The sequence below is a fragment of the Malania oleifera genome, chromosome 5 (genome assembly GCF_029873635.1).
Source record: "Malania oleifera isolate guangnan ecotype guangnan chromosome 5, ASM2987363v1, whole genome shotgun sequence".
NCBI classification, from domain to species: Eukaryota; Viridiplantae; Streptophyta; class Magnoliopsida; order Santalales; family Ximeniaceae; genus Malania; species Malania oleifera.
Window position 1 is genome coordinate 4,194,288 of NC_080421.1, and position 66,145 is coordinate 4,260,432.

Here is a 66,145-nt window from a genome sequence, read left to right on the forward strand (position 1 = left end):
ATTTTAATGTGATTATTGAAAGTGACTCGGGAATTGTACTTGATTGGCTTCAAAAAGGTAGATGTATTTTGTGGTATCTTTGGGAATTTTGGGAGGAGCTCGTGGTGGAGTTAGAAGGAGTGAACGTCATGGTGATGCATCAATATAGGGAAGGCAATAGTGTGGCTGATTTTCTTATTAAAGAAGGAGAAATGGGAAACAATGTATTTTACGAAAAACAACACATTCTACCACGTTATGTGAAAGGTATTCTTCAGATGGATAGGTGGGGTATCATTTCCGTTCGTCGTTAGTTCAACTATAGAGTTTCGTTTAATGTATTTTTGTTTTGAGTTTGGTTGTATTTATGTTTTTATCTTCTTTGTTAGTTATGTTTAGTTTTGCTGTCCTAATTTGATTGGTTGCTGGTGTTGGCTTGGGAGTAGGGGTGAGCAAAATTCGGTGAAAACCGAATTAACCGAATTAACCGGCCGAAATTGGTCGGTTCGGTTAGGGTAAAAATCCCGATTCGGTCGGTTCGGTTATAATTCTACAAAATTTCGGTTAATCGGTTTCGGTTCGGTTAAGGGTAAAAAAAATTTCGTTTAACCGAATTAACCGAATTACTAATTAATTAGATTTTAAATATAATTTATGAATATAAATTTTGCTTATGTAAGTACATTAAGGAGTTTAATTAACCTATTTGGATTCTTTGTTCTATGGTAAAATATTATTTTCATTAATAAAATTAATAAATAAGGTATTTAATTAAGTTGGATTTGGTTTTAAAAAAATTTTATAATTGTATTATTTCTAACAATTAATTTTAAATGATTTCGGTTAAAATCGGTTAACCGAATTACCCGAATGGGCAATTCGGTCGAGGTCGGTTCGGTGTCTTTCTTCAATTCGGTCGGTTCGGTTAATTCGGTTAATTACCCGAATTTAACCGAACCGACCGTTTGCTCACCCCTACTTGGGAGGGTTTTTCTGTACTCTCCCTTTTGTTTTATCTTGTAACCACGATATTCCTTTACCAAAAGTGAGGGTATATTAATAAATAAATGAAGGTGTCATCCTCTTTTAGTTAAAAAAAAAAAAAGAAAAAAATGCATATAATTTTTCATGGCATTACAGTAGCGACTTTAATTAACGTAATCTCATAGCGTCATTTTCCTACAAAGATAAATGGATTGAGTTGATGGAATCATGATACTTCTCTTTTGGAGTTAAAAAATTAGGGTACATATGTTTATACATACATACATATATATAATGTGTGTACATTAACATGTTGTTTACTTAAAATATATATATCTATATCCATGAAACTATTAGGTGCCTAGATTATATAGAATAAATAAAATGACTATATAACCAAACTAAGACAATTCAATGCACCAAACTAAGACAATTCAATGCAATTTAATATATCCTAAATTTGGATTGAATATCTACTAACCCCATGGAAATTTTTTTAAATATTTTTAGAAAGTTATTGGCACTCTGAAAATACCACAGGCACTCTACACTTATTTTTTTATGTCTTAATTACATTTTACCATTTATATTTATTATCAAATTACAAATTTATCCTTTTTTTTAAAAAAAGAAACTTTTTACTTGCAAATAAAAATCAAAGAATGAAATTATCATTTAAATCATGAAATAATAAATGTGGAGTGCATATCGAGCACTAACAGAGCACCTCCCTTTTAGGAAAAAAAAAATTCGTAGATGTCATTTATTATATAGTGAATTTTCATAATTTTCTTCATACAACCTTGTTTATAAAGAACTAACAACTTATGTATTCTATATCTTACGAATTTCATTTTCAAATTTAATGTATTCGTTTCCCAGCCCGATGTCCAGTAGCTTATTTTCAATTTCTAAGAACAATTCCAATAATTTTATTTGCAGTTGTAAATTATTAACCATTAATATTTTTAAAAATTTAAATTGAGAAAATTCTAATTATTGTTTCTAATCTTTTTCAGTCCGCACATTAATAAAGACGGGTCGACATAAAAATCTTATACTATAAAAGACTCAATCAATTTTTAAAGATATTTTGGAATACAAAATTGTTTATGTTTGAGAATATAGTTGGAATTATAAATTTGAGATGGTGTAAAACTTGAGTAAGTTGTAACACATAATCAAACCCCAAACACTATAATTAGGCCATAGACACATTGCATGGACAAGAAAGATAATACAATAATCTTTTTCTTTTAGAAGAAAGGGAGCAACACACTCCAGTAGATTGAAAAGACATATAGTAATATTAATGTACCATAATTTTAAAGAACAAAGACATATTTACTATTAATAATACTTTATTTATGTGACAATAGATTAAAATTTGACCATAAATCATAGCCACTGTCATATTTTGTATTATATATTTAAGGTTGTGTGCTTCATTAGTTGTACCAAATGGTCAAAGAGGGCATTCTTGGATCTAGCACCATATAAAATAAAGAGTCAAAAAAATAAAAAAATGAGTGAAAAGACTTTATGGGGGACCTTGCAATGGAACTTTTGGGTGGCAGTTCCACATGGTACAATACTATTAAAGTATAATCTATCGCAAGGGAATAGCTTATAGGCATCCTCTTTGTGACTTTTTTTTTTTAAAAAAAATTTTGGATGGTGTGTGATTTTATTTAGGTCAACCTATCCCTCTCTCTCTTAAGCAAAGCATAATTTAATTTTAAAAAATGCACATTTCTTTTTCTTCCTTCTAGAAACTTTCTATGAGTGTTTAGCATTTTTTTTTTTTTTTTATATAATAGTATTCGAGATCGTTTGAACATTCTGCTAATCTATTGGAATAATGGATCTGCCTCTCTATCCTTTTCTAGTTAAATATTAAGGTTTTATCTCAATAAAAAGTCATAACTCTTAAAAATGAAACACTAACCATTTAATTAGGAGATACTTGAGTTTACCACCTGAACCCCTCTTGAAAGACATGCGTGTTTAGTTTTTTATTATTATTATTATTCATGGTTGTGACGTTAATTTGCTTGGTTTAAATATTACATATATTCTATGTTTTGCTTCTATTGAACGATAATAGGAATAAGATTATTTAAGTTCATATTGAATCAAATCAAAAAAAGTATATTTTAATGATAGAAAAATTATGCCCACAAGTGTACAATAATGGACCTACTATTATTATTATTATTATTATTATTATTATTATTATTATTATTATTGAATTAAAATAGAGTTGGAGTTCGAGCTTCGAAACTTAAATTCATTTTTTAAGCAAACTACCAAGGCGGGTAAAAATGAAAAAAATAATCAGTTGAAAGAAGAATTAATGGGTTATTAGTATTTAAACTTGAATACACATTTTTAGCATCACCAATGAGGTAAACCAACTAATAATTAATGACTTTCTTCATTCATTTTCTTTTTTTAATAGGAATGACTTTCATTATTCAAGAAATGGTGTTACGGTAGACCGCTAGTAGAAGAATAAATCTCAAGACCTAATGGTTAATACTTTGTTAGTTGTGACCAATAAAAAAGTGGTTCAATCAACTATCAATGATAACATTTTCTAAATTTTTAATTTTTAATTTTTAATGATGCTGTTAGAAATGTGAATAAAATGTACGTTAGACCACTTTTTTAAACTTGAAACATGTAAAATAAAGAAAAGAGAGCCAAACACATAATAAATTAAGAAACAAAAATTTTATATTAAATGTCATTAGTCTTTTATTTTCTTAATTGACAGTCAAACTTAAATAATTTTTTTAATCAAATATAGAAAAAATGTAGTGAAAAATTAATTTACATTTGTTAAAGCTTGATATTCATTGTTGGCTCACAACCTAACAATTTAAGTTTTTAGGTAAAGTGGTAATCTAACATGCTATCAGAGCTCCGGTTACCAGGAGGTCCTAGGTTCTAATCTTGTCGCTCGTCTTTATTCTGTGACATTATTTGTCATCTGTTTATCTCTCCATGTGCTATCGGGTTGCACGTGCGGGGGAGTGTTAAAGCTTGATATACATTATTGGCCCACAACCTAACAGCTTAAACTTTTAGGTAAAATGGTAATCTAACAGCATTATATATATATATAACATAGGAACTCCAGCCACCAACAAGCCCTTCGGACCCCCTAGTGCGGCACCAAACCTACAGATTAGCGTTCTCCCCTTAGGTCTCGCTGATCAGGTAAAGTTTGGAATGCAGACACGGCTTCCATGCATCAATTGTACGTTCGGTCAACCTGACCCTCAGGACACATCTCCATTACCATCTACGGTTCCCATTGACTCACAGAAAACTCTCACCATTCACGGTCCCTGCTAGCTCACAGAGCGAACTCTCACCATCCACGGTCTCCGTCGACTCACAGAGTAAATTCTCATCATCCACAGGTACTGTTGGCTCCGTGAGTGTATCTACTTAGAATTGAACCCCCAGTATTCCTTCTTACGTGTTTATGTCTTTCCATCGCTTCGGAAATCCTTCGAAATATTCAAAGAAAAGGGTAAGAATGAATTTTTGAAAATAAAAATAAAAAAATTGCATTCGGTACATTTCCATTCTGAAATCAAAACATGACGCAATTAGAAAATTAGTATTCTCTTATCATTAGCTGGAGTTTCTACAACTCTTCTATTTCTTTTCCCGACATGTTATCGTCATTGCTTGAAATTAAATTGAACCCATTTTCTCATTCAATGTTTAAAATTAACAGTTGGGATTATATAATTAGACAAATTAAGTACTCAATAGCTCTATAATTAAATATTTTTGGAAGTTCTAGTTTTGTCTTGGGTTTACCATAAGCCCTACCAACTTCCCATTGGGAATTCAAAGGTTTTGGGCACATGCAAAGGACCTAATCAAAATGGTTCTTAGTACATAGCCCACATCCCCACATCATGATTAAATATTTGTGCTATAAGAGCCATACACCGTACCTAACATAGTCCCCAGGACTAAATGGAATAGGCTTGCAAGTTGGAAACCTTAAGACAACTAGGTTTGTCTCTCCTCTAATAAATGCATAAAAGCATGCCTAATTTTTATTTATTTTTTATTTTTATTTATTTTTAAAAAAACCTAATCAATATTTCGTGGACATGGGCATAAATATTTGTGGACATGGACATATCATCGAATCTTGTAATTGTTATATTTTTCTGATGATATGTTGCATGTTTGTGCATACTTGTTATTGTAATTTACAATAGTACATACTTACTAATAAAATAGATTGTCCAATTCTCATATGCCTTCAAAAAACCCATAATCTAAATTTCACGTAACTTCAGATTTCTTAATTATATAGCTAATTTTTGTTCTACTTTTATTTTTTTTATTAAAAATTAACTATAATATAGAGAAAAACTTCCAACGAATGGTTCTTACATGTAAAAAATTAAAATCCACTAATCACAAGACGTTATATTAATATTTGAACTCACTAAAATAATGGAAAGTCCACAAACTTATAACAAATGGTTCTTACACGTAAAAATTTGAAATCCACCCATCGTTGTATTAATATTTAAACCTACTAAAATAATATAAAATTTATATTATTTAGTTCCACATTTAGGTTACCTTTAAAACTAATGGAAAGAAAGGAGAAGGACACTACAATTTTTTCTTTAGATACCCCTGGCCACATGGAACCAGTTAAGGTCTTTTATTATTATTATTATTATTAAATGAGGGTAGAAAGGGATGGGGGCGCACAGGGAGCAGCATGCGCAGGATAGCAAAAGTCAAGATGGTAGAGGGAGGTAATTAAGGAAGGAGATTGGTTTGGTGAGATATGATAAGGGAGAGAAAAAGGAGGGATAAGCATTAAAGCATGCATGGAGTTGGATCCCCATCTGATTGACGATATCATTCTGTGTGGCTGCACATTTAGTTGCATTCCTCCAACTTCCTCCATCACCGCTTGATTCTTATACTTCTTTTATATCATATGGATTGATGGATGGATGGGTCCACCATTTTCCATTTATTTTAAAAGGCAACTTTTCTGTCCTTTTCACCAACTCAACACATCACCACTTTATATGAAATGGGTCCCACCCCATGCTGTCATTCCTCAATTTGTTTATATATTATTATCATTAATCTAATTAAAATAATAATTCTCCTACCTCCCCAGCATCATACTTACCTTAATTAGCACATATATATATATATATATATATATATATATATATATATATATAATATATGAGAGAGAGACAATACACAGATCTACCTGTCGATCCTTTCGATAAAAAAAATACTCACCCTGTAATTTTACAAATTTTAAAAAAATTTCTAAAGTTTAAAAAATATGACAAATCTCCTGAGATTTAAAAAAAGATATTTGTATTTAGTTTATTATTACTGTTAATCATTATTCTACTTGGTTTAAATATTGCATATATCCTATTGAGTGATAATAGGAATAAGATTATTTAATTATATTTTTAATGATGGAAATATTATGCCCACAAGTGCAAGGGCACGATAATGAATCTATTATTTTATCCTTTTTGAATTAAAGAAGAGTAGGAGTTCGAGTAGTGAAACTTAAATTCATTTTTTAAGAAAAGTACCTAGCAGGATAAAACAAATGAAAATAATTAGTTAAAAGAAGGATCAATGGTTTATTAGTATTTAAACTTGAATATACATTTTTAGTATCACGAATGATGTAAAACAAGTAATAATTAATGACTTTCTTCATTCATTTTCTTTTTTTGTGAGAATGACTTCCATTATTTAAGAGAAAGTGTTACGCTAGCCTGCTAGTAGGAGAATGAATTTTAAAATAATGAATGTTGTTGTTGTTAGGTGTGACCAATATATAAGTGGTTTCATCAATCATCAACGATAATATTTTCCAAAATTCACCAACTCAACAAATCACCACTCTACAAAATACAAAAAGAGATTTCTGTCTCTTTACCGAATTTTAAAAGAGATTCCTAAAATTCTTGAAATCTCAAGAAAGATCAATGAAATTTTTAAAATCTCAATGAAGATCCCTATCTCTTTGTCAAACCAAGAGAGAGAGGTGAATGTCTTTTATCCAAATATTTAATTTGTTTTATAAAAGATATTTTAAAAAATTTTATGAGCTACATCTTTTTAAAATTAAAATTAAAATTATTAAAATTGGTTTTTATAAATTAATCAAGTTTCTAGAAGTCTCAAACACCATCCTGTCTTAGTTTTTTTTTTTTTCAATAATTAAAGTGTAAATGGGTGTGGAGGAGGAAGAACATGAAAATCTGTTTGGAATTGGTTGGGCCACGATTGCCCTAACTCAATTTGTGACTGGACATGTCCTGTCACGTGATGTCCACCCTCCCTTTTTTATTTATTATATTATTTAAAAAATAAAAAAGGGAAAACTCTACGAAAGGAGCGGTTGGGTTCAGTGAATAGAGGAGAGGGGGTAAGGTCTTCATTGATTGGGATGTTTGCACTTTTAATATTTTATACTATACATTGGCCATGTCTATAAGTTGTTGCTAACTGATCTTTTTAGGCTATTGGGTTAGTCCTTTATTTTTATGAGGATTACCTATTTAAAGTTAGTAAATATGGAGAAGGATTTTTTAACTAGAGTGTACAAGTATCGAAAATTTTCAAATATTAACTTATACAGATTAGACATTTAAAATACAAATCCAGTAAAACACTGTGAGGATGAGTGAGTTTGTTATTGTTCCTTATGTGAAAAAGTGTAGGTGCAGACTTAACATAACTTAAGATGAGGTGGCGAGTAAGGATTTAATATCCCTTAATCTAATAGAGGAAAATATTCTCGATTGAGTGAATTGACAAAAAATGATTAATGTAATTGACCTCACCTAATGGGATTATTGTTATTTATTCGCAGAATCTAAGCAATATCAAAAATTTTGTTATGATTATGTAGAAAATGATCAAATCACATAAATTAATGTATTCTCTCTTTTTTCTTTTCAATTTGCATGAATAACCCTAATATTTCTTTTACAAGAACCAAATGTAAGAATCTCATATTTAGCAAATCCTATAAGTTTCTCTTGTGTGGTTCAATACATAGGGCATCTTGGAATAAGGATACAATAATCACAAATAAAATTACAGGGAGTAAAATACGATTCAATAAAACTCCAAGGAATAATTTTGTAGTTTATCCATTTTTTTTATTCAGGTCAAATAATTTAGAGTTTAATCTTAGATTTGAATTATATGAATTTGAACAAAATGTAGTATAAAATTGTATTCAGTTTTACCTCAATCCATTCAAATTCAAATCCAAGACGCAAAGCACCTCCTCTTAAATATGAGTTAAAAAAAAAAAAAACACGTGCAAAGTAATATAGTTAAAACGAGAATATTAAATAATATAAGTCAAAAAGATGAAAAAATAATAATAATTTTGTAATAAGTTTTTAAAAATAATAATTATAGTTTATGGGATAAAGTTTGAAAATAAATATATAAAAAAAAAGATAGTTTAACATTGTTTAAAAATAAGATAGTAGCATTGATAAAACAAGGTGATACAAGTGAAGTAAATTGAATTCAGATAATGAATAGCACCATCACTTTCAATTTGCAAAATGGAGAAAAAAAATTGCGTAATAAATTTAATTCGATTTCATTCCAACATTCGCATATAACCGATTCCACTTAGTGAGACTTAAGATTTGATTTTGTTGTTGTTGTTTTATTCCAACATACTAAATATGTAAAATTTTGATTTACTCCTAACTTTTAAGACTCAAAAGATGCAACTCTATTTCAAGTAGTCAAAAAAAAAAAAAAAAGATCCATACAACTAATTCTATAGTAAAAATCAATACCATACTATTAACTATCACTGTTAAACAACGTGATCCTTTTAGAAAAAAAAACAGTAAAATAGATATAGCCAATACATATTAATATGATTGATGGGATGAGAGAGAGAGAGAGAGAGAGAGAGAGAGAGAGAGAGAGAGAGAGAGAGAGAGAAAGATGAAAGGTTAAAAGGGATTATTAAAAAAAAGTTAAACCCTATGATGACTTTGAAGCTGTATGAGTATGTCTTCCATGGATTAGGTAATATAATGAATAGAGTGGTTATGGGAAAACCCTAGGTTGAATAATCCCTGAATTATTGTGCAGACAATTGGAATTAGAGTATCCCAACTCCTTAAAATATTAATTTTACTTTTGACCAACTTGTTTGTCCATGTGCAGATTTAAAATAAAATAAAATAAAATAAAAACACACACACACACACACACAACTACACAAGGTTTCTCCTTCCTACTTTGACAAAAAGAAAGTGAAAAAAGTCTAGAGAGAGAGAGAGAGAGAGAGCCCAGAGCATCTTCCAAACCTTCTGCTGTCTTTTCCTCATTCACCAAAAAAAAAGGTCTCACCAACCTCTGCCCCACCCTTCTGTTATACCCATTCTGCCCCTCTCAGAAAAACATCTAGAAGCAATGGGATGGCCCAAACAGTGCATTACTTTAGGCTTGGGATTAATGCATCCATGATCATGTGTGGCGCATCTTTTTTTTATTTTTTTTATATCATTGATTTCATCCAAATTTTACATTCTTAATTATTTATTTTTATAATTTAAGTTTTAAAAGATAACTATATTAGCAATAAGGTAGGTATAATACTAGTAGAAAATAAGATGAGAGAATGGACGACTTAAATGGTTTGAGCATTTAAAAAGTAAATCAAGTAGCGTTTTAATGAGGAGCGGGTTAATTATTGTTAATGAGAGTTGGAGGGTAGAAGTAGATCTAAAATAATTTGGAATGAGATAATGAAAAGGATCTAATAGTCATTGAGTTAAATGAGGAAAAGGTTCTTGATCGTGTTAATAAACAGAAAATGATTCATATAACTAATTTCACCTAATGAAACTAAAGGCTTCTAATTGTTGTTGCTATTAGTTTTATTAATCAACCATACTAACACATAAAAATTTAAAATTTAAAAAGCCTTGTGTTTGAGAATTTAAAGTTCTGATTTTAGATTTATAACTTATATAAATTTACATAAACGATAATATAAAATTATAATGAGTTTGATTCAAATTTATATAAATTCAAATTCAAATTCAAACTGGGTAAAGACAAAAAACAATAGCCTGAATATCAGTACATACACTAAAGATATCAGCATATCTCCTTGAGCATGTTTGTAATATCAAAAGAACCAAAAGGGAAATGGAAGAGGATGGATTAGGCCAAGATGCCTCCATCACCCATGTATGATTAGGCTCATTGATTAGGCACTCGTACAAATTTGTAAACCGAAATAGTGGGTGGATGACATCCAGGCCTACCTTCCCCATTCCTATATGCCCCATGTCCCATGCCCACCTCTCTCTCTCTCTCTCTCTCTCTCTCTCTCTCTCATGCACACAAAATCTGTTGAAAGATTTTATGGGTGTTGTTTATTTTTATCACTACATCAAATTCCCCAATGATTCTTTTAAAATGTAACCAAGAGTTAAGTAATCACTCAAGGCTTTAATTCAGGGAACAGGATTCCTATGTATAGGGTTGCATTATTGTTCTGATTATCATAATGATTTATAGGGGGCTCAAGGATGCAGTAGGGAGAAGCTTCTGATGACCCAATTAATATATTCAGACTCTGCTTTGAACCATACATGCCAAGACAAAGAATCCACGTGATAAGTTTATAGACTCAATGATTTTGTTCTTTCAAAAAAAAAAAAAAAAAGGCTGACCAAAAAGCTACCTTCCCAAATACACAATGTCACTGGAGAGCTAATTCCACAAAGATTTAATATAAATTGATTGAAAAAGAGGAATCACAGAGAGATCATTATGATCTCAATTATATTTGGATACCCTTTTGAGTCCTTCCATGACACTTGTTGACAATCCATGCACCCACTTAAAAAGAAGCTCTCAAAAGCTCTTTTTTCCTTTGGTGTTGCATTTGAGAATATGAATATGGAGCAGTAAAATTAAAATTATGTGACTTTTTCAAATAAAAACTTGCATAATTGTTTATTTTTATTAAAATTTGTTTAGATCATGAGAAGTAATTTTTGAGTTTTGGGAGGAGAAGGTAGGTAGCCTGCTGAAAACATAGATAATCCCCATATGTGCTGATCATTGATTAGGAAGAGGAAGGTAAAGAAAGGGCCAACCAGGCTCAAACTGAAGTGCCAAATCAAACGGCCACGCGGTGAGAATTGCAAGGCCCTTTCCTATTTAGGTATATTGCCTGGAAAGGAGCTTAAAAAGTACAAACGCACATAAATCAATTGAAGAGATTGAGCAACTATTTCTCCATACGGTTCTATCTACCATGCACATGGTGGGGTGACCTACATCAGGACTAACACCCAACATTTGGTGGGGATGCTCGACAGAGATCAACCCATGCCTTTTTGAGAAAATTCAGATTCTTCAGACCAACTTTAGCTTTAAATGACGGGCACAAAAAGGGCAAACCCAATCTTCTCCCACCTCTTAATTTTCACCAAAACCCTACTTTTAGGATAGACTTTCAACATCCAAATGGGTTGTAGATTTTATAACAAAAAGAAGAAGGAAACTAATAAGGAGTACATAAAGGATTTGCTGCGTGTCCTTATCTTTTAGATTTAGATAAGGAAGAGCTTATTGGGAATATCTAAAATGAGGTTCCATGCATTTGGGATATTTAATTCAATGATTTGGGCATTTATGGCTTAGGCCTAGTAACACACTTAGCGGGAGAATAACTTGGACAAAGAAAGTGAGGAAGAATTTCACGTCACTCCCAACTATTAAAGATGTTGCCCTAGATTGTGTGTATGGCAGAAGGATTCTTGCCCACCTAACACAATTTAAGACTTCCTCGTTTTTCTTTTAATTTTATTCACTATATAAATTTTCTATTTTTAGTTTTTTTAATGGTTTTCCAAACTTCATTTTTCTGAAAAAGAGGGGAAGAAGGAAAGGGGTGGGGGGTAGAGGCATCAAATGTCAGCTCTCAGTAGCCTCTTCTTTTGGATTCCCTGGTTGATGACAAAAGGATAAATGCAAGGAATACTAGTAAGAAAGGAAAAAGGTCAACATGTTAACAATGCTCATAGATTTCTAACAACCATTACAAAAACAAAAAAAATTCACTAAACAGCAATCCTTCTTGACAAACAAATCAAACTTTAAAGAAGTCGTGCAGAAAACAGCAGGCCTCACCGAGATAGGGCAAGAAACTGAAAAATGGAGTATCAAACAGTTGTAGAACTATGTCTCTTTTGGAGGGGCCTTCTTAGCAGCCTCAGCTGCAGCTTTCTCTGCTTCGATCTCAGCAACTATGGCATCAATTTCAGCTTCTTCTAACTGCCGTAGCCCATGCTCCTTTGTCATAACGGCAATTTCTATGTTTTTCCCCCCACTTTCAACAACCTACGTGTATATACAAATTTCAAGAGTTGAATTTTACTTAGAAAAATCAAACACAAGAGTCTACGTTCATGCCTCAGTGTAGTGAAATGCAATGACAAATTGAGTTGCAGCCACAAACATTTAATAGGTTAAACTCAGCAAGGTGAAACTGTTGAGAATTTTATTAAAGTAAACACGAGAGTCCATGTTCATGCCTCAATACAATGGAAAATTGAGTTGAAGACCAACACACTTAATAGGCTAAACTCAGCTAGGTGAACCCGTTGAGAATTTTATTTATAAAAAAGCTAACATAAGAGTCTATGTTCAAGCCTCAATGAAATGAAATACAATGACAAGTTGAGTTGGAGATGCATACATTTAATTAGGCTCAAATCATTCCAGGTGCATGACTCTAAATATTTCATGCAAAGTCACTAAATCAATACTAGCTTCCCCCAAATTTGAATTAGTGCTCTTCCTAGTCACCTGCCTTGATAAATAAATAGATCTCCATAATCAATCATTCCATGAATTTTCTGCAAGGCCATAGTTACTATAGATAGCTATCTGAAATTTTCCATGGGACTATCATCTTATCACATGATAGTTTGTGTTCTAGCACAAAAGACATCATAAACTTACAATCATTCAGCCTGCCTGCACTGACAATCTGATGGGCCTGGGAATAATTTGGGCAGCAAATTGTTACATTTCAGCTGGTTGCACAATCTGCTGTGCAGAGTTCTAAACTTGGTGCGATTTTTTAACCCTATCTATAGTTCAAGAATTTATGCCCCGTTTTTTTAAGCGCTACAGGTACACAAAAGTCACTCGTGCACCAGGTAATTAAAGCAGTCTATTAAATGATCATATTTGCAACATGTAGCACACGTCCAGAGCCAGAATTTAACATGCAAAAAACACTCAAATGTAATGCAGTGTCATCAGACATCAAGAAACATAGTATATGCTAGCAGAAGCACCAAGTAAGCAGGCATCATAGATTCAAATATTTGGAGATCTTGCTGATGTATAAATTCCATACAATAAGGAGTGCCTGCTTAGGTAGAATCTCCACATTTATGTAATCCAATTGAAACTGAATGAACATATGTTAATTTGTTTAAAATTAGACACTACGGATAAAACAATAATCACAGCCTTAGTGGTGGCCTCTTAGGTAAGATGCAAGAAAGAAAAGCAGCATTGTTGTATGTTCTATGACATGGCAGTATAAAGAAAAAGTTTCAAAAGCATCAATTAGATAGAACACCAAGAAAGGCTCAGTTAGCAACCCATTCTACGAATCAGATACATGATGCAATTAATTTATAACTGTGTTTGGGAGCCTGGATTTTAGACGCCGGATTTGGGATTTGTGTGTATTTATACAACAATTTTGTATTACATTTTTTTTTTTTTTTTCAAATCCATACAGACCTAAATCAAAGGTCCAAACTAGCACAATCACCTTTTTTATGGTCTCCTGATGACTCCATACCTTCCAGTGATTTGAAGACTATAAATAAATTAGGATACAAAAAAGCAATGTTTCAACTAAAAGGGGCCCAAACAAATAGTGAGCTTTATGGTACTTCAATGTGATGTGGCCCCTTTCTGCCACACTCCAAGCTCTATTGATTAACTCTTTTAAGAATTTTTCTAAGAAAATTAAACGATACATTTGTAAGCAGAGTTCCTCATAAGTTTGGTTCTACACTGGCAATTGCAACAGTATAGGTTCCATTACAACCAGTTCTAATTTCATGGGTATTTTTCAATAGATTAAAAAGAACTTTATTTAAGGAAGAAAAATATTACAAAGAAGAGAACATGATGCCCTCCAAAAACAAGAGAAAATACAGTAAATATAACATCACCGAAGCAAAGCCCTCCAATCTCTTTATGTATCCACCAAAGACACTCTTCTGCCCTAAAAAATTCTAGCATTCCCCTCCAATTTGAAATTAGTAATTAACTAGTAAATTAACTTATTTCTTTTAATAAAAACTTAGTGTCTTAATTTTTTTAAGCACTAAATAAACAGATTTGTTGGGCTCTTAATAAACAAATTATAGAAAAAAAAAAAAAAAATTAAGCAACTGTGGAGGCATGGCCCAATCTCCGGTGGCATGGCGGTGGCAGTCAGTCCAGTGGACATTTCTTCAGCTAGCGTTTACAATGTGGAGGGAGCTGAGGGTCAGGAGCCCAAGAATAAAAGGGTGGGCTTAGAATTGGGTGGGCCAGGGATCATACATATTACTTTGAACTTGGATCATATGTTGGGTGCTATTGGGCTTGACCCAAATGTATTTAAGGGAAAGCATGCTCCAACGAACTTGTTTTCTCCAGAGCAGGCCCAAGACAAATATCTAGCTTTGCAAATTCCTTTTGTTAGATATCAGGCCTGAAGTCCATTGGATAATTCCATTGAGCAGCCTCTGGTTTCAGGTAAATCACCTTATAACAAGGCCCAAAGTTTGGAAGAGGTGGCTGTGGAGATGAGTGCCATGGGCCAAATATTTCACACATTGTAAAAGGTCGTGCAGCACGAGCTAAAAAGCACTCTTGCTTAACTAGTTTGCCGAAGATTATCGTGATTTACCACAAGAACGCATTCACAACAATTGAATGTGAAGTAAGCGGAAGCAGTAAGCAATTCATGAAAGCAATAGCAAGCAAGCAGAAAACATTTTAGCAACGTAATTCATTTAACACTTCCATAAGTAATGTGTCCCTCTTTATACTAAGACACAAACACACTCATAGCAGAAAACCTATACTAATATTTACATGACAGTAACCCATCCCATGCATATAAGACAAGCAGTCACAAGCAAGTATAATGCCTTAAACAAGTTTGGCTTGTGCATTCTCACCCACTTATACGGTTGACGTCCTCATAGACTTTGATGCTATGTACTCTTCAACTTTGTTCACCAATGGTTACAAGTCTTCTACTTAAATCAAACTGATATCTTCGTCTGCAAGACCTTTCCACTTCACTAAGAACTCATGTTACTTCTTTCTTGATGGTGTGAACACTCTATCTGCAAGAATGTCTTCAACTTCTCTTCTATCAGGTTGTGATATCTTCAATAGTGCTCTAGTTGACTGACTTCTTCATCCGCTTGGAAGCTTTCTCCAGGTAAGCTCGGACAATCTTTGCATTATGTCTCCATTCTCTAGCGAAGATGTATGCTCTTTGAGTCTTCCTCTATATAGGTCATCCACTATGTGAGGTAACAACAGTTGCTAGCCTATAACAAGCTCAAAAGGACTCTTGTTAGTTGTTAAGCTCTTTTAGACATTGAAACAGAATTGAGCCACATTGAGTAACTGCACCCAATTCTTCTAATTTGCAATGACAAAATGGGGCAAGTACTCCTCTAGTAGCCCATTGAATCTCTCCATTTGTCTCTGCGAGTGGTAACATGAAGAGATGTCAAGCTATGAACCGAGGATTTTGAAAGGTTTTATCCAAAATTTGCAAGTGAATCTTCAATATTAGTCGCTGATGATGCTTTGGGGAACACCCCATTTCACAAGAGAACAATACTTTGGTGCAGGTATGAAAATATCGTACTTCGAAAACCTATCTATAACAAGTAAAGACCCTATGTCTCCCACTCTGGGAAAGCTGGTGATGAAGTCAAGTGAGACACTCTCCATCGGTCAAGTTGGCACTTGAAGGGGCTTCAACAACCTTGCAATATTTTTCCGCGCCACCTTGTCTTGCTGGCAAGTGAGACATGTTTGGGTATACTCGACCACATCATCATGCAAGTGTCATAGTAATACCTTTGCTTTAGCAATTTCAAAGTGCGATGCCATCCTAGACAACCTACTCACATGGTGTCATGACACTCTCTCAACAATGTCTTCCCAAAGCATTAGTTTGAGGCACAAAGAGTCGGTTATCATGTGTCATCAACAATATATCGTCAAACTAGAATTGACTCACTTTGCTCTTTTTCTGCCAACTTCACGAGGTTTTGTGCTACTAGATCTTGACAACGTTCTGCTTCATGCACTCTTGCATTGTCATGATAACCTTACTCCCAAGTGTGTCACCATTTGTAAGGCTACAAGCTCGTCCTTCCTGCTCAATGCATTTGCAACTTGGTTCATCCACCCCGCCTTGTACTAAAGAAATCAAACTCCATTCAAATTCTCGCAAACATGCCTGCTTGGGTGATAACTTAGTTGTGTAAAGAAATGACTTACAGTCGGTTATTTGTTTTCACCAAAAATTTCGACCACGGTTGGTAATGCCACCATGCACAAAGGCAATGTATCACTACTAGAATTTCCTTCTCGAGATGTGTACTTCCAGTTTACTTCATTAAGCTTTCAAAACTCATATGCAATAAGATGTCTATCATGTAATAAGACTCCGCCAAGGACATAGTCTGATGCATCTATCTACACCTCAAAAGGTTTCATGATGTCCCCAAGAGCAAGCACTTGATCTTTCATCACGACATCCTTCAAGTTGTCAAAGCTTCCCTAACACTTCTCAGTCTAGTTCCACCTATAACCCTTCTTCAACAGTTCTATCAAAGGAGCAATTATTTTCGAAAACCCTTCCATGAACTTTCTGTAATAGTTGACAAGTACAATAAAGGAAAGCAGCTCTTTTACTATCATTGGGAACTTCTAGTCTTGAATAGCTTTTACCTTCTTCATATGCATACGAATGTGACCTTGCCCAATCACATGACCAAGGAATTTGATGCTTTGTTGAGCAAAAGAGCACTTCTCCCCCTTCTCTTCACATAAATATTGTTGTCCTTCAGTCTGTCAAACACCTTATGTAGATGCTCTTTATGTTCCTCCAGAATGAAACTATAGACAACAAGGTCATCCAGGTATACCATAACAAACTTATCGAGGTACTCATGGAACACCTATTTATCAGAAGCAAAATGTCGCTAGAGCATTCGTCAACCTGAATGACATCACCAAGATTCATATGCATTATACCATGTCGCACAAGTCATATTTAGTACATCCCCATCTGTTATCCTCACCTAATAGTAGTCGGACCGCAAGTCAAGTTTGGTGAAGTACTTTGCATGACTTAGTTAGCAATCAGTGGAATGAGATACTTATTGCACACAGTCACCTTATTGAGCAGGCAATAGTCCACACACATCCGCATGCTCCCATCGTGTTTCCACTAAAACAACACTGATGTTCTGAATGATGTTTTGGAAAGATGTAAATAACCTGCCTCCAATAACTCATCAAGTTGTTTCTTTAACTTTGCTAACTCTGGAGGCACCATCTGATATGACCCTTTAGCAAGCAGCTTCACTCCTGGTAACAACTTGATTTCATGGTCCACACCCCTTCGTGGAGACAAGTTATGCGGTAGCTTGTCTGGAATTACAACTTTATACTCATCAACACAGCTTGGATGGTAGTAGGCACCTATTCTTGGCCTAAGTCTTCATCTACCACCAGCATGGCAAGATGTGTCTGCCCTCCCCCCCTAAAATCCTTCCTTGAGTTGCATGGCAAAAAGAAACTTCTCATCGTCTTCTTTCTTCGCAACGACTTGCACCACACAAGGGTGGTCTCACATTAGACAAAAGAACTAGCAAGCGACATCAATATCACCTTAGTTTCCCTCAAGAATTCCATTCCAAGAATCACCTAGAAATCATCCAAGGGCATAGCTATGATATTCGCATATCCCATCATTGTCCAAACTTTATAGCCACTTGCTCAACTACTCCCAGAGTAGAGGCTTAGTTACAAAGTTAACCGCTTTCATGCGACTTCAATCCTTTTCTAAGGTCAAGTTGAGTTTCTGCACTTCTACTTGTGAAAAAAAATTATGAGTGGCCCTAGTATCAACCATAGCATGGGTGCTCTTCCTATTGATCCGTAAGTAGACAAACATTAACCCTTTGGCCTAGGTAACTTTTGGTTCTTTTATCTGCCTCTCCAACATGTTGACTAACCTCATTACACCCATCCTCAAGATTTCCTCCTTATCCTCATCATTTTGTAGTGCCCCCTCCACAGTGGAAGCTTGTAAAGCATTGAATGACGACTAGTGAAAGCAATCTACAACTTCATGAAAGCCTCAACATAAGAAGCATGTCACCTTACCCTTACCATTGTGTATGTTGAATGACCAAGACAACAAAGCTTCTTTTGAAGTTGATGCCTTGGTGTCTACTCCCCCACTTTAAGGTTTGCCTTCTTGAAAGACTTTCCGCCATTTCCACCCACATCGCTCTCTTTGGATGTTGTGGAACTCTCTCCAGCATAGTCAGTCAAGTATTCCACGATTGCTTGCGCAATAGGTAAGTCTTGAACTCTCTGTCAATGAAGTTAAGTCCTTACCCAAATCAGAGAGTAAGTGAAACAATTTTTTGCTTTAATATTGGATATCCGGGACATGTCGGAGAAAGACAATCAGAGAGTAAGTGAAACAATTTTTTTCTTCAACCCCTCTTGAAAGACTTTCCGCCATTTTCACCCATGCCACTCTCTTTGGATTTTGTGGAACTCTCTCCAATGTAGTTAGTGAAGCATTTGGTGACAACCTGTGCAATAGGAGAGTCTTGAACTCATTATGGATGAAGTTTTGTCCTCGCCCACAATTTCAACCCCTCAAGAAAACAGAATAGCTTGTCTTTCTCCAACATGTCCCAAATATCCAACATTAAAGCAAAAAATTGTTTCACTTACTCTTTGATTGAACCATTGTGCTTAAGGTCTCTCAGTTTACGTCGAGCATTGTACTCTAACATTCTCAACAAACGATTAGGCTTTGAGCTCTCTCTTCAAGTCTGCCCAACAATCAACTACACAACATTCGTTCTCAATTTCATCATACTTGGTATGCCACCACAGATTAGGGTCACCAAACAAGTACATTGTTGTCATGGTTACTTTCACTTATTTAAGTCGTTCCTCATTGCACGAAAATATTGCTCTATATCAAATAAGAAGTTCTCCAACTCCTTAACATCACAAGCACCCCTAAAAGCTCTTGGATCTAGCACCTTTATTCCTCCACACTCCATAGCATTAGAGTTTCCCATATCAAGAATCATCAAGTTTATATTTGCAATTAGATCCGCCATCTGAGCCTGTAAAATTTCAACCATTGCATGGAGGTCCTCTGACATCTCCACCATGGAACTCTATTGATGTTTTTGTGAACCCCCCAAAGCATCAACACGTTCAGCAAGTTTTGACCATCTCTATGGCCACATTGTCGGTTGTATTAGCCTGCACCTCTAGCGCTTCAACTATCTCAGTATTGGTTGACATAGTCTCTTACCAATGCTTCATATAATCCCACAATACAAAGGCAATTGAATTCACTTAGAATGTAACCAAACTCTGATACCATATGTGAGGGGTCGTATATTTCATACCTTGTGAAGGGTTGTGTGACACTAGCTAAAGCACTATTGCTTGACTAGTGAACCAAAGATTACCACGATTCACCACAAGAACACATTCACAACAGTTGAATGTAAAGTAAGGGGATGTAGTAAGTAATTCATGAAAGCAATGGCATGCAAGCTTCAAACATTAAAGCAACGTAATCTATGAACAACATCTTCATAAGCAACGTGTGCTTAGGGAGGAAAGCAAGTAGGCTAAATAGGGTTAACAAATTCTAGTGAGTTTTACAAGATTGATGAACACTTGCCTCCCCTAAATGGCTTCATATGTTATTTTTGCTATGACACTAGGAAACATCAAATTGTCCGAGTAATCACACTTGCACTTTACACTAAGACATAAACACACTCAAAGCATAAAACTAGTATTTACATGATGGTAACCTATCCCATGCACACAACGCCAGCGATCAAAGGCAAATATAATGCTCTGTACAAGCTTGGCTTATGACAGCGGATGACGACACAGATGGGCACCACAAAAATGGTTTTGAGCTGAGCAAGAAAATGGAGAAGTAACATCATCGTGTTACTTATTCAATGGTGGGGGGAGACTCAATGTATGAGCAACACAAAATTTAAGTGGTGGGCAAATGAATGGGGAAGGGATGTATTGAAGATAGATGAGTTTACTAGTGTTGTTGCTATGGACAATGGATGTGAGGAGGCTCTTATAGAGGGTTATGGTTTGACTGTTTGAAATGGGAATCAAGGTGATGCAAGCTTTACTAATGACAAGGCAAGGATGAATACAGTAATGGAGTCTCAGATTGCTGATAAGGCAGCAACATTAAAGGTCTATGCTCGTGGGAGGCAAAAGAGCAAGGATATTAAAGAGAGTCAACTAGGAAGAATCTCAGGACTGATGGGAGACCAGTTAAGCTCCTTAAAAAACACAGTGATGATAATTTTTACATAGAAGACTCAGGTGGAATGAAAACAATCTTGAACAAAAAAGTTAGTGAGGAAACTTCAATGGAGAAGAAGTGGGTAGAAGTATCAGATGAGGAGGGTGATATTGATAGTGATTTTCAATGTGATGAAGGGCTTTCTTAGATGAACAACTTGGTTATGATTTAGATGATTCTGATTTTATGAGGGCTGATTCTTCATCTCCAAAGGATGATCTAGAGGGAGTTCTTGAATCTCGGTGATGAATTAGAACAGGTAGAAGTTAGGATTGAGAAAAATGAGATAAATACTGATTTTGTGTCTCGTATGGATAAAAAAGGTAAGTGACTAGAAGGCTCAAAAGGGAAGGAAGTTCGCTTGGATGAAGGCATAATAGGCAATGGAATTGGCTAATTAGCAATGTTCCACCAATTACGATGGGAAAGCTCAAAAACCAGGTTTTCTTAGGTAGTGTTTTTGTTTAAGGGTAGGTAGGGTCTTGGGTGGAGGGTAATAATGGTTGGATTGTGAGCAGTTTTGGCTTGGGATGGTCTTGATTTTTGTTTTTATTTTCTTTTGAGGATTCCTTATCCTCTTCTGCTTGTATTTTCTTTCTCTCTTAATATATATTCTTTTATTATCTTAAAAAAAAAATAATTTCCAGCTTACAACTTGCAAGGGTGGATGTTTGGCATTCCACTATCAGTAAAAAATTAAAATGATGGGGGCTGAAATATAAATTCACTCTTGAGGGACTGGAACAGCTCACTCTCCCTCTCTCGAAGTCCAAAAAGGTCTCTCTCTCTCTCTCTCTCTCTCTCTCAACTTGTTAGATGGGATCCATTTGCCATTGCAGCAGGCGAGCAGCAGGAAGCCGAAGCCTCATCTATGTGTCACAGGCTTTGGAGCAGCAGGAAGTCTTCTCTTCTCACCATTGCAGGCTTCTAAGCAGTTTTGTCGCAGCAATTTCATCTCTAGGGTACTTTCAAGGTTCAAGCAAAAATTGACTTGCAATTTTTCTTACAATTTGTTTTAAATTTCTTGAATGTCTTTTGGTGATTTGGATCCTCACCCCTATCGACCTGAGAGACACTATTGACTCCTGAACTGGTATGTTTGAACTGGATTGCGTTCATGTGGGGTGGGGGTGCCACCCGGGGGGGGGGGGGGGTGCTGCCAGACTCGAGTAACTATTTGCAGGCCTTTTGTGTTACTTAAATGTAAAATTCAAGACAGTAAGCATCTTATATATCATCCTTAATTTGATGTTAAATGTCAAATGGAAATAAGGTCCACTATTTTAAAATTGCAGTTCTTTAAAATTCTGTTTTTTGAGACATTTTTGACAGCATAGTAGTGGAGGCGCAAGGCACACTGAGGCGCAACAGGTACTTAGAGCCAGAGCATGACTGCATGAGGCGCAAGCAACTGTGCACGCATCTATTATTTGTCTGGGTGCAGCCGCGTAGACGCAAGCTACAGTGCACACCTCACAAAAGTAACGCACACATTTATTATTCAAAATAATGTCTTATGAGATGGATTCTTGACTTGTAAAAACTTTGGCACAAATATTTGAATTTTAAAATACCAAAACATTCAATACTAGAACATTAATGAATACTGCATTACAAATCTTTGATAATGCTATGTTCATGACATAAATTCCACAAAATAAAAGTGAAAATAAGCAGCAGTAAGAAAAAACAGAAAAAGCAGCAAGAGAACAGCTTGGACTGAGAAATTACAGAAAACATAACTCAGCGTTCATGACAAGAATTTCAGACCTAAGAAGCTAAAGAGGTTTTTGGTGAATCTAGAGGAAGATCTAGACTAGAAAAGAGAGTACGGGTAGGAACAAGACGTTCAAAAAGCCTTGAAGACAAAAAGAATGTGGCTGAAGACATGGCAAAAGTATAGAAACATGGAAACTCTAAAAAGCATAAAAAGGTGAGAAAAGGGTGCAAAAAGATCACTAGTGAAGCTTGTTAGATGACCACTTCACCTAAAAGCTTAAGCTATTAGGTTTGAGGGCCAGCAATGTATATCAAGCTTTAATACTCCCCCGCATGTGCAGTCCAACAGCATGAGGAGAGATAAAAACAGGATAGGTAACACTCATTACAGAGAACAGAATAATTTTTTAAACACCACAAAATAAATGTGGACAATGAGACTAGAACCTACGACCTCCTGGTAATCAGCTCTGACTAAAAGCCTAAGCTAGTAGGTTGTGGGCCAACAATGTATATCAAGCTTTAAGAAAGCTAAACATAGAGCATATAATAATTGATGAGTGAGGAAATGGCTAAGAATTTGAGATTTAATCCACAAAATTAGAGTTAATAAAGTTAAGCTTGCATTTAAAAGGATGAAGAATGGAAAAACTATATGACCAGAAGACATCCCAATTGAAGCTTGGAATGCCTAGTTGATAAAAAAATTATTTGGTTCGCTAATTTATCTAATACAATTATAAGAACTAAGTGGCTTTACAGTGGATTTTTTTCAAGACAGTTGGGAGATTTTGAATGGTGATATTCTTAAAGTTTTTATTGAATTCTTTGATAATGGAGTTGTAGGGAGGAGCAAGAATTCTAATTTTAGCACCTTAGTGCCCACAACAGAAAGTGTTGTTAAGGATAAGGAATTTAAACCTATTAGTTTGGCTACTAGTGTTTATAAGATCTTGGCTAAGGCACTTTCTAGAAGATTGGCTACCATTCTGGAGGACACTATCTCTATTAGTCAGGGTGCTTATGGGTAACAGACAAATCCTAGATGCTGCCCTGATAGCTAATGAGGCAGTGGAGGATGCTGTTTGAAGGAAGAAGAGGGGACTTGTGTTGAAACTGGAATTTGAAAAAGCTTATGATTAGGTGAGTTGGAGTTTCTTAGATGAGGTAATGGCTGGAAAAGGTTTTGGTCTTAGGAAGAGGAGATGGAAAAAGGGTGTCTATCCTTTGTGGCCTTTTTTGTCTTAGTTAACAATCAGGCTAAGTCTTGGTTTTGTTCGTCTAGACTCTAGAGGTCTAAACTAGGGTGATCCTCTCTCCTTTTCCTTTTACTTACCATTGTAGTGGATGACTTGAGTAGAATGGTTGAGAGAGGTGTAGATAGAGGGTTCGTGGAGGGGATTAAGGTAGGTAACAAGGACTGCACCATTTCGCATCTTTAGTTTGCAAATGATATTATTCTCTTCCTATCAGATAACAAGGGTTTCTTCTCTAACTTGTTGACTATCTTACAAATATTTGAGAAAGCGTCTGGGCTGAAATTAATTTTTCTAAGAGAGGTCTGGTGCGTTTAGGTATCAATGTGGCTTTTGTTATGCTTGTGGGGTGTGCTGTTTTGACTTGGCCTATTACGTATCTAGGTCTCCCCTTAGGCGATAATCCTAGTGCTGAATCCTCATGGGACCCTATTTTTGAAAGAATAGCTAGGAGATTAGAGGGTTGGAAAGGAGCTTTCTTCATTCTTAGGGACCATATTACACTCATTCATACTTGTTTATCTTCTAAACCTTTGTATTACCTTTCGCTGTTTAGAATCCGTATGAGGTTGGCATGGAGACCGGAGAAGCTAATGAGGGATGTTTTTATGGGCTAATGATGAAAGGGTAGTAGAGATTATCTTGTAGGGTGGGAGATTCTGCGTAGGCCTAAAAGGGAGGGAGGCTTGGGTCTGGGTAGTTTGGTGTCCAAAAACATCACTTTGCTGGGGAAATGGTTATGTCGCTTTCCTTTAGAATCTAAAATTCTCTTTGGCATAAAGGTAATTCAAAGTAAATTCAGAATACTACAATGGGTGGGATGCTCAAGTGGGAAATAATGTTACTTATTTGAATCGTTGGAAGTTTGTATCTTAGATTTATGATTATTTCCTTCCTAAAGTCCAGTATTCAGCGGGTAATGGGGGCGAATTCGTTTTTAGGAATATCATTGGGTGGGGGATATGCCTTTTGTCTATTAAATTCCCTCATCTTTTTCATTTATCAAATCTCCATGATACTCCTATTTCTGCTGTTCTTCTTCGCAGGGAGAAAGGCGTTCATGGGATTTCCATTTTGGGAGAAATCTTAAGGGGAGAGACTGATGAGTTGGCCCTCTTTACTAGGTTGCTCAATTCTTTCATACTCATTTGGGGAGTGACAAAAGGGTTTGGAGCTTAGACACTTCTGGGGAATTCTCTTGCAAAATCCTTTCTCTTATTTGACTCATAATCCTATTGTGGATAAATTTGCTTTGTATTCATTGATTTGGAAAGCAAAAGCTGCCTCAAAAATAAAAGCTTCCATTTGGACTAGGGTATTTGAAAGAATTAATACCAATGACTTGCTTCAGAAGACAAGACACAATAAAGCCCTATCTCCAGATATTTGTGTCCTTTGCTTGAGTGGAAAGACTTGTGCACATGTCTTTCTTTCATTGCCCTTACACGTCAGCTATTTGGAATGAATTATTTAGTGTATTTGGAGAAAACTAAGTTTGCCCGTCCATATTGAAGGCGTTTTGCACGATCACATTTAGAAGCTTTGGTAAAGGAAAGGATACAAAAGATTTATGGTGATGCTGTGTCATGGCTATAATCTGGTGTGTTTGGATGGGAAGGAATGCTAGAATTTTCAAAAGAGTGGCTATGTCTAGTAACTTGCTTTGGAGTACAGCGACGTATCTTTCTTCATTTTGGGTAGTGGAACTGGTTGGCTCTTTTTCATTGAGTTTGGTTTTGGGATTAGAATGTGAAACTTGTAATTATTTACTTTTTCTGTAAAAGGAGAATGTTATTTTCCCTTTTTTTCTTTGCTGTTATTCTTCTTGTACATTCTGCCCTCTCAAATGCTAAATAAATGGAGCAAAAGCACTTTAATACCTATGTAAAAAAATAAAGGTGACACTCAAAATTGTAATAACTATCACAGAATTAAACTTATGATCCATACAAAGAAGCTTTGGGAAAGGGTACTTCAACAAAAACTAAGGTCAGAAATGAGGGTTCAAAAAATCAGTTTGGTTTTATCTTTGGAAGAGAGCTACAGAAGTTACATATCTGTTAAGAAGATTAATGGAAAAGTCTAGGGAAAAGAATAGGGGCTTGCACATGGTTTCATTCACCTAGAGAAAGCTCATGATAGGTTACCTTGGGAAGTGATGGGATCTAGGAAAAAGGGAAAAAAAAAAGTTATATAGTTGGGGTAAGCCCCTCCTCACGTCCTCTGTCTCACTTACCACCATAACTAGATCTAAAATTTGTTTGTAAAAGCAGAATGAGCCATCGTCAATATATCCCAGTACCCCCCTGATTCATTTGGACAAGATCTTATGTTAAGACCTTGTAAATACTGGTCACCAAACCAATAGGCCTGAACTTCGAAGTCCTTCACCCTCCTTGACCTCCCCTTCTTAAGAATAAGGGCAATAAAGGTCAAGTCCACACTATCCTACCACCCCATTACAATGAAACCCCCCAAAACACCTCACAATATATTCTTGCAGCACTTCTCAACTATCCTGTAAAAAATACAATCGTAGAACACTAAAATCATCAGATCAATTTTAAACACTGACCTCTTAACTTCCTCTACTTCAAAAGGCCACTTGGACCAAGTAGTCAGATCCACCCCTATGGGGCTCCAATCAAAGTCCCCCCAACATCAACCTATGCTTACAATCATATGCATATAACAACTAACAAATAAAGGTGCTTTGTCTCATCCCCAATCTGCCTATGATCCCTCACTAATCTCCCAAAACCTAACTCAACTATTAATATAACTACACTCTTCCCTTCGCAAGAGCACCTCCGGCTCAACATCTACCTACACTCAATGTGGCTTGATCTTTGAATATCCTAGTATTCCTCTCCATTCATAATGGCCAAAGAATTGCATGCCAAGAATAATCCCACATCCTTTCTGTTTCTCACTTCTCCCAAACCCCTAAATTTCATCAACATGAAATCCACTGCCTAAGGAATCACCCACAACTCACTAGCAAAGGAGAAAAGCTTAGTCCTAGCCACCTGATAATTAGGAAACAAGTACTCTAGAAGCTAAGCACATCAGACAAATATCTGGACTGATTGCTTTATTAGTTCTGCTCACCTACAGCAAGTCATTTGTATTTAATTCTATTAAGAACCATAGTCAAAGTAAATGCTTTGTGATGGAGGGAATTTTAGCCTTCTGAAAACACATTCTCATGAGTGGAAGGAAGAAGGGTTCAGGAATTTCAATAAACGCATTGGAAAAGATTTAGCAATGAATGTCCCTAAGGGGGTGTTTGGTTGCAGCTTCTTTCCAGATTCCCAGGAATGTGATGCCTATGGCATCTCATTCCCTCCCATGTTTGTTTGAGCATGGAAATCTAAAATGATGAACATGCTCACATTCTTGGGAATGAAAGGATTTTCATGAAACATAAGCATCCTATTTCCACCTCCTCTCATGGGTAAGTTTCATGGAAATCCTACTTTTTAGACCAAATTGGTCTCATTATTTTGGCTTTTAGATAATTATGCCACCTATAATATAATCACATTCTATTTCTATATTTAAAACTAGTATAATAATAAAAATTATTAATAAAATAAAATTTAAATTTTAAACTAGTATAAATATTAATTATGTTTAATTCGATAATATATATATAATGTTAATTAAATATATATTATTTTCAACATGTCTATTAAAAGTGTAAGTGTTTATATTAATTAACATTTTAATTGAAATTTGTAATTTATTAAATAAAAGCATTATTATTGTCTTCAACAACAACAACAAGCCTCAAGTCCCACTATGTGAGGTCAACTACATGAATCCATTTCTGCCAATTCACCCAATCAAGAGCGTTTTCCTCTATTAGATTAAGGGCTAATAAATCCTTCCTCACTACCTCATTCCAAGTTATATTAGTTCTACCCCTACCCCTTTTCATTCCAAACACAATAACTAACTCACTCCTCCTTATAGGTGCTTTACTAGGCCTGCATTTAAAATGCCTAAACCATCAAAGCCACCCCTCCCTTATCTTGTTTTCAACTAGTGCTACACCTAAATTATTACATATATGTTCATTTCTTACTTTATCTTTTAATATTAAACCACTCATCCACCTTAACATTCTCATCTCAGCAACTTTTATTTTTTGTACATGTTTCTTAGTTGCTCAACATTTAGAACCATAAAGCATAGCTAGCCTCATAACTATCTTAAAAAATTTTCATTTTAATTTTAAGAGTATTCTACGATCACACAACACACCTGACGCACTCCTCCATTTTATCCAGCCTATTTTAATTTTATCTACTAAATCTTCTTCAATTTTCCCTTCAACTTGCATAATAGATCCAAGATATCTAAATCTATCAGTGCTATTAATCTCTTGATTATCAAATTTAACTCTCTCTATTGCTACTCCTTAGATTACTGAAATTACATTTCATATATTTTGTCGTATTCCTACTTATCCTAAACCCTTTATACTCTAATGTGGCTCTCCAAAATTCTAACTTAGATTCCACTTAGCTCCTACTATCATCAATCAACATGATATCATCTGCAGACAACATACACCAAAGGATCTCATTTTAGATATTCTTAGTTAGCTCATCAATTACTAAAGTAAAAATATAAGGACTCGAAGCAGAACCTTGATGTACACCTATTGTGATTGGAAAATTTCTAAATTCACTTCCTATAGTCCTAATGCTAGTCACTACTCTATTATACATACCATTAATGATCTTAGCATATCTAATACAAACTCCCTTCTTTTCTGAGACCCACCAAAGAACTTCCTAACTACTCTATCATAAGCTTTCTCTAGATCAATAAAAACCATATGCAAGTCCCTCTTCTTTCCCTAAACTTTTTCATTAAATTTCTTAAAAGATAAATAGCTTCTGTTGTTGATCTCCCAGGCATAAAACCAAACTGATTTTCTAAAATCTTCGTTTCTAATCCTATTCTATGTCCAATTATATTTTCTTATAATTTCATCATATGACTCATAATCTTAATTCTACGATAATTATTACAGTTTTAAATATCACCTTTATTTTTGTACACAGACACAAATGTACTTTTCCTCCATTCTTCTAGCATTTTCTTGGTTTTTATAATAGTGTTGAATATATTAGTTAACCAAACAATTCATTCATCCCCTAAACATTTCCAAACTTCAATTGGTATTTTATCTGGTCCTGTAGATTTCCCACTTTTCATCTTTTTTTAATGCCATCTCAACTTTAAGGACTCTTCTATTTTTAGTCTTCTCCTCATTTGTCACTTCCAAGTTAAATCTTTCATTTTGGTTTTTATTAAACAACTTACTAAAATATCTTTGCCACCTCTTTTTTAGTCTTCTTCTCTAATTAAGACATTATTATTCTAGTCCTTTATACATTTCACATCACCATAATCTTTGCATTTTCTTTCTCTAACTCTAGCAAGTTTATAAATGTTTTTTTTTTCCCTTCTTTTGTATCTAGTTTAGTATATAAAGTATCATAAGCTCTATGTTTAGCTTCACTAATAGTCTTCTTTGCATTTTGTTTTTCTTGCTTCTTTATATCTTTCAATATTTTCTATAATTCTACAATTTTGCCATATTTTATACCAATTTTTTTTGTCTTAACGGCTTTTTGAATTTCTTGATCCCATCACCAACTTTCTTTACTACCCAAGTATCCTCCTTTGAACTCACCTAAAACCTCTTTTTCTATCCTTGTGATAGAATTTGTCATTCTATTCCAAACAGTATTTGCATCAACCTTATCCTTTACTATCCAATCATACTCTTTGTTCATTTTATTTTTAAATTTTACTATATTATTTCCCTTCAAGTTCCAACATCTAGTTCTTTTGCATTGATTTATGCTACTCCTCATCCATTTTTTAATATGTATATCTAATACTAACACTCTATGTTGTGTAGCCAAACTTTCACTTGAAATAACTTTACAATCCTTACAAGATACGAAGATAGATGATCTCCGTTCTTAGTTAAGAAGAAATCTATTTGGCTTTTAGTATACCCACTCTTAAAGGTTATTAAGTCTTCTTCTCTTTTTAGAAAACAAGTATTCAATATAACCAAATCGTAAGACATGGGAAAATCTAAGATTGTATCACCAGCCTCATTTTTGTCTCCATATCCATGCCTCCATGTATCCTCTCAAATCCTATATTAGCCTTTCCAATGTGACCATTCAAATCAGCTCCTATGAATGTCTTTTCAAACATAGGTATCCCTTGTAAAATACCATTCATATCTTCCCAAAATTGTCTTTTAAGATTTTTAGTTAATTCTATTTAAGGAGCATACGCACTAATGATGTTTACTATCTTGAACCCTAAAGCTACCCTGGTTTAATGATCCTATCCCCTATTCTTTTAACATCTACTACATTATCTTTTAAGTCTTTATCTACAATAATACCGTCTCTATACCAATGAACCAAAGTTTAAATCCAGATTTTTCAATTTCTCTAGCTTTCTCTCCTACGCATTTAGACTCTTGAAAGCAGATTAAGTAAATTTTCCTCTTTAACATTTTTTCCACTATTTCCACACTTCTTCCCGTAAGAGTTGATATATTCCAAGTTGCTAATCTAATCTTAATTTCTTGTGCTAACTTATTTATCCTCTCCCTTCAATATTGACCCAGTCTATTCCCTTGACCTAGGTGAATTTGGTAAGAATTCGTGATAATAAGATCTCGCAAATTTTTACGTTGGCTGAGCTACCTAACACAACGCTGCTCCTTTATCCAGGCTTGGGACCAGCTGTGTGTACAAGGAATTTTTGTTACACAAGCAAAGTACAAGTTTGCATTTTTTTTTTTTTTTTTTGTTACACATAGACAATTGTCTAAATCACACCTTACAACTAGTAGAAACCACACACACAATTTTTAATACAAGTGCATTAAAAAAAATTTAAAGCATACAATTTTGAGTGTGAATCAAGCTAGACTACAATTAAAAGACCATCCAATAGTACTTTTAAAAAAATCTTGAATATTCCAAGACTTGTAAACGAAAAACACAAAAACACAAAAATACATATACTAAGCGTACAAATCATAAACACAAGTATTCTTCTTCATGTCTTATAAAAATTTAATATAATAGTTAATATTTAGACACTATATTCCCCTCAATTATTTAGGTTAATTAGCTATTAAATGTTAAATTTTTTAAATTTATAATTTTTGAAAATTTTAGGACATAGGATTAGTTAAGTACATATTTTTAGCAGGTTTTGGGTTTAGAAATATAATTGTTCTTCCTATATTAGTTTTTTTTATTTTTTAGAAAAATAAATTCATTAGATAGAGAAAGAATGTACAATTAGGAAAAAATACTGCTTAGAAAGGAGTTCATATAAAGTCAAACACATATTAAGGGTACAGTAGTCATCTTCTTAAAGTATCTGTTAGGATTCTCATATTGAACCAAACATTGACATGGGAATCATGCGTACATTCCTGGGAAACTTACAACTCAAACCAAACAAAAATATTCTCGTAAGGCAAGCATCCTATTCCTAAGAATGAGATTCTCAAGAAGTCATTTCAGGGAGATATTTTTTATGCTGCAAACCATACAACTTCTAAAGTTCTAAACAATCCCTAAGCCAAGTACAAGTATCCCTTGTTAGATGAGGAACAAAAGAATTTCAAAGCCAAACTACCACTAAATGGACAAACTCATCAATCATTCACTCGGTAAGATTCTAGAAAAAATGGAAATCCCATGAAAGAGACCCACCTCTAAAGAATAAAAAGAAGCTAACAGCATTGTGAATGGAAGATTGTTTTAAAAGATGGGGAAGCAAAACTAACAAAGAATTTTCTCCAACCCAAGGATTCCTCTTAAAAGCAAACAACATTGTCATCACGGCATCACCAACCTTATAGTGAGCAACTAAGAGATAAACCAAGTGAAATATCTAAGATAGGAACTTCCAAGGATTTTCTAAGTAGCATAAACACTTCCTCTAATATCCCACCCATTACAAGGAAGACCACACTTATTGCCAAAGTGAAGTTTGTTTCTAGAAAGGAAAGCCCCACAACTGTTTTCCCAAACACCGAATTCCCAAGTCCCAACCACTCTTCAAGCTTTAGGTCTCCTAACAAAATCCCAACTACTAAGATGATCCCTCGTACTATCACTTGTGCCAAAACAAAAGAAATATTTCATCATCCTCTCTAACATTGACCAGAATTCTAAAAAGACTCAAAGAATAAATTGGAATACTAGAGAAAAAAAAACAGTAAGAAGCATGATACAACCCTCAAAGAAACTGTACACTTCTTAGAACCCTCTAGTATGGCCACTCTTTCAAACATTAGATCCCAAAAGGACTTGAAACTTAGGATGCCTCCAAAAGGAAGACCCATGTAAATCAGCAACCACATCAAGAAAGCACAACTTGCAAAAGAAGTAAACTCTACCATCTCACATTGACTCATTTAATCCACGCAACACACCTGTAGCTGTATTAATCTTTAATCCTGCAATTTTGGGGAAAAAAAAAAATTCAACAGCGCAAGCACTTTCTGAAATTTCACATCATTCTCCAATAAAAATGGGGTCATAGGGGGCACTTCCACATCATCCCTGCAACCTTAAAACCTAAAATAACACCAAGGTCCTACCTTAAATATCATTCTGCTCAATAAATCCCTCACAACTGTTAACAAAATAGGATAAAAGGGGTCTCCCTACCACAACTAACAGGAGGCAATAAACCGATACCAATTTACAAAGGCTGGCCATTGACCATCCCTGGCATATTCACAAAGAGACTTCTCCAGGAGGCAGTAAATCAATACCAACTTATGAAGGCTTGCCATTGACCATCCCTGGCATATTCACAAAAAGACAATCTCCAGGGGGCAGTAAACCAATACCAACTTACAAAGGCTAGCCATTGACCATCCCTGGCATATTCACTAAAAGACTTCTCCTCCAAGCTAACCCAAAACCATTATGTCTGACACTCTGTCCAGCGAAGTCCAACACAACCCATTGTAAGCTTTCTCAAAATCCAATTTAAAAACATCACCCCGATTCTCGTGCTCTTAGCATCATCTACTACCTTACTAAGTCAGGAATCAATTTACCCTTGATGAAAACACATTGTGCCATCACCACCAGAACACTCAAAACCTCCCTCAATCTCCTATAGTGATTTAGTTAAAATCTTACAATGATTAGTAATAAAAAAAAATTGGCCTATATTCTTTCACTTTAAAAGAGCTTATTTCTTATAACAATTCATAATCACTTGAGTTGCAAATTTTATGCCTTTCATTTAAACCATCACAGAGAAGGAATGTCTTTTGGTTTCTGCCTTCCAAGTTGCCATTCAATGTCCCATTTTATAAATTAAATTGTTTTCAGAAATGGAGAAAGAAGGGCGCAAAACAGTTTTTTTTTTTTTTTAAATTTAGTTGGAATCATTCACACCAAAACCACACATTTTTCTCTCCATCCTGAGATTATTTCAGTTTGTTATATGTGCACACAAATTTTTGTGTGCTCCACCTTAGTCATACATATGAAGGAACATATTTTATCAAGAGCAAACAGTTGCATAATCTATCTCAACCTCGGCATACACCAGTCAAACTGTTCACATATTTTATTTTATCACATATTCAGCAATGCACTAGAAATCAAACACCCAATGACAAGTATCAGCATTTTTTTCCTCTTTTTTTTTCTTTTTTGATAATACAAGTACCAGCAATTTTTCTGTTAACTAGTATCAAAAGTCAAATGAGACTCTCTCTTTGTGTGTGTGTGTGTGTGTGTCTATATATATACACATGAAAACCGAGTGGTGTGAGCATAAATGACTCATAACAAAGCATGCTATATAAATTGCTTGATATAGAGCGCATTTGATGCATTGCATGAAGAATTTGAAACATTAATCAAGATGTTTTGCAAAAGATACACTACAACATAACAATCAAATCATACATATTTGTCTCCATACATGCAAAAAAGGTAACTTACTTCAAGCAAAGCACGGATGGCTAATTTGACAGTTTCTTGCCCAGAAGTTTCTCTGTAATTTTTCTCCAAAAACTCCCTAATTGAATTTGAGTTTCTTCCAGTTGCATTGGCTTTCCATGCTGAGAATGTTCCTGATGGATCTGTCTGATAAAGTGATGGGATACCTGTGTATGGATCAAAGCCAATAATCAAAGTTGAAAGGCCAAATGGTCTCACACCACCACTTTGTGTATATTTCTGCTGAAGGCCCGCAATGTAACGAGTTATGTATTCAACAGTTACAGGATCCTCAACTGTAAGCTTGTGACTCTGACATTCAATACGTGCCCTGTTTATCAAGACACGAGCATCTGCTTTCAGCCCAGCACAGGCCAAAGCAATGTGATTGTCCAGATTTACAATCTTCCTAACTGTCCTGAGAGCAAGAACAGCAAACAAGGTTTGTAAGCAAACAATCTTATGAATAGAAACAGAAGAGATATGGGAAAACATTATAGCTTGGCCTTCTTTCAATCAACTGGGCTAAGACAAGTTATTATCTGTAGCAAAGACATCACAAGGATCTTGAGATGAGTGGACCTATTATCCATACAATAAGAGTAGAAGACAATGAACCAAATTTTAGAGATTACTGATGCAAAAAATTCAGAGCAAATTTTTGTAAGGCCGGATGCAGATGTCAGTCATTGTATCTCTGCATCGTATAACAATATTAAAAATTAAAAAAAAAATTCTTGAAAAAATAAAATAAAGAAATTCAATTATGGAGCGCTGATTATTTTGCAGTTTTTTTTTTTCATTTTATTTCATGGAAATTCTAACTAAATAGCAACAGGTGACCTTAAATTTGTGACTGTTTATTCTAAATTTGAGAAAATTTAATAGAAATTTTTATAATTTAACAGAAATTATAATCTCTCAATTCATCGGAGATTATAAAGTCACAAAAAACTCAAGAACATGATTTCAAGCAAGCAATAGTTATTCAACACCCTTAGATAATTAAGTTCCAATGTTTAATTTTAAATGAAATCCAAAAGAGATTGTAAATGGAACAGTTTGGTTCTCAAAAAAAAAAAAAATAGAGGGTAAAAAAAGGGAAGGAATACTACATAACATTTGTCGGTATTACCATATTAATGTTGGGTGTTTCAAATTTAAAAAATATATATATCTGTTTAATAAAATTATATAATAATCGCCAGTTTTATTTTAATTAAATATACGTTAAATTTAACATATTAGTTTTAACGTTTTTAAAATATTAACTACTACTTTAACAGTTTTGTGTTTATGATGCTAGAAGTTATACTTAATTTTAGCTATATAAACTATGATCCAGTTTCATTTCAAGATATGTTTTACTTCTTCAAAACAACTCTATCTTCTATTGTTTCTTGAGATTCGAGCCAGGTGAGTAATCCCGGAGGTTGTGCGCGCAGTGACTATATGCACCAAGAAATATTCTCCGTAAGCGCAAAATCAGATTAAGGACAGTGGTCCTTCCATGCCTCAGCTTCTAATAAGTATTTGTGCTTTTATTTAACATTAATTTTATTACTAAATATTTTTTCTTCTATTATATTTCCAACAAAATTTCCCCATGTAGAACGAAGGGAAGGAATACTTCATTAAAATGTCCCTAGTTTTACTCAACAACTCATGGAGGTTAATTGTCTAGTGCCCCCTTGAGTCCAGCATAATGAGTGGGACCTTACAGCATTTAGATTCGAAAGCATGTGGTTGAAGCACCCCTCATTTAGGAGTGCATGAAGATTTGATGGGGGGAGTGCTCGGTGCAGGGGTGGAAAGGCTTTAAACTCATGAAAAAGCTGAAGTATGTGAAGATGAAGTTGTAGCAAAAGAATAAAGAGGTTTTCGGGAATATTAAAAGGCAAAAAATAACATTATGGGGAAATGGCTGGTTTGGATAAGCTGGACAAGTGTGGTGTGTTAGATGAGGACGGTAGGTTGAGAAAGGCTAGACTTTGCAACGATCTGGAGGTGCTATTATTAAGAGAGGATATGAGTTGACACTTGGCACCAAAACTCAAGACTGAAGTAGACCAATACAGGTTTTTTACAGAATGGCTAATGGGACGAGAAAGATTTTTATTATGGAGTTAGATTTCGGGGTGAGGATCATGGGCAATACGTAGAATGACAAGGAGGTTAGGGATTTTTATAAACATTTTTTGGCGAGAGGATATATATTTTTTTTTCACTTTTTCATTACTCAAATGTGTGATAAATTAATTAATAAAACAAAAACAAATTATACACTTCATAAATCTATTAGACACATTAGACGTACAAAAAATACAATAAATTAAATAAGTTCTATTTATTTGCTAAAGTAAAAAAAAAAATCTAATAAATTTAGGGTGTTGGACCACCAAGTTATATGGCATAACTGTAACCTAAGCTTTAAAATTATAATATATAACAAGTTTTTAAAAGGCTCAACTAAGGCTTGCTATTGAATAATTGTAACATTTATCATCAAATAAATAAAGTATTAACAACCTGAACATAACAAAAACTAGAAAGAAAAAAGAAGGTTGAGTTTAAAAATATAGAAGAAATATCAAACTACTAATGTTATCAAAATAAATATGTTTTTTTTTTGTCACATAATAGTGTCCATATCAAATTGTTCATTAATGCATCTCTTGAAAATGTTATCAAAGATAAATAACTTTTGTGTCATTATCAGCCTGATTATAATCTTCTCCCCCCTTTCTTTAGATAGCTTGTCAAGACAGACATGAAAGGGTAAAAAATGAGAAGAAAAAAGTTGTGCCTTTTAAAAGCTTGTTATATATTATAATTTTAAAGCTTAGGCTATAGTTATACAATATAGCTTGGTGGTCTAAGACCCTAAATTGATTAGATATTTATTACTTCAACAAGTAAAATAATTTAATTTATTGTATTTTTTGTAACTCTAAAAAATAATATATATATATATATATATTGCTAACAGTACTGTAGCATTTACTTAACAGCCACATGTAACGTAGTGGTTTGTAATGGCCGATACGACTATGAATTTTCTTCCTTCCAATTTAGCAGTGTACGGTATCTATAAACCAAAACGTTGTTATGTAACTGCATGAGGTACTGCAGTTGCTATTTAAAATCATGATAAAACCAACAATGCTATATGGACCAAAATGTTGGGAAATTAAGAAACAGCATATCCAAAAAATAAAAGTTGTCAAAATGAGAATGCTAAAGTGGATGAGTGATATAATGTTGAAAGATAAATTAAGGAATGAACATATTATGGTAAGTTAGGCATAATACTTATAGAAGATAAGATAAGGAAAAGGAGTCTCAAATGTGGGTACTAGCAACATATGCCAAATAGTGCACCGTGAGGAGTCAGAATGGAGTAAGTTACTGTAAATTGTAGTAAAAGGGTAGACCAAAGATAACTTGAAATGAAATAGTAAGGATTTAATAGCCCTTAAATTGTCAGAGGAAATTATCCACAATTGCGTATATTGGTGTAAAGGATTTAATAACCTAGTGGACTTAAGGCTTGGTTTGTTGTCGTTGTTGTTTAAGGCCATGGCGGCATTCACTATTATGGAGTGGCCACTCTCCTGCCCTAAGCCCGTGGCTTTTGGGATCCTATGATCAAGAGAGTTTAGGGCAGATTGGAGGGGCAAAGAAAGGGGTACTTTACCATAGGGGGTCGTAACACACTCAGTGCAGCCCTCTCTAACATAATGGTTTACTTTCTATCTCTTCTTATGCCCAAGGGCACAGCTAGGATTCTAGAGAGGATGATCCGTGGCTTTCTTGGGCTAGGTTTTAGGGAGATTAGGAGAGATCACCCTGTTAGCTTCCTGGGGTTTTGGAGGCTAGAGAGAACTCAGTAATGTGGTTTCCTAAAAACACCATTTTAATTGGGAAAAGGTTGTGAAAAGTCCCCTTAGAGCTTAAGGCATAAGATTATGAAAAGTAAGTAGAGCTTAAGGCACAAGTTAACTAAAAGTAACTAAGTATGGGGTGCATCAGAATGGGTGGGACTATAGAGGAAATGGTTATGTTTCTTATCCTAGTCCCTAGAAGTTTGTATCTTAGGTTGCTAGTCTTTCCTTTTCCACTCATCTGTTTCAAAGTGAACAATGGCAATAGGGTCCATTCTAGGAGGATCCTTGGGTGGGGTAGGGTTCGTTGGAGTCATTAGTTCTTCACTGTATAAATTATCCTCCCTCCACAATGCACCCATCAACACCATTTGTAGTAACCCGACCCCGAGAAAAAAATAATAATAAAATAAATAAATAAAATTAAAATAAATATATAAATAAAGAGATATTTTGAAGAGGATATTTTAAAAAGAGATATTTTGAGATATTTATATATAAATATCTTGGAGGAGATATTTATTTAGATTACTTAAGGGCTAAGTTAGGATTTATTCTATAAATTCTCTTATTCTCTCTCATTCTCTCTCTCTCTCTCTCTCTCTCTCTCTCTCTCTCTCACTAAGATCCTTCGCCATTCGTCGTCTGTTTCCAAAAACGGAGGGTACTGCGTGGATCAGAAGAGAAAACTCTACACTTTTAGTGGATAGGATCGTCGTTTCAGAGGGTTTCGGGCTTTCCCAAGAATCGAGGTAGGAATCTGATCCTATTTTTTATTGGATATTTGGATAGCAGTAGAAAACATAGTAAGATTATGTTCTGTGGTTTTAGGTTTTCGGGATCTCGAGTTGTCGTTTTGGACCGTTTTCGTACGAAGTTTCATTTCAAGTATAAGGTAAGGGGAACTTGATTACAACAGCTATTTTGAAAAACTAAACCGCTAAAAAGCTAGTTTATGTTATTATCTATGATTTAACTGCTTATTTGTGAAATTCTACCGAGCAGAGATGCCGTTTTGACGATTTTACGATTTTTGGTAAAAACGAGGATTTCGATGTGTGATCTCCAAATTTTACAAACTTTGTTTATTTGTATTTATACTATAGTATGAGAGGCTCGAATCCTTTATTTATTCAGTTAAACTATGTATATTGAATTTCTATCATTTAGCGGGTTTTTGTATTAAACTTGTGTGATATATGTTGAAATGGAAATGAATGTATTTTCTATACTACTGATATAAAATATGGGAATGAAATTCCAATTTGTTACACTGACAATGTGATAAACAGAGGCTAGTGATACACCGAGCCGCATCAATAAACAAAGAGGGGTAAACTGAGTGGAAAGACGCCGGTTTGAACCCGCTGGAATTATTTCTATACTATTGATATAGATTATGGGAGATAAAATCATATTTGTATAAATTGAATTTATGATACACGGAACCACAGCTTGAGAGTCCCGGGAGGGTTGAAAAATACTTTCTTTGCAGAGTTGAAATAAACTACTGTTATATGATACGGCACGATATCGTAGCTAGATGTACACGTGCAACCACACGTATTAAACAATGTGGGTACCAAGATGGTCGGCTAGCAGGGTGAAACCATTGGCTGACATTGGGCCAATGGGGGCAGTCGGATTGTATTTAGGTACTCGGCAGTATCTGCACGAACAGGACATTGGACGAGTACCAGTGCACAACCTGAGCCACAGGGTAAAACTGGTTATAGGGATATTTTGCTGTTGATCATCTGATAAATCATTAAATGGTCGAAAGACAGATGTGAGAATTTTGTAATATGAATGATGATATACCTGATGCATTACTGTATTGAAAATATTTGATTTATATTCCAGATGTTGAATGAAAATATGCATGTATGCAGTCACACACTGTTGTAACTCCTTCTTCCTTACTGAGAGGTGTCTCACCCTATCTTACAACCTTTGTTTTCAGGTCCGTCCGTGCGTCGGTCCTAGTAGATAAAGGGACTGGGGTGGTTATTTTGGTTAGCTTACGTAAGCATCTAAATTTTGTACTAAACTTGATGAAAGTCCTTTTTGGAGGGTTGTAATATGACGATTACTCTAAGTCCGAATGTATGTAAATTATGGATGTATTAGTGAACTCTGGTATAAGGCTAGTAGTAATCCCAATGGCTGTTTATGTTTTTCTGCGACATTTACATCATGATTATGTATGATTTACACCCGTATGTCCCTGTTTAGGGCGGGTTGTTTCCATATCTTGAACAGGTATAGGTATTTGATGTATGTGAGTGACACCTGAGTCCGTGTAAAGGGCCGGGTCGTTACACCATTCTTTCTTTTGAGGGGTACTCCTTGTTCATGGGATTTCAACTGCTTTAGGAATCTCAATAAAAGAGAGGTTGTCGAATTGACCACTTTACTCAACACATTGAATCATTTTGTTCCATCTAGGAGGGAAGCCAAGAGACTGCAGGAAGGCGATTCATTAAAAAAAAATTTCTACAAAATCCTTTTTTCTTCACCTTCTCAAAATCTCCCACTCCCAACTTGTTTGCTTGGACCCACATGTTTGGAAGGCTGGAGTCCTATTCAAGATATGAACCTTAATTTGGATGATGACTTTGGATAGGATTAACACACATGATCTGCTTCAGATCACAAGGCCTTACATTACTCATGCCTATTATGTATGTAATGTGCCACAAGCCCAAGAAACAAAAGCACAACTTTTCCTTCATTGTAGGGTTGTTACCCACCTCTGAATGCCTATCTCTTAGGGCTATGGACATATTTTTCTTGTGAATTACGCATCAAAAGAAATGCAAGAACCTTCAACGATCTCATAACCTCCCTAGTTTTGTTGTGGGATAAAGCTGTCTTTTTAGCCTCTATGTCCACTTTTTGGGTTTCTTAGGGGTTTGCCATTGCCTGATCCTGTTATGGATTGGCTAGCAACACTTCTGTACTCTCTTCTATAATTTTTTGGCTGTAGTTCACTCTCTTCTTGGAGGACATCTTTTTCTCCCTTCACTATGCTTTCTAGTTCTGCTGCTAGTATAATTCTTTCTTATAAAAATTGTGTTGATAATTCAGTAGCCTGAATGATTAAATAAAATAATCTGAAAATAGAAACACAAAATTTTACAAACTGTAATGGAAGCCCTCATATTCACTTGATTGATGAAGTAAGCCTCATAATATGAGTTGTGTCATTTGTTCTTTAAATCCATGTCAAATGCATAAGATGTAGGCGATTCTGCATAGTCACTGCCTATGTCAAAAACTAATTGTCACTGAGACAAACTGAATCTAAAGCTCAAACTTACTAGGCATTTGCATGGTATTACTAAGGTGCTCTACCACTCTATCTAAAAGCTATCAAAGGAGCAATTGGACTACAATACTCAAACAGAAATCTCACTTCAATTGATTATCATATATTTATACATCACAACATATTCACTGATGGCCTAGTGGTGATGGACTCCCAGCCCACATATGCATGGGGATTAAACCTCACCATCCCTTCAGTATTCCCTAGTTGCCTATCAAAAAAACATGTTCACTGGCTATAAATGAGCAATGCAAATATTTCCTTCCATCAAGTAAGTCATCATTACGCTCGCACTTACAATGTTCTTTTCCTACTTCTAAAAGCAAAAATTGAATAGAGTACTTTTGAACTAGAGCAGTGTGCAGAATCTTCAAACATTAATGAGACCATGGGTTGATCTGTTATAAGTCCCAACAGGGGCAAGCGCACACTAAAGGATTTAAAAATACACCTGCCTCTATGCATGTTACATGGGGAACGTATATAGAATTTCAAAATTTACACCCACACAAATAATAAGTGCTTACTGCAACTATAATATTTGAAATGCGTGGAATGTTTCAAGAGTTCTAGTTAAGACTACAGTGCAAGTAATGACCAAAAGTACCCACAACAATGATCATACGATATACCCTGTGTGCGGACGGACTTTGAGCTTGAATTTGGAAGGATTTACACACTAAATTTCGATGAGCCGGAAAAATGATCAACCAACAAACGAGTTCAGTCCAACTCGCCATACCCAACTCGTTCTAGTATCCCCCAACACCGGAAATGATTTAGACAAAACTGAAAACAAGTAAATGTTGACACTAAACTTCGATGAACCGGTAATGATCAATAAGCAAATGAGTTCAGTCCAACTTGATATATCCAAGTCGTTCTAATATCCCGCCAAGTGAGGAACAGAAATACTCAACACCCTATCGCTATATTCGTATTCTTAAAGATGCAATGTTAGAGATGGTAAAAGAGGGATGGGGCTGGTACCTAGAATCCTGTAGTTTGGCGGCGGACTTCTTCTCGACACCGAGCACGACGGCGTCGGAGCCGCGGACTCCGACGGCGGCGTTCCCTTTACGGACGGCTTCGAGGGCGTATTCCACCTGAAAAAGATGGCCGTCCGGAGAGAACACCGTGATCGCGCGGTCGTACCTTGCCATTGTTAACGTTAAACCTTCTTCTTCTCCTCCTCCTCCTTTTACTTCTTCTTCACTGTGCTTCGCTTGAGTTGTTAGCTTCTCTGGGATCTGTTCTTCGCTCACAGAAAAATGTCCGCAACACCACGGGAAGGAGAATGTATCAGCGACGACTGCTCGGAGAGAACTTGGGCAACAAGGCAACGAGCGTCGAGCAATTAGACACGAACGACACGACGTCGTTTGACTCGCATTCATAACGACGTCATTTTGATCTGTGTCTTGGTAACTTGCCACTCTCTAAGAATGCGGCTTAAATTACAATTTTAATTAGAGTTTATTTTACAAATTACTTCTAACTTGTGACAGAATTGGTATCAACTTTTAATTCCCACAATCGAATTTGGGAACCGACCAAATAAGGACTTATATTATTTTCATGGTACTCAAAGGTTAGCAACAGTCGAAGATCATTATCTATTTTTTGAATTCTTCTATATTGTAACTTAAAAAAATAATAATAATAATTGGACCTTTTATACTAAAGTTATTCCATTTAATTACAATAGAACACGAGATTAAGAAATTCAAATTAGAATAAATCAAAACATCAAAATATTAAATTTTAGAAAATAAGAAGCTTACTATATCTTAATGCATAGATTGGTGAATTGTTTTTAGGTAATTACATGGATTTTTAACGTTTGTCCATTTTGAGTTGGATATAAATAAATCAATTTATAATCTAGAAAAACACTCAAAAATTCTATTTTCAGCCTAGAAAATACCAACATAATCAGAGTTTTTTCCCATTTTATAATTAAAAATAAATAAAATATAAAATAATACTCTGAACAGGGAATTTTTTCCCAAAATAATGCTCACGTAATCTCGCAGCTTCATGCTGCGAGATTTAAACTGGTGGCCACTCTGCCATCGACGCGTGGCAAAGAAAGAAACAGGGGTAACGTGACGTGTGGCGACGGGTGAAGAAATCTCGCAGGTCCAACCTGCGAGATTTGAGAAGCGATCGAACGGAGAGGCGACGCGTGGCTGCGAGGTTACGAGCGATCGTGACACGTGGTGAATCTCACAGGTCCAACCTGCGAGATTTGAGAAGAGATCGAGCGGATAGGCGACGCGTGGCTGCGAGATTCCGAGGGATCGTGACACGTGGTAAATCTCGCAGGTCCAACCTGCGAGATTTGTTTTGCGCTCTGAATTCCTCCCTGAGCCTTCTCAGAACACAATGGTGCAGAGGAGAAGAGAAGAAAAGTTGCAGACGAAGCTTCGAGCTTGCAGACGACCGTTGCGTTGGCAGGTGACCGTTCGAGGTGCAGGTGACCGTTCGGGCTCGGGCGAAGGCGAGGCGAGGCTATTTAAGAGGGATCGTGATGGGGTATGTTATTTAATATTTAGAAAAATAACGTGAATATTTCATTTAAGAGATTTACATGAGATAATTGTTTATGTTTTGAGTTGGTTTGATATCACACGCCGCGTTCCGAGTATTTGGGTTCTGGCTCTGCATCTAGAGGAAGGTTAGTTTTTTTAATTAATAATGTCATTATAGTTTAGAATTACGTATTATGTTGTTTAATTTCAAATGATAGATGTAACCAATAGTATATTTACGTATCTACATAATTTTGGACATATCTAAACTGAAGTGATTACATAATTATGTACATGCATACATGTTAATAGAAATAGGTGGTGATAAAATTGTGTCTAGTTCCGAAAATGTATTAGAAGGTGGTGTGGAGAAGAGTAGAAAAAAAGCAGCGTTGGGGGAGTGTGTTGTTTTTTGTCTTTAAATGTATAAATTTGAAGGTAATAAGGTTTTTGCTCATTGAAAGGCAGCCTGTTTGGGTGCTGCAATGAAGAAGGTATTTGAAGATAAGAGAGAAAATTCTAATGGGTCAACGACTACTGTACTAAGGAGAGGTTTTAAAGGGGACTTTAGTATTGTGAAAGTTCCTAAGTTGAGATGATTGCAGTAGGTTCAAATGAGATTAGAAAAGCTAAAATGAGGTTTCAGATTTAGAAAGTGATGACAATAGTGATTTTGATTGTGCTGGGGGGTTATTGTTGGATAGATTTCCAAAAAAATATGGGTAGGTTTCTGGCTCCTGTGATGAAATAGGGGATTTATCTTATGCTGATCCATGCATGTTGGAAGGTCTAGAGGGAGCTTCAATTTTTGATAATGATGGGTTGTTGAATAAGTTTCAGCATAGGGATGGAATTTTCTCATTCTAGTGGAGGAGATTTTCGAGGAGGATTTAGAAGCTCAAATTTTTGAGGATAAAATGGATTTAAAGTTGAGTGATATTGGAGGAAATAAAGTGTGTCTGATGGTGGTAAAAGTTGAAAGGTCAAAGGTCAAAGAGGGTTAGCAAATTTGAAGAGCTCGGTAAATTCTGATGGTAAGGTTTTGAAAAGGGGGTTTCTCAGTTGATTTTGTTTAGTTCTTTTTTGGGATCTTGTGTTTTTTTGTTTTCTTTTTTTTTTCCTTTTTTTTTTCTCTCTTTTTATAGTGGACTTCTTGTCCCTGCACATTGTAGCTTCTCTTCTTTCTAAACATAAATTCTTTTTGTTTATGAAAAAAATAGTTTGGAAAACTGAATCAAACCAATTCGTACATATATATATTTATATAGTTGTGTAGTTACGTACATATTGAGACCAAATTGTTCATATTACAAAATTATGTACATAGATTTCTAAATAATAGTGTTAATTATGTAGTTATGTATGTGGTTAGATTTCTAAATAATAATGTTAATTATGTAGTTATGTACGTAATTTAATTTCTAATGATATGTACCTACTACTATAATTACATACCTACATATTTTTGACGTATCTAAATCGAACCAATTATATAATTACGTACATGCATGCATGTTAGATGGTTTGGATAATTGAACCAAACTATTAATTATGCTTATCTAAATCAAACCAATTAGATAATTACGTACATATTCAGATTTAATTGTTCAGAATTAAAAAATTAGGTACATATATTTTCAAATTATAATGTTAATTACGTGATTATGTAGTTTAATTGATTAATGATAGCTCGGTGTAGCCAATATTATAATTATATACCTACATAATTATGGACATATCTAAACCATACCAATTATGTAATTACGTACATGCATGTTGCATGCATATGAACCAAACCAATTGTGTACATTTATAATTGCGTAATTATGAATATAGTTATACTGAATTGTCCATAATTATAAAATTATGTACAGAGATTTCCAAATAACGGTATTAATTATGTAATTATAATTTAATTTCAATTGATAGGTGTAGTTAAAAATATAATTACATATCTACATAATTTTAAGCATATCTAAGCTGAACCAAATATGTAATGTATGTTCATGCATGCTTATTAGTTTTTTTTTTTTTGGAAAATCGTACCAAATAAAATTACATGCATACACATAATTGTGTAATTATGCATATATTATATTTTAGTGGTCCATAATTATAAAATCATGCATCGGATATTTTAATATTATAATGTTAATTATTTAATTATGTAATTTAATTACAAATAATAGGTATAACCAATACTAGAATTAAAAACCAACATAATTACGGGCATATCTAAACTGAACGAATTATGCAATTATGAATATGCATGCATATTAATTAGTTTGAAAATCGAACCAAGTCAAACTACGTTCATAATTCTTTATGTAATTATATAAATGTTCGAATTGAACAATCCATAATTATGTTATGCACGTAGAGATTTTAATTATTATACTAGTTACTTGCTCGTAGTATAGTTTTAAATGTGATACATTAAATAAAATACTATTATAAATGATTACGTTGAAAATTTAAATGGGCCGATGGTTTAAGTGGGTAGACCCGTTTTATCCATTTAATTTTTGGGTCTAAATGGGTCACCCATTTATGACCCATATAATTACATGAGTGTACCCTAACCCATTTAAAGAATATAATGTGCACATTAATGTATTGAAAATAATTTTTTTTCACTATTCACTTAGCATACGACTTATACATAAAATTATTGTTTTGCGTAGGTCTTTTATATTTACTGGGCGTCAATCTAGATGGCAGGAAGTTCAAGCAGTATTCTGGTTCCGGTATTGTTGTACATGGGGGGTAACATTATAACCGGCCAAACCAGTGTTAGTTATAGTATTCCGCCAGTTCAACCTATTAGAATTGGTCATAGGTGTAAATTAACTAAATTGCATACGAAGATATACAAGTATTTGCAAATTGATCCAAATCAAAATGCATTGCGGCTAACCGCAAGATACCCGATTAAGGGGCATCATGATACAATCTTCTATGAGGTTGTTCCCGTAACTAGTGATTACGGTTTGCGCATGGTGTTGGATGCACACTGCGTAGGGACGACATATTTGACTGTGCAACTGTATGTTGAACTCATTCCTCAGATGGGTGTCGCCGCACATGGGCAGCCGGGAACGTCTATTGAGCACGTGGTTGAAGCGGAGGAAGAAGATGCAGATGTTGGTGGGATGCCTGTTGTGGATATGAACGAATGTCCACGATCGTCATTCGAGGTGCAGACGTATGAAGGAACTACTATCCATACGAATTTTCATGGTGTTTGCGAAGATGTTTCAGCAGAACAACCAGGATCGTTGTTCGCAATAGCGAACAACGCGCTGGACGTGGGGATGAACATCACGAATGATGTTCATTTACAAGATGACACGTACGAGGAGGAAATTGGTGAAGGGACGAACGAGTTCCCCGATGATGTCGACCCATCCCCCCGTCAATCGAACGATGGCACGGATACGGCAGATTTCATGGAGGAACCTCCTATGTATGGTGTAATTGACGTAGAGGCTGCAGATTTGTCCCATGGTGACGAGCTTCCTATACGGGTAACTCGTTGGGATGAATCATCAGAACTGAGTCAAGGGATGCTATTCGGGTCGAAAGATCAATTGATAGCTGCTGTGCGAATATACCACGCTCGAACGCACCATGACTTCTACGTCCTGCTGTCAACCCCACTATTATGGGTTGTTAGGTGTAAGAACTCTGAATGCAGTTGGAGACTGCGTGCGATGTATCGTCAGAAACATCGATTCTTTGAAATCACTCAATATGGTGGTCCGCACACATGCTTGAATGAACTCCTCTCGCAAGACCATAGCCAAATCACGTCGTCCCTTATTGCTAGTGAGGTTGTGAATATGATAAGGGGTGATGCGTCGACCTCAATCGCTACATTGAAAGAATTCATAGATCGTCGTTATGGCTATTCCATCTTATATAAGAAAATTTGGTTAGGCAAACAGAAGGCAATTGCCCAAGTATTCGGCGATTGGGAGAAGTCTTATCAAACGTTGCCTAGGTGGATGGAAGCAATGTGCACTTATAATCCTGGTACTGTCGTAAAGTGGAGGTGGAACCCTATACCCGGCAGCGATCAGACCGTAACATTTGTATCAGTCTTTTGGGCGTTCGCAGCATCTATTCAGGGTTTTCCCCACTGTCCTCCTGTGATCTGTATAGATGGGACACACTTGTACGGTAAGTACAAGGGAAAACTCCTTATTGCGACGTGCCCGGATGCAAATAGGCAGATATTCCCCCTTGCATTCGCTATTGTGCAAGAGGAAAGTTTGGACACATGGAATTGGTTTCTGTGTTGTCTTCGTTCCATTACCGATAGGGACGATATTTGCCTTATATCAGATAGGCATCCAGGGATCATCGCTGCAGTGTCTCACAATCCCGATTGGCAGCCACCGCGTGCGCACCACCGATTCTGCCTTCAACACGTTGTAAGCAACTTCAGCACGAAAGTGCACAGTGTCAATCTAAAGCGAATGGCTGAGCGCGCGGGAAGGGAGCATCAGGTTAGAAAGTTTAACATGTGGATGGAGAAGATCTTCGATGAGGGTGGGGAACCCGCAAAGACGTTCTTTGATCAAATCGCTCCTCATATGTGGACTCAGTGCCACGACGGGGGCAGAAGGTATGGGAACATGACGACAAACCTCGTCAAATGTTTCAACGCCGCCCTTAAGGGCGCTCGTAGCCTCCCAATCACTGCCCTTGTGCAACTGACATTTTATCGCGTTGCACATTATTTCAATAGCCGACGTGAGGCTGCTCGTAATGCAATATCAGGAGGAAATGCATTAACTCCTCATACATTGCTTGCGATGGAAAGAAGGAAGTTGAAGGCGACCGGACATCGCGTGACGACGTTCAACCGGTCTAGAGGTACTTTCAGCATCACGACTGCGCATTTGGGACCTCATAAAGGAAACAACGTGCAAACGCTTCGCATTCAGGATTTGCACGGCTGCTCGTGTGGGAAGTGGCAAGCCTTACACTTTCCATGCTCCCACCTTCTCGCTACATGTGCGGAGACACAACTCAACGCCATGCAGTACGTTGAGCCTTGTTGGACCACCGCCGAACATTATGCGATATATGCGGCGGATTTTCAGCCGATTATGCATGAGGCGTACTGGCCAGCATCGTCTTTGCCGATTATACAGGCAAATCCAGCGTATGCTCGACATAAAGGTCGTCCAAGGAGCTCCCATATACACAATGAGATGGATGCTAGGGAAGGTAGGAAAAGGAGCACGTGCAGTATATGTCATCAAGAAGGGCATAATCGCACAAGGTGTCCGAGAAGGACCCACTCGGGCGATGCAGCGGGACCATCGCGTTGATTTCGTATGCAGTTTTATACTATTTCACACAGTTTCTTTTTTATTTATATCTATTCTGATGCAACGATGCATTTCCAGGATTGATCTAGGGCCGTCCGATCCGAGCGTCTTGACGATGGGCGATCATCACAGGGCCAGCCGAGCGTGGATTGAGGGGCATGCGGAGCCCCTGTGCTGCCGAGGGGGCACGCAGTTTGCCGAGCGTTGGTTAGAGGCAGACCCCCGCATTGTCCAGCTGATACGCGATGTGGGGTTTTATGGCATTTATCGGATTGCTCATATCCAGCTTGATTGGCATCTTGTCACATCATTGGTGGAGCGATGGAGACCCGAGACGCACACGTTCCACCTACCTCATGGTGAGGCCACCGTCACATTACAGGACGTAGCTGTTTTGTTCGGGTTGCCGATTGATGGGCGAGCTGTCATTGGTCGCACTGCCGGACCAGTGGAGGGACCTACAGACCGTCAGGGTCGACTCAGCCTGCGTACTATGTGCGAGCATTTGTTAGGCGTTATTCCGCCTAACAGCGAGTTAGTTTGTGCACGCATCCATATGCGGTTCCTTGAGGGGGATGCGTTTCGTGAGCTCTCGGCACATGCAGATGTTCAGACAATAGCATGCCACGCACGAGCCCACTTGTTGCGTTTGATTTGTGGGGTGATCTTCTCGGATGTTTCCGGCAGTTATGTGCATCTTATGTTCCTTCCACTTCTTGAGGACTTCGGAGCGTGTCACTCGTACAGTTGGGGGTCCGCCACTTTGGCGTGGTTGTACAGGGAGATGTGTCGCGCCGCGCACCACTCGAAGACACAGATTGCGGGCCCCCTTCGCTTACTTCAGGTTTGGGCTTGGGAGAGATTTCCTTCATTCACGCCTATGCGGCGAGGTTTCCTGCAGATTGAGAGGGGTCAGGATGGTCGTCCGGTTGATCCTCTCCCGCTCGCATATCGGTTAGTACCTATTTTATCTATCCTTATATATTCACTTAATAACTATTACGAATACTAATTCGTAATATGTAGTAGTCTTGCATTTGGGAACTTAGATTTCATCTTATACAGATGGAGGGACGACTTGAGGGCATCGATGGTTGCGCTTCACACATTGCCCTGGTACAGGTTCGAGTTGGACATGCACCGGGAGCATGAGGTATAAATCAGTTAAAGTATAGCACATGAAAGCATTTCTTTCTTTCTTTCAGTTGTGTATAGTCCGCATAACTTTTTGTTTTGTCTAACTGCAGTTTATATGGATGCCCTACACGGATGAGATTTTAGCCGACATGCCGCCTGCCTATGCAGACGGGAGGGACCTGTTGGTAGTGCGAGTGCCACTCATATGCTTTCATATTATTGAGTGGTATCTCCCCGATCGAGTCATGCGATAGTTCGGGTTTCGACAGGTCATTCCAGCCCCATTTATGACTTCGGGGGTAGATATTGTTGGGGACGATCTCCACGGCATGGATGGACGCAGTCGAGGGGTCACAGACTGGTCGAGTATGCACGCGATATTCGTTACTGCGTGGGAGCATCGGCGAGACTACATCGTACGAGGAGTGGCGGAGCACAGTCCGATGCGTCTAGATGACCCATACTTCACTTGGTATAGGTCTATCACACGCTGCTTCGTTGACAGGACCGCAGCTGTATATTTGAGCCTCGTAAGAAGATTAATGCCACAACTCATTTTATTATATATACGTTCCGATTTGAATGCGTTAATAAAATATGTTCATATCCTGCAGGCTGACATAGTCATTGAGGCAGAGCAGATCTCGTCGGATCCTGCGATCCATCGATTGATGAGTGCTGCACTGGACCTCATCCACGAGGACGGTCGACGGATCCTAGAACGAGGAGGTCGACCTGATGTACCAACACGAGGAGGTCGACCAGCTTCAGTACGAGGAGGACGACATGCCTCCTCTAGTCGTCCTGGGACTCCCATGTCCTCCCCACCAGTCGTACAGGCTGAGTACTTGTTTGGCCCGTCAGCGCCTGATGCGCCTTCCACTACAGCTCATATTGCCGAACCATCGAGCAGAACGACTGATGCCCCATCTGACTCTGCTGCTACCCCATCCATGTCATTTTTATTGGACGATCTTTTCGATGGGGTGGAGGTCGATGCACCCCCTAGGCCGCCTCGTTCTCGTCCCGAGACATCGTATCATTTCTCACCGCGTGCGCTCCGCATGGCTGATGATGATGATGCAACACCTCTTTGGGGAGAGGATTCACATCCAGCACGACGGGTCAGGACACCTGATGATGCTGACGAGCAGGGAGAGGGTAGACGCAGACGGCAGCCACCACGACCCCGGAGACGACCTCGCTGCAGCACGGAGTAGTTTAGCATTACTTTAATTGCATTTTATTTGTATGTATATCATTGATTGTTTTGATTTCATTTGTATATAATTGATTATTTTTTTTATTCTTTTGTATATATCATTTAATAATTCGTATCTCTAAAGAATTCAATACTGCAAAATCTAAAAAATGACACATAATTCGTATCATCTAAATTTACATGTCTAGTTAAGTTAATTCCTTAAATTCAATTTCATAAACACAAAACTGAAATCGAACCAAAATATTTGATTTACTAATTTTTTTAATTTAACCAAATCGAATGGTGTAAAAAATTAATTGGTATAGTTAGGTTCTGTGTAGTTCGATCGGTTTCATGGCTTTCGATTGATTTCGTTATTCCCCTAAGAGCGTGAGTCGACTATGTTGTCCAAGCTAAATTTGTCCATCATGGCCCAAAGTTCAATTTTATGCTAATTGTATTTCTTTCCTTTCTTGATCCATGAGCCCCATTGTGCTTGAACGAATCGATAAGTGATAATCCATCCCTTATCTTAATGACGATGAGCATTGAGAGTGTTTGAGCAAAGTTTGTGATGATGGTGTTCATCTAATATGTTTAAATTTTTATAATTGAGATTTTAATGATTAGATATTAAATTAAAGTTTCAAATTAAAGGTTATGTAGACACTTTATTTTGTCTGGGGCTTATATAAAAAAAATTGGGAAAATTTTATTTTTATTTCTATAAAGTGAGAAAATATAAACAAAAAATTATAAAATACAAGAAAATTGTATCTTTTTTTCGTTGAAAATAAATAAACAAAACAAAAATACATAAAATGAAATAAAGAAAGAAAGACCGGATATTCTAATTCCATGCTTGCCACCTGCACACAAAAATTAATTTCAGTTAGAAAATCATAACTGAAAATGAATTAGTTAATTAAGATTGATTGAATAATTTCAATTGACTAATCAACTTAATTAACAAATTAGTTTTAAATTTGATTGATTAATTTAAATTTAATTAGTCAATCAAATTTAAGTTAGGAATAAGGAACATACCTATAAATATAGGCCTTCTGAGGGTAAAAAGGGTGAGTTTTTTTTTTCAATTTTATCTTTATTTTAAAATAATATATTAAATAATATCATATTTGAGAAAATATTTCCCCAAAATGACTCTAGTAATCTCGCTAATCCATCCAGTATTTGCATGGCCTTTGCATGGAGTGTTCCCCTCCCTTCTCGGCGTGTTTTTCCTCCTCTGCAACGACCAACGACGACGAGGACTGCCGCTGCCAAAGCAAAAAAACAAGCACCAAACCCAGATGGGTCACTCCACAGCTGATCGCTAACTATTGACTCAGGGTCAAAGCCGAGCCAAAATTTTGAAGCATTCAGATCTGCGCATGCCCACTTTACATTTTCTTTTGATTCAAGTAATTTAAATTTACTGAATTATTTGTTAATTAAGAACTGTATTTTTTAATTTTAAGTTTACACACAAAATATTATTTAAAAATTAATTAATTAATTTTAAAAAAGAGTTTGTTGTTATAAAAGATGCAGAAAATAAATAGAAAAATAAACAAATAGAGATGAGATAAAAATTTACGTGGTTCGGCTATAACTGCTCCATGGACGGATGTGATAAGAAACTTCACTATCAGGAGAGGAATTATAATATGATATGGAATCGACCTTATACAAGATATTAGAATCGGCCTTGTATAAGAGGTAAAAATATATATATATATATATATTTATATATATATATATATATTCAAAAGTTGATTATATTACTTATATCTTATATTCTTGTGGTGTACAAAAATATGTCTTTGAAAAAATGAAAAAAAAATTAAATTTTGAAGGACAATAGTTCATATGTTCATGAAAATAAGTTTTTAAAAACTCTTTACGAGATATGAATTTTGCATATTTTGCATCTCACGCTTGGATACAGATAATAAGTAGACAAGCCCTTAGCATTCACAATTTTTTTAAAAAAATAATATATATAGTTCTTTTAAAGCATGAATTAATATATGTGTTTTGAAAAACTAATTTTAAATTTTTTCATTTGAAAATTCCCCTTCATTACAAGCGCAAATTAACATTTATTACCTTAAAAAAATGCTTATGCATTAATAATTAATTAATTTAGTTATATTAATAATATTTATATCAAAAATAAAAATGATATCCTTGGTACTCCAAAAACAACATTACTAATGTTCATTACTTTTCTCACACAATAAAATGACAAATTTGCACTCTCCTTTTGTTCTTTAGACTTGCTCAATGAAAAAATTAAGAGGTAAAAATAATAATCAAATGGCAAAATTATTATTTAATAAATTAGAAAAAATTACATGGGCAATCCTCGTAAAAATCATAATTTTTAGATAATTTATTTCTTTAGATAAAATTTAATTAAATTTTAATTTTTAAAGTTATAATTTAAATTTAATTATAACTTTCCCTTTTTACAAATTTAAATTTAAATTTAAATACTACGAAATTTTGTAGTATTTTTTGTAAATTCAGGGGTTAGAATCATATTTTGAAATATTTTTTTGGATTTTATCCAAATTTTTATGACAAAATACTTATTTATAATCAATAATTTCTTTTATGTAAAATTTTTGTTTAAATTTATATATTTACAATTTAAAAAATAAAATTTAAGTTAAATCTCACAGCATGAAGCTGCGAGATTTTGCCTGCACGCTGCCACACGTCCGCTCCTCATTGGCCCTGAGTTTAAATCTTGTTCGTCTGTCTTTAAATCTCGCAGCATGAAGCTGCGAGATTTCGTCTGCACGCTGCCACGCGTCCACTCTTCATTGGCCATCAGTTTAAATCTCGCAGCTTCATGCTGCGAGATTACGTGAGCATTAGTTTGGGAAAAAATTTTCTATTCAGAGTATTATTTTATATTTTATTTCTTGTTAATCATAAAACGGGAAAAAACTCAACATAATCATCTATGATTCATGCATTTATATTGACTTCTAGCTCTGCAATTATTATTCTGTTTTTGGGGAAAAAATTTAAAATGCAAAAATTGATTGCTTGCAAACATTCAAACACTATCCCAGACAATACAATACCTAAATAAATAAATGATAAATAATTTATTTTTCTTAAAAAAAAATAAAAAATAAAAAACCTATCAAATAAAGCCAAACAAATCATCAGCTCTGTGTGAAAGGGAATTGGATCCAAAGTGGACTATCATATTCATTTTCTCAATTCGCTTATGTACTTTTTTGAAAAAGGAACTATGCATCTCAAACTCTTTTTTTCCTTGGCTAGTGATTTTTTTTTAACATGTGGATATGAATGGTAGGGCTTGATTTTTTATGATTGGAGCCAAGTTGTGGTTTTATGATCAGTAAAAGAGAAAAAAAAAAAGAAAAAGGGTTAATTTTTTATCAGAAGGCTTCTATAAAGTCTAATATAAGATTTTATGAGAACTTAATTGAAGAAGCGTGGAGAGAAAAAATTTTCAAACTACCTACTTCTAAAGTTAATTTTGAATTAGATCCTATAGTACTTGATTTAAAAAAAGTTAAGCCAGGTCTTAAATCACAGTTACCAGAGATTGAAGAGTAAATTTGTCTCTATCAATTTAGAATTAGACAGTGTGAGTAGCAGTTAGAGCAACTCCACAAAAACATTAGGATCAAAATTAGACAACCAAGATCTCATTAATCTTCAAAAATGACTGATAAAAAATCTATTACGAGTAAATTTAAAGAAATATTGAGAAGATATGAAGATAGGATGGCAGATCTTGAGTAAACTCAAGAAGCTAGAAGCAGTATATCAGGAAGATATACACCTAGAGACTATGAGGAAGCATAGGAATAGGAGGTTCAAAGTGCCCTCAGAGATATAGACGAAACTAAAGTCCTATCAGACATAACAGAAGATATCCAAAAAGCTCAGGATGAGCTAGATAAGCTTTTACATCGAGAAAAATGGACAAATAATAAAGTCTCAGAGATTCAGAAAAGAATCAATAATAAGCTGAATGAGGTAGAAGACCTCAAGGCTAAGAAACTAGCCAGTGCTGAAAAAATTCTTGCAAAGACTAGTAAAGGATCTGCAAGAGGTGGAACTGAAGGAGCAGAACCATCAGGATTTTCGAAAACAGTAAGTTTTCCAGAAGTTTCATCTTAGGATGTAAAGCCAGTATGGCAGCCTCTAAAATTGGAACCTCGTCCATGGGAGCAAAAGAAATTATCTTTCAAAGAAATGCTCTAGACTACAGCAAAAAAGCAGGAGTCTCTTTTAAATTATCTAGGAAGAATTTAGACCTAAGAAGAGTTTCCAGAAAGAGTACCCCAGAATGGGACAATACTTATATTATATTGTGAAAAGGGTCCCGCAGTCGCGATAGATGATTGGGCTATGGATATTAGATACAATATCCTAAGTCATGACGTTGAAACTTGGAACATAGAACGAGCTTATAAGTTTGCAGTATCTACCATGAGGGGAAATGCAGGAAATTTCTGGGAAATATTGTAGAGAAATTCAAATGTAAGTGCAGTAATCCTAGACATTATTAAGACCCCAGATGAAGTGATCGCCATTATAGCAGATTTTCTCAAACAGGAGTTTGTAGGATATTCACTAGTGGATAAGGGAGATGAAAGTAGAGAAAGCCAAAATGGCAATCACAAATTTCAGATCTGTGATATGTGTTATTTTGAAGAATTAACCTTTGTGAGTTTCAACATTTGTATATCAATTACGCCCCCAGGACCAAGCTTATGCCAAAGAGGGTTTTGTGGAGAAACTACCAAGCAATTGGCCAAGATTGGTAGCTCAAGCCGTAAAACAAAGACTAGAGAGAGATACAGAAGTATCAGATACTCTAGGAGTACGAGCAGAAATAGTAAGGCAGATGATAAGGCTTTACTGTATGCAGAGGCATGTCTTGCAGGACGTAAGAAGTATGCCATTCATGAATCCAGCATGCTGCCCTAAGACAAATGTTGTTGCAGGCAGATATGGTTGTCCCAAGAAGCCAACTAGGTACTCAGAAAGAGTAGAAACTAGTTGTGCAAGAGGTGTGTGCCATAAAAAGATTAGATCCTCCAAGGTTAAAGGAAAAACCTAGAAAAGATTTGGAAAAAAGAAGAGCTCTAGAAAAGGGCATAAAAATCCAGGAAAAAAAAAAAAGATATCTTAGACCCAATAGGGTTAGGGAAGATGTCAAGGAATCGTTCAAAAAAAAAGTATGGACGGTATCCTAAGTGTTCGCAAGGAAAATCACTGGAAAGTTGTGATTGTTGTTGGTTTTGTGGCAAGTAGGGCCATAAAACTAATAATTGTCCAGAGGTGGAAAAGAGGAAAGGTAGCCTTAAAAGGATTTTAATGGAAGATTCCTAAGAATTGTTATATGAACTGAAATTAGGAATAACTTCCCAAGAGGGGGGGTGAATTGGCTTTTAAAATTTTCTTTTAATTCCTTTTTAGAATTCTTAAACTTATTTTATTTCTTTTAACCAATTTGTGACTTATTTGTTTAATTTGTTAAGCACTCAAGAACTTAATTTCTTTATTTAATTCTTAACCATACAAACATCCAATCATTCAACCAAACCAATCAACTATAATTAGAAAGAAAACAAATAAGCCAATACACAACATTTATATAATATAAAAACTCAAAATGGTTGTTTGTTGATATTAGCCAAATTTGAACCAAACCCTGTAGTGAATGAGAATTTATGTTTGCTGATGTAAAGCCCTGTATAAATGAATCCAATTACTCTTTTCAAATATTTAGAATTCAAATAAACTCTTGGTAAATTTATCTTTGGGATGCTAACCAAATAACGTACTCCCATATGGTTTTCGCAAGATATGGTGTAACCAACGTACTCCCTTTCGGTTTCCGCAACTCAAATCAAAATTGGATTCTAAGTTTACTTCATTTCCAAATATGCGTAGTGTGTATAATTTAGATATTTAAAACATCCACGCAATTATATATGAACTGAAAATAAAGAATAGGGAAAGAGAGAGTGAAACGGGAATTTTTACGAGGTTTGGCTTATACCCAGCTTACGTCATTGCCTTTGGCAAACCACCAAAGGATTCACTAAACCTGTTCCGTTGATGGGTGGAACAAAACCTTTACAAGCGATACCCTACGCTCAAACACTCCTTCACTAGGCTAGAGTCTGCCTCTCCAAACGTTGTCCCCTCGTTCGGTCACTCCTTTAGGCTAGAGCCCGCCTCTCTAAGCAATATCCCCTTGCTTAGCCAATGATCCAAACAATCCTTGGAACGTCAAAGAACTGCAAGAAACACAAGATAAGATCTGTGTATAAGTATACTCTCTCAAAGAGCAAGTTAGTACAATTTCAGTACTATATACTTCAATGTAAAATATCAATATGAATAGAATGAAACTCAAGTGTAGAATTCACCAATATCCTTCTTAGATGAGAATTAGCTGTAGGAATTCAAGGGAGGAAGGATTAGCACTTCAGAATATCTTAGTAAAAGAGTTTTGCAATGAGTGAGCAAGAGAACTTGTAAGAACAATAGTGCTTTCAGCTTCACAAACAGATTTTTCAATTCTTGGTTGTATTTTAATTTGCAAAACCATGTTTTTATAAGCTTTCAAACTTGTTTCCATGTTACTAAAGTTTTCTTGGAGAGTTTTCCAAATTGTTAGAAAATTTGGAACTCAAACGACTATAATTTAAAATATTAGATTTTAAAAAATTTTCCCTATGAACAGTGTTCACATGACTGAAGAGTCGAGTTCAGTCATCTGAAGTTCCTGAAACCCTTTAAAAAATGAACTAGACACAGGGTTAGATGACTGAAATAGGGTTTAGACGTCAGAAGTGTCGAGTTCAGTCATCTGAACAACTACTGCCTATTTCTATTTTATCCTAGAAAATCTTCAGACGTCTGAAGTGTCGAGTTCAGACGTCTGAAGTGGTTCTGTGTGCTGTTCAGTCAGCTGAAGTTCCTCCCGTGAACAGTGTTCAGATGAGTGACAATTGTGACCTCGCTTCAGTTTTTTTGCCATAACTTTTTCTGTATAATTCCAAATTAGGTGTTCTTGGTGTAAAAGAAAGCTAAGAGAAAATCCTACAACTTTCATGTTGAACACATTTTAAAATAAGGATATTTTGGTAGAGAAAAATTTACCTCCATGCGGATGTATAAAAACTCTTATTGGTGTTTTTCATTCCAAAAATGATTATAACCTTTCTAAAATAATTTTTAACCTTATAAAAATATTTTCCAAGTATGTTAAAAGGTATCTAGGTCCAAGAAGTTAACCTAAGAGTTTCAAAATATTTCAAACGATATTTTAAACATTAAAACACTTACATGAGACTTCTAAGACATTAACGTTCTAAATGCTCAAGTCTTCATGCTTGCTTTGACCCTTTCTTGGTCTTCAAGCTTTAATATTCTTTGAGCTCTCTCACTTTGCTTTTCTTTGGCTTTTTTGACTTTAAACACTCCTTGGATTTCAACAAATCATGCATGACCTCATATTCTTCAAGGTTTAATATATCATCTTTAAATTCATGTTTTGACTCATTTAAGCTTCATTTGATCCTTGTGAGCACTTTGACCTTACTTTCTCATATGTGAGCCCTGAAATAACATTACTCACACAAATATGTTAGCATCAAATATGAGCTTATTATATAAGCACCTTGATGTTACATGCTACATGCTTACTTGCCTACATGTGATGTGTTGATATGCTATATGCTGTGTATTAATTAACTTGACTTGATTTATATTGAAAAGTATGGTTCACTATGTTGAAAATTGAGAATGAGATTATTGAGTTTAAGCATAAATTTTTGATATAAGGATAATTCTTGAACATGCATGATTTTAAATGAATCACATGGATAAACATATTGTTTTTTATCTATGAGCTATGAAAAATATAGTAGTTATATTGATATCCATGAACTATACATTATGTGATATTAAGTTTTGGTATCTATAAAGTATTTTTGGTATCACATGTTAAAAATTTCAATAGATATCAAATCTAAAAGCTCACTTGGTATCATGAAGTCAAATTATTTATGAGCATGATTATGTCTGTGAGCATGATGTGACATTGATGATCTTAGCATGATATTGGTATTTGATGATGGTGATCATGAGAACATACAGGATATGAATCAATATATGAAACATGGATAATAAACTTAAAAGCATAATTGGTATCAAATCTGAATGTATTGAATTCAAGGGAAGTGTCATGAATCATTAATCAATTGATATCATGAATTAAATTTTAAATTTTAAATTGGTATCATAAAAACCATCAAATTAATATCAGTTGGTATCTTGAATAAATGTTGTGACTACGTATGCTATATTGAAAAACAATAACTTGAGTGTGTACATATGTTTGGAATACATGATTATTGATATGCTTAAAATGATTTGTATTTGAATTTAAATCATTTCTTTTCTTTTTGATAGATGTCAAAAAGGGGAGAAGTTGTGAAGCAAAAATTGAACATAATTGAGCATGAACATTATATCTATTCAAAAGAAGTATTTAAGTATTTAATATTGATTGAAAAAGCTTGTAAAACCAAACGAAAGTGATGAGCATGATTGATGAAATTAATATTGATCTTATTAAGATGAAACTTATTGAAAAGGGGAGCCTTTTTAAGGCTTACTCAAATTTTTGCTCCTTGTTTGTCATCATCAAAAAGGGGGAGATTTTAAGCCTTGTAAGACCAACAATCTCCCCCTTTTTGATGATGACAAACAAGGAGCAAAAATTTGAGTAAGCCTTAAAAAGGCTCCCCCTTTCAATAAGTTTCATCTTAATAAGATCAATATTAATTTCATCAATCATGCTCATCACTTTCTTTTGGTTTTACAAGCTTTTTCAATCAATATTAAATGCTTAAATACTTCTTTTGAATAGATATAATGTTCATGCTTAATTATGCTCAATTTTTGCTTCACAACTTCTCCCTTTTTTGACATCTATCAAAAAGAAAAGAAATTATTTAAATTCAAATACAAATCATTTTAAGCATATCAATAACCATGTATTCCAAACATATGTACACACTCAAGTTATTGTTTTTCAATATAGCATAAGTAGTGTGTAGCTCACAACATTTATTCAAGATACCAGCTGATATTAATTTGATAGTTTTTATGATACCGATTTAAAATTTAAAATTTAATTTATGATATCAATTAATTAATAATTCATGACACTCCCCCTGAATTCAATACATTCAGATTTGATACTAATTATACTTTTAAGTTTATTATCCATGTTTCATATATTGATTCATATCCTGTATGTTCTCATGAACACACTCATCAAATACCAATATCATGCTAAGATCATCAATGTCACATCATGCTCATAGACATAATCATTCGCATAAATAATTTGACTTTGTGATACCAGGTGAGCTTTAGATTTGACATCTATTGAAATTTTTAACATGTGATACCAAAAATACTTTATAGATACCAAAGCTTAATATCACATAATGTATAGTTCATGGATATCAATATAACTACTATATCTTTCATAGCTCATAGATAAAAAACAGTATGTTTATCCATGTGATTCATTTAAAATCATGCATGTTCAAGAATTATCCTTATATAAAAAATTTATGCTTAAGCTCAATAATCTCTTTCTCAATTTTCAACATAGTGAACCATACTTTTCAATATAAATCAAGTCAAGTTAATTAATACACGTGTAGCATATAGCATATCAACACATTACATGTAGGCAAGTAAGCATGTAGCATGTAACATCAAGGCGCTTATATAATAAGCTCAGATTTGATATTTTCTTTATATTTTCTTAAGTTAAGCCTTGTAAAAAGTCATCCTATGATTTTGGCCAACAATGTCATTTTCTATTTTATATATGTGTCAAGTCATTATTTCATTTTTGGTACCCATATTTTCTTGGATCCGGGGGATTTTTCAAGGGAGGTTTCTTTTATTTTCCATACTTGTTTGGTTTTAACACCTTTCCTCTTAAACGGACATTCAAACTTTATATGCCCCTTTTTCTTGCATTGATAGCATATGATGTTTGTGTAGGCATTAGAAGATGTGCAAGTATAGTCTTTAGATTCTTTTGAGAAATATCCCATGTAAGAATTCTTCTTCATTTTATTTTCAATTCCATTGAAACCAAAGCCTTCTTTATTTAGAGACATTCTTTGTAAGCCAATCATCTTATCAAAGTTTTCCTTTCCTTTTGTGAAGTTGTAAATAATTTTATCCTTATCTTTGATTTGATTTTTGAGATCATTTAACTCTATGTCTTTCTTGTTATCAACCTTCTTTAATGATTTCTCTAATTCTAGAGATAATTTTCTGATTCTATCGTCTAATTCAGAAATATACATATCTTTCTCATATACGGTAGAAGATAAGGATCGAAGGTCTTCTATCATTTGGTCATTCTTGCTTTCTAGTTTCTCAATTTTCAAGTTGTTTTCTTTTTTAGCAAGATTTTTGGATTCTATTTCTTTCATTGTTGATTCATACTTATGTTCTAATTGCTTGAGTTTTGAGTCTTTATCTCTTTCAGCATTCTTTAGGAATTCTAACTCTTTCATTAAACTTTCATTCTTATTCTTCAATGAGGTGTTTTATTTATTTGCTTTCATCAGCATCTTATGTGCTTTGAATAGATTATTTTGAAGTTCATCATAAGATGGCATACCCTCATCACTTGATACATCACTACAAGAATTATTTGAAGATTTAGTTGAGAATCTTTCTTCGTTATCCTATGCCATAAAGCATGTGTAAGCAACCTCTTGGTCGCTTGATTCATATTCCAAACTACTTGTACTATCTCAAGTAGTGGCTTTCATGGTCTTTTTGTTTTTCTTTTAAGACTTTTTCTTTAATAGTGGACATTCCGGTTTTAAATGTCCAACTTTATTGCAATTGTAACATTTAGGAGTTTTATTCTTTGATTTCTTTTTGCTGAAATCTTTTTCTTCTGATTCAGAGTCTTGATTTCTTCTTTTGAATTTGTTTCTCCTTCTTAGTATCCTTGCTAGCTTTTTAGATATAAAGGCTTTTTCATCTTCATCCATTTCACTACTTGAGTTTTCTTTTAAGGCTTTAAAGGCTATTTTTTTTTTTGTCTTTGGTTTTCCCGTTCTTTTCATTCATTGTCATTTCGTATGTGAGGAGAGAACCTACAAGCTCATCTAAAGATGTGTTTTTCAGATTTCTACCTTCCGTAATAGCAGTAGCCTTTGGTTCCTACATGGAGGGAAGGCCTCTTAGAATTTTTCTTATCATCTTATAAGTAGTGTAAGTTTTTTCTAATGCATTTAGGGAATTAATTATGTGAGTGAACCTAGTAAACATATTTGTAATTGATTCATCTGGGTTCATCTTAAAGGCTTCACACACGCTTGTGAGCATATCAACCCTATTATCCCTAACATCCGTTGTTCCTTCATAAGTAACTTCTAGCTTATCCCATATTTCCTTAGCTGATTTATAAGCCATTGCTCGATTAAATTCATTAGCATCTAAGGCACAATATAAAGCATTTATAGCACTTGAATTTGTTTGGAGCATTTTATAATCTTGATCGGTCATATCTTTCTTCTCTTTTGGGATTTGTTCTCCATCTACTATCTTAGTGGGAATTTGATCTCCATCTATAACAACTTCCCATACTTTCCAATTCGTCGTTTGGAGATAGATTTGCATTCTCTTTTTCCAAAATGTGTAGTTCAAACCACAAAAGATAGGAGGCCTAGTTGAAGATTGTCCCTCTCTAAAGGGAGCTACGCCTAAGTTAGCCATTAAGATCTTTTTACAACTACTTGTTAGAATTTGTAATAACCCTGCTCTAATACCAATTGAAATTAGGAATAGCTTCCCAAGAGGGGGGGTGAATTGGCTTTTAATTTTTTTTTTTAATTCTTTTATAGAATTCTTAAACTTATTTTATTTCTTTTAACCAATTTATGACTTATTTGTTTAGCACTCAAGAACTTAGTTTCTTTATTTAATCCTTAACCACACAAACATCCAATCATTCAATCAAACCAATCAACTATAATTAGAAAACAAACAAACAAGCCAATACACAACACTTATGTAATATAAAAACTCAAAATGGTTGTTTGTTGATATTAGTTAAATTTGAACCAAGCCCTGTAGTGAATGAGAATTTATGCTTGCTGATGTAAAGCCATGTATAAATGAATCCAATCACTCTTTTCAAATATTTAGAATTCAAATAAACTCTTGGTAAATTTATCTTTGGGATGTTAACCAAATAACGTACTCTTGTATGGTTTCCGCAAGATATGATGTAACCAACGTACTCCCTTTCGATTTCCGCAACCCAAATCAAAATTGGATTCTAAGTTTACTTCATTTCCAAATATGCGTAGTGTGTATAATTTAGATATTTAAAACATCCACGCAGTTATATATGAACTAAAAATAAAGAATAAGGAAAGAGAGAGTGAGACGGGGATTTTTATGAGGTTCGGCTTATTCCCAGCCAACGTCATCGCCTTTGGCAAACCACCAAAGGATTCACTAAACCTATTCCGTTGACGGGTGGAACAAAACCTTTACAAGCGATACCCCATGCTCAAACACTCCTTCACTAGGCTAGAGTCTACCTCTCCAAACGATGTCCCCTCGTTCGGTCACTCCTTTAGGCTAGAGCCCGACTCTCTAAGAAATATCCCCTTGTTTAGCCAATGATCTAAACAATCCTTGGAATGTCAAAGAATTACAAGAAACACAAGATAAGATCTGCGTACAAATATACTCTCTCAAAGAGCAAGTTAGTATAATTTCAGTACTATATACTTCAATATAAAATATCAATATGAAATAGAATGAAACTCAAGTGTAGAATTCACCAATATCCTTCTTAGATGAGAATTAGTAGTAGGAATTTAGAGGAGGAAGGATTAGCACTTCAGAATATCTTAACAAAAGAGTTTTGCAATGAGAGAGCAAGAGAACTTGTAAGAACAATAATGCTTTCAGCTTCACAAACAAAATTTTCAATTCTTGGTTGTATTTTAATTTACAAAACCATGTTTTTATAGGCTTTCAAACTTGTGTCCATGTTGCTAAAGTTTCCTTGGAGAGTTTCCCAAGCTCTTAGAAAATTTGGAGCTCAAACGGCTATAATTTAAAATATTAGATTTTAAAAAAATTTGCCTGTTGAACAGTGTTCAGATGACTAAAGAGTGGAATTTAGTCATCTGAAGTTCCTGAAACCCTTTAAAAAATGAACTCGACACGGGTTCAGATGACTAAAGTAGGGTTCAGACGTCTGAAGTGTCAAGTTCAGATGTCTGAAGTGTCCAGTTCAGTCATCTGAACAGCTACTGCCTATTTGTGTTTTGTCCTAAAATATTCAGACATCTAAAGCGTCGAGTTCAGATGTTTGAAGTGGTTCTGTGTGCTATTCAGTCAGCTGAAGTTCCTCTCGTGAACAGTGTTCAGATGATGAACAGTTGTGACCCTGTTTCAGTGTTTTGGCCATAACTTTTTCTGTATAACTCCAAATTAGGTGTTGTTGGTGTCAAAAGAAATATAAGAGAAAATACTACAACTTTCATGTTTAAAATATTTTAAAATAAGGAGATTTTGGTAGAAAAAAATTCACCTCAATGCGGATGTATAAAAACTAACAGCATTTGGAAAAACTCTTTTTGATGCTTTTCATTCCAAAAATGATTCTGACCTTTAATTTTAACTTTATAAAAATATTTTCCAAGTATGTTAAAAGGTATCTAGGTCCAAGAAGTTAACCTAAGAGTTTCAAAATATTTCAAACGATATTTTAAACATTAAAACACTTACATGAGACTTCTAAGACTTTAACATTCTAAACGTTCAAGTCTTCATGCTTGCTTTGGCCCTTTCTTAGTCTTCAAGCTTTAATATTCTTTGAACTCTCTCACTTTACTTTTCTTTGGCTCTTTTGACTTTAAACACTCCTTGGAATTCTACAAATCATGCATGACCTCATATTCTTCAAGGTTTAATATATTATCTTTAAATCCATGCTTTGACTCATTTAAGCTTCATTTGATCCTTGTGAGCACTTTGACCTTACTTTCTCATATGTGAGCTCTGAAATAACATTACTCACACAAATATGTTAAATTTCACTTATTTGTTAGCATCAAAATAAGATAACAAGATTTTAAACCTTGTAAGGCCAACATGAACCAATTTGGGGAGAGGAAATAGCTCAGATGATGAGAGCATAGTTAAGACTAGCTATGATGAAAGCAGTAGATAAAGTACCAGAATTAGTTTTTATAGCAAGAGAAGAAGAAGATCCAGTGCAGACTGCAGAAACTGAAATTCCTTCTTAAAGTAGGGATTATCAGGAATGAAGGATGCCTCGAGCCAGTTGGACTGAAGCATACCAAACCTTATGGATACCTTACAAAGAAACTGTAAAGGTTATAGAGAAAGAAGTAACTGCAGAAGTATCCAGCATGAATGCAGGCACGTTCATAGTTCCATTACTAACCATACAAGAAGTTTAGAAAGCTATGGATAAAAAGGCAAGATATGTCCATTATGGAATCATCTAGGTTGGGATAGATCTATTAGTAAGAAAGGGACAATATCTTCCTATCCTTGTTGCAGTTATGGATGGAAGTATTGGTAATTTTGGTAGGTCCTTACTAGGAGGAGCAAGGGCTAACTTGCATTCAGGAGCAACTTGGATAAAAGTAATACCAGATTTACATGTTGATCTTCAAGATAAAAGTGTGGAGAAGACTCTGCAGATCAGCGTCAACACAAGGGACTGGCAGAATATGTTAAAATGTAGCCCATACAAGAGGTACATTAGACTTATTGTTAGATTATATTTGAAGTTCTATTGTAATGACCCGAAAAAAAAATTATTAAAAAAAATTA

General features: G+C 35.0%; 1 protein-coding gene across 1 annotated transcript; it reads right to left on the reverse strand.

Moving 5' to 3' along the window:
* Positions 1-12,039: 12,039 nt before the first annotated feature.
* LOC131156657 (proteasome subunit alpha type-7-like) lies at positions 12,040-42,348 on the reverse strand. Its single transcript, XM_058110512.1, has 3 exons — positions 41,961-42,348; positions 33,759-34,173; positions 12,040-12,414 (listed from the first exon to the last, which is right to left on the reverse strand). Exons 1-3 carry the CDS (start codon positions 42,131-42,133, stop codon positions 12,253-12,255), a joined length of 750 nt encoding a protein of 249 aa, XP_057966495.1. The 5' UTR covers positions 42,134-42,348; the 3' UTR covers positions 12,040-12,252.
* Positions 42,349-66,145: the final 23,797 nt, after the last annotated feature.

What these genes read in the sequence shown, in the direction of transcription:
- LOC131156657 (XM_058110512.1), bottom strand. Translation starts at nt 42,133, where the DNA reads ATGGCAAGGTACGACCGCGCGATCACGGTGTTCTCTCCGGACGGCCAT. An exon ending in GCCAAACTACAGGATTCTAG is followed by an intron (nt 34,174 to 41,960) that starts GTACCAGCCCCA and finishes TCTTGCTCTCAG; the next exon opens with GACAGTTAGGAAGATTGTAA. An exon ending in CCATCCGTGCTTTGCTTGAA is followed by an intron (nt 12,415 to 33,758) that starts GTAAGTTACCTT and finishes ATATACACGTAG; the next exon opens with GTTGTTGAAAGTGGGGGGAA.